General features: G+C 36.4%; 3 protein-coding genes across 5 annotated transcripts; 2 read left to right on the forward strand and 1 right to left on the reverse strand.

Moving 5' to 3' along the window:
• Positions 1 to 23,507: 23,507 nt before the first annotated feature.
• LOC122040673 (cysteine-rich and transmembrane domain-containing protein WIH1-like) lies at positions 23,508 to 26,949 on the forward strand. The gene is made up of 3 exons (XM_042600093.1): positions 23,508 to 23,708; positions 23,774 to 24,002; positions 26,643 to 26,949. Exons 1-3 carry the CDS (start codon positions 23,663 to 23,665, stop codon positions 26,689 to 26,691), a joined length of 324 nt encoding a protein of 107 aa, XP_042456027.1. The 5' UTR covers positions 23,508 to 23,662; the 3' UTR covers positions 26,692 to 26,949.
• Positions 26,950 to 28,070: 1,121 nt separating this feature from the next.
• On the reverse strand, positions 28,071 to 32,898 carry LOC122040674. 2 transcript variants are annotated; one of them, XM_042600094.1, is made up of 4 exons: positions 32,151 to 32,898; positions 29,207 to 30,439; positions 29,004 to 29,074; positions 28,071 to 28,496 (listed from the first exon to the last, which is right to left on the reverse strand). In XM_042600094.1, exons 1-4 carry the CDS (start codon positions 32,670 to 32,672, stop codon positions 28,265 to 28,267), a joined length of 2,058 nt encoding a protein of 685 aa, XP_042456028.1. In that variant the 5' UTR covers positions 32,673 to 32,898; the 3' UTR covers positions 28,071 to 28,264. The 2 variants fall into 2 exon arrangements, with proteins under 2 accessions (XP_042456028.1, XP_042456029.1); XM_042600095.1 differs by lacking the exon at positions 29,004 to 29,074 and having other exon boundaries at positions 28,359 to 28,496.
• Positions 32,899 to 36,727: 3,829 nt separating this feature from the next.
• On the forward strand, positions 36,728 to 56,458 carry LOC122040676 (multiple inositol polyphosphate phosphatase 1-like). 2 transcript variants are annotated; one of them, XM_042600096.1, is made up of 13 exons: positions 36,728 to 36,885; positions 37,583 to 37,670; positions 48,925 to 49,224; positions 51,527 to 51,685; positions 52,500 to 52,640; positions 52,725 to 52,781; positions 54,023 to 54,161; positions 55,045 to 55,146; positions 55,236 to 55,456; positions 55,542 to 55,583; positions 55,715 to 55,844; positions 55,924 to 55,976; positions 56,052 to 56,458. In XM_042600096.1, the coding sequence occupies exons 1-12, from the start codon at positions 36,770 to 36,772 to the stop codon at positions 55,947 to 55,949; spliced, it is 1,521 nt and encodes a 506-aa protein (XP_042456030.1). In that variant the 5' UTR covers positions 36,728 to 36,769; the 3' UTR covers positions 55,950 to 55,976; positions 56,052 to 56,458. The 2 variants fall into 2 exon arrangements, 1 of the variants encoding a protein (XP_042456030.1); XR_006128691.1 differs by having other exon boundaries at positions 55,715 to 55,976.
• The last annotated feature ends 15,631 nt before the right edge of the window (positions 56,459 to 72,089 follow it).

Consider the following 72,089-nt stretch of genomic DNA (forward strand, 5'->3'; position numbering starts at 1 on the left):
TTATATTGAATCTTGTAGTCATCATATGAACATTCATGGGAAACAATTTTATGTCTAATTATCAAAACAAATCTGATTGATCGAGAAGTTAGGTATATTTTTATACCTATAAATATTGATCGTGCACATTATTATTTAATGGTCATGGACACCAAGGTAAAAACATTCTACCATTATAATTTGTTGTCCTACAATTATAAATATGATCAACATTTTTCAGAGCTAGTTAGTATTAATATATGAAATTTATATTCTAGCATTATGATATTTGTTAGATATTTTTATGAATGTTTTTTGTTTATCCAATGCTCACATGTCTCTAGAATCAAAATGTTTTCGACTGATAAACTGAGGGATCTGCATAATGGATTAGAAGAATATCACTAATTTGAAGAATGGCTTCTACAAAAGTAGAATGTCCTCAACAAATATTGTCGTAAGTAAATTATTACATTATTAGTAAATTTCAATGATACATAATAATTATAATTTTGTTACTAATTTAATTTTGTGATACTGCAAGAATCACTATGGCTTCTTTGTTATGCAAAACATTAGACATCTATTGTACAATATTGACATGAAATTCACTTAAAAAGACATTCATAAATTTAGAGTGGAGGTTGCATTATCAATCATTAGGGACAAATTTTGTAAATTCAAAGTAGAATGAATTATCAACCTTGTCTTTGACGAGTTGTAGTATGTTTGTAAATAACAGTATATTTGTAATTGATGTGTTGTGTACTATGTTTGTAATATGTATATCAAAGTTTGAAGTATGCTTGTTTGTTGCAAATTTATACTTCATCTAATTATTTGTTATGAAATTTGTTTAGTCAAGATTCTTGTTTATTCATTGTTATTTATCTAAAATGTTGTGTTGTGTTGTTTATGTATTGGATTGTTTAAAAATAGTGGGTTGTGTTGTTCTAAATTGATCTTGTACTGGATTGAGTGTAAAATCCATATATTGTTCTTGTTTTGGATTGATATTTGATTGATTTTTTATTCTTTAAAAAAGTTGTGTTGTGTATAAAAACTCAAAATTGGTCTTGTTCTGGATTGTGTTTAAAAATGATGTGTAGTTCTTGTATTGGAATGATATTGAAATGTTAAAAATTATTGTGTGGTGTTGTGTTGTGTTGTTCTAAAATTATCTTGTATCAGATTGTGTGGAAAATTGTTGTGTTGTGTGTGTTGTTGTTGTAAATTGATCTTGTATTGGAATGTGTGGAAAATTTTTATGTTGTTCTTGTAATGGACTGATATTGAATTGTACTAAATTATAGTGTTGTGTTGTTTTAAATGATCTTGTATTGAATTGTTTGTTTACATTGAGCTTATGACATCATTTGTTGTGCCCGAATCGTGTTCCAAAATTGATAACTCTCAATATGTTGTATCATAATGAGGTTCGAGGGCATTTTCCACATTCTGGAGTCCATACCGAACTCATAGGAACTTGTCCCATGTGGATCCAATGTCATTTGGTCCATTAGCCGATTTTGGTCCAAGTCGGCTGATGGATTTTGACTATCCGAAAAATGAAACTTTTAACACCATCAAATAGAGGTAAGCTTAAGGATCTCAAATATGGTGTGGTTCAATGATTATCATTTAATTTCCAATTATATTGAGCTTACGACATCATTTGTTGTGCTCGGATCATGTTAAAAAATTTGTAACTCTCAATGCGATGTATCGTAATGCTATTAATGTGCATTTTTACGTTAAGGAGACTAACCCGAACACATAGGAACTTGCCCCATGTCGATCCGACGTCATTTAATCCATCTATCAATTTTGGTCAAAACCAGCTGATGAACTTCGACTATCCAAAAAATAAAAATTTTAACACCATCACATAAAGGGAAGCTCAAGGATTTCAAATATGGAAAGTTCAGTGATTATCATACAATTTTCATTTACATTGAGCTTACGATATCATTTGTTTACCCAAATCATGTTTCAAAATTTGTAACTCTCAATACATTGTATCATAATGAGGTTTGAGGGCATTTTCACATTCTGGAGACCAGCCCGAACACATAGGAACTTGTCCCATGTGGATTCAATATCGTTTGGTTCATCAGTCGATTTTGGTTAAAATTGGCTGATGGACTTCAGCTATCTGAAAAATGAAACTTTTAACACCATTACATAGAGGGAATTTCAAGGATCTTAAACATGGTGTGGTTCCATGATTATCATATAATTTTCATTTACATTGAGCTTACGACATCATTTGTTATGGCCTGATTGTGTGCAAAAATTTGTAACTCTCAATATGATGTATCGTAATACTATTAATGTGCATTTTCACATTAAGGAGACCAACTAGAACATGTAGGAACTTGTGCCATATGGATCCGATGTCGTTTGATCCATCAGCCGGTTTTGGTCAAAATCGGATGATGGACTTCGGCTATCCGGAAAATGAAACTTTTAACACCATCACATAGAGGGAAGCTCAAGGATCTGAAATATGGTGTGGTTGAGTGATTATCATTTAATTTTCATTTACATTGAGCTTATGACATCATTTGTTGTGCTTGGATCGTGTTTAAAAATTGGTTGACTGATACATAGTATATTTCAGCTTAGAAATAGTATCAGTCAATTGTTACTATTTATCAGTCGAATCGATTATTTTCTGTGCACCACAGAAACTATGACAGTTGAATCAATCCGTGAAACTTGTTGAATCGATTTGTCTCTGTTCAACTCATAAATTGAATTAGTTGAATGGATCACTAAAATCAGTCGAATCTAATCGTCTCTGTACACCGTATAAACTCAATCAATCGAATTGATTCCTGAAATTAGTCGAATTGAATCTTCTCTGTATAGGGCATAAATTGAATCAGTCGAATAAATCACTGAAATCAATCGAATCAAATAATCTTTATACAACGCATAAACTGAATCAGTCGAATCGATACATGATATCAGTCAAATCGATTTGTCTCTGTACACCGCATAAATTGAATCAGTTGAATCAATCTCTGACACCAGTCGAATTGATTATTCTATGTTAAAATAGGATTGTAAACAATTGACAGACTAGATTTTATAGTCGAATCAATTCATGTCACACACATTTTTTAATAGAACTTGTGTATTTAAACATCCATTCGAATGCTTGACCTAACTCCCATTTTTTCTCCCTCCAAACACTAAACGCTTCCGACCTTCTCTGACAACTAGTGCCTCTTCCCTCCAACGCCTAGTGCTTCGGTGACCTAAGGTTGGACTATCTACTAGTTTTTCGTCTTCCTCGCTGCTCTCTATATCACATCCCTTAGGGTTTCAACATCTTCTCAGAAGCTCTCAAACGGTACCCACTTCATCATCTTAATCCATCAACATATATGGGCCCAAAGTAATTTTCTTGGCCATGGTTAAATTATGTTACCTTATGATTCATATCATGTGACTAATTCTATTATTGTGCATACATGTAGACTCAAACGTAGGCAGATTGAGGTTGGTGAAGGTCCATCTAGGACTTCTTCCAAGGGAAAGAGTTTTAGTGATCGGTCATGCTCATTTAAAATCATTCCTGCCCGATATCTACATATAGAGTTCTTTCGTGGCAAGTGTTCTGAAATCTTAGAAATTGTCAGCCATTATAAATTAGAGAAATATATTTTTTGCAACACTCCTATCCATCTAGACCTAGTGGCCGAATTCTATGATAACATGCATCATGTTAGGGATGGTCTGGTGTACTGCACTCGCGTAGGCAAACGTGATCTTGATTTTACACCGGACATTTGGAGGTCATCCTTAGGTTGTCGTCCGACCGAAAACAAATTTGTGTTCTATCCTACCTATAGAGAGCCTATTCTACAGTCGTTTGCCCACTTGTCCATAAATGTCATGTTTGAACACTTTTAACATCAGTCTAGACCTTCGAACAAAAGAATTTTCTCTGCTCAGGGCTTATCAACTCTCGACAATATCCTCTATAAAGTCATTTTCAGGTATATATTGCCAATAGTCACTCGTTCTCTAGCCTTTGTTAGATTGAGTCGTCTATTTCTATTGTATGCATTTCGTCATAGGTTAGATGTAGATGTGGGTCTATTATGTTTCATTGCATTGTGTATTACATAAAACCCATCTAGAAAAAGATCCATATGCCTTTCTCACACCTCATTACTACATGGCTTGCATTCATAGGCATTGGCGTTACTAGGGATAAGACCAACATCAAACCTTTGATTGAGTACAATGGCATTGGTCTATGCAACTTTGCCTTAGTTACTATGAAGTGTTGGTGCAGTTAGCACTAACGGTCTAACTCAAGTTTTGATAAATGACAAAGTAGGTTAAGTTAGTTTCATTATGATCTAACACTTTGACCAAGTGTGCAGGAGAAGCCCAGCTAGGTCGATGGGTTGACCGGATAGCTGACACGAAGTCCAGACAGGTTGACGGGCCGACCAGATGTCTGGCATGAAGCCCAGCTAGGTCGACGGGCTGACCAGATAACTGGCACGAAGTCTAGACAGGTCGAGGGGTTGACTGGATGTTGGTACAAAGTTTAGACGGGTCGAAGGGCTTACCGAACATCTGGCAGGTAAGTTAAGGTAAGTCACTAGAGGGGAGTGACTGTGAGGATGCGTTCCCGGAAAGGGAACTTAGGCGTTGATCCAATTTAGAACTATTTCGGAACTCTAAGTTGAGATCTTGACTAGATTCTGATCTTGGCGAGACGGAATCTAATTACTATTCTTTTTTAAATTGTGCTAACACTTTATTTTGTAGGGTAGTTTTGCATTTTGCCTCGGACTAACGTTTTCTTACAGGCTGCTGGAAAATAGAGGTCCGGACGCCCGGAAGGGATCTGGGCGCCCGGAGGTCCGAGCGCTCAGAAGGAGTCCGGGCGTCTGGAGTGCAGATGTTATCCCCTTATCGCTTCTCCACGTGGAGCACTCTGGTTGGTTGGGCTACGGCACACTCCAGGCGTTCGGAAGGGATCCGGGCGCCCGGAGCCTCCTATATAAGGAGGATGCACCCTGGAGCAAAGGTAAACTCACAACAAGATCTTCCAACGCTTGCTCTGCTGTGCCGTGCTCCTGCGACGCTGCGAAGCTACTCCGACAATGTGCTGCCTTTTATTTTCTTTACTGTTGTCGGTATTTCTTTCTGAAGTTCTTGTACCTTAATTTTGTAATCACATTTTCGAACTACTAGTGGATTGCCCCAGGAAAGCACTCAACGAGTGCGGGCCTTGGAGTAGGAGTCAACGAAGGCTCCGAACCAAGTAAAATTGGTTGTGTTAGCATTGTTCTATTCTCGTTTTTATCTTTCCGCTGCGTACTCGATTTTCTACGATAATTTTCTAAATCGCTATTCACCCCCCCCCTCTAGCGAATTACTCGATCCAACGAGTGGTATCAGAGCAGGTACCACTCTGATTTAGTGCAACCACCAATCAGACAGAGGGTGAATTTTTTTTTACATTTTTTTTCTAGTTTCCAATTTTATGTTATAAATCCAAACTGGTATCGTTACCTTTTTGGAAATCTTTTCGTACTAATTAAGCTGAATTGGTGCAACACCAACTCAGTTTTAGATTCTTTTAAATTTTATTCCGCACTACTAATCCAAAACCAAGTCTTGGGATTCCTTGTTTCTTTATTTATTTGTGTGCAGGATAAAAATGACTCAAGTCGAAGGCTTCAGCATAGTGCGCCCCCCTATTCAACGGGGACGACTTCCTCTACTGAAAGAAGCGAATGGAGGTCTACTTCAAGACTGACTTCGACTAGTGGTTCAGCGTCACCAGAGGCTACAGGGTGCCGGTCGACAATTCCAGAAATCCACTAGACCCGGAACAATGGACTCCGGACATGAGAAAGAAATCCTCGACGAACTTCAAAGCTCTCAACACACTGCAATGCGGGTTGACAAAGGAAGAGCTGAACCGAGTAGGACTGCACCAAAATACGAAAGAATTATGGGACAAGTTAATCGAACTACACGAAGGAACGAGCGATGCCAAGGTAACTAAGAGTGACCTTTTGTTAAATAAACTATTTGATATTAAAATGCAGGAAGGAGAAACAGCGAGTCAACTTCTTGCGAGGATTAAAGACATCCTCAACGGACTCCATGCAATAGGCCACCTAATGGAAAATTGTGACTTAATCAGGTACGCATTAAATGCTTTTCCGCGAAATACATTATGGGCATCTATCGTGGATGCCTACAAAATTTCAAAAAATCTATCTAAATTGAAACTAGATGAATTATTCTATGAACTTGAATTACATGAGCAGACTAATGCCGGAATCGAGAAAGGTATTGCTTTGTTTGCAGGTTCCTCCAAGGAAAGGAAAAAGACCAACCCTGACCCTGAAGATGAGTCTGACCGAGATTATGAAGACAAAGAGTACATGGTGAACCTGGTAAGGAAGATGTTCATTAGGAGGAAGAAGAGCTTTAGCAAAAAGGACCTGCAGAAGATCAACTCCCCAACTGAACCAAGGAACATGACTTGCTTCGGGTGCAACAAAAAAGACCACTACAAGAACGAGTATCCAAGATTGAAGAGCGACAAGTTGAAGACATCAAAGAAGAAGGCCCTCAAAACAACCTGGGACGACTCATCCTCAAAAGAATCGGAGGTCGAAGATCAGAAGCACCAGAGTCACCTCGCGTTGATGGTCCGCGAAGCAGAATCGAAGGACGAATTGGAAGACGGGTCCGAACCCGAATCGAGCCACGAGTTCGTACTCGTTTCCGAAGGTCCCGAAGAGGTATATCTGAATTTAAATAAGAATTTTTTTAAAAATAATTACTTGTTTAGATAAAAAAAATTAACTGTAATAGAAAATGAAAATAAATTGCTCCTTGAGGAAAACCAAAACCTCAAGGAACAAATCACAAATTCCAATCTAACTCAAGACCTAACACTTAGGAGAAAAATTTAACACTAAAAACAGAAAATAATAAATTAAAAAGTATTTTAGAAAAAATTTTAACAAGATCTAAAAATTTAGATCTTATTTTAAATAGTCAAAAAGCAGTCTACAATAAAATCGGACTTCGCTACAAGTCAAGCTCAAATAAAACATTTAAATCACTAATGACACAACATAAACAACAAAATAAAGCTTGGGTTCCGAAAGTGTGCTTAACCATGCAAGTAGGAATTAACCAACATTACATACCCAAAGATAAAATATACTATGTAAAATCTGATAAATCAAATCCAAAACCAAAACACAAACCTAGACCAACAAAATCAAAATCGAAAAATTTTAGAACCCATCAAAAATCATATTATCATCAAGTTAAATATAATTATAAAAGTAATAGACATAAACCTAGAACTAAAACTTAAAAATACATGCCAATAATTCAGGAGGAGGCTCCAGAATAGCTGACACCTCTAAAAATAATCTACCCGACAGGGTAACCAAAACTAACCTACCCGGCAGGGTAATTAGGATTAGAGTAAAAAGAGACAAAATTGAACTTGACATACGACACTGGTGAAGTTTTGGATGATAGTATGTTAGAGAAACTTAGTCTATGCATGTCTAGGTAGATATGGCTTCGACCTGGTGCATTTGACTAAGTGGAACTAACTGAAGCTACCCCTTACGGATCCTAGCTAGTTAGACTAAGGTTTTGTATTAAGTTCAGTGGATAAGATTATTTGGAAAACCTCGAAGGCATGATTACTCTAATGATGTCCAAGTGACTCACCGTAACCCAGATGTTTATTTAAAAAATACATATTTGTTGAGTCCAAAGATAAACATGAATCTAACACAAAGTTAAACCAAACCCTAAAACCGAACCTAATTCATCTCACAAAATTATAGGATTCCCTAATTAAAAATTTAGATCGGGTGAGATGACTAAGAACTGGAATTTAAATTAAATTAAATTAAATTAACTTAAATTAAAATAAAATAAAATAAAATAAATTAAATTATTTTATATTAAAAAAATTAACTTAAAATTTATTTTAAAAATCTTTTTAACCTAAAATTTATTTTTTAAAAAAAAACTTTTTAACTTAAATTTTTTTTTTTAAAAAAAATATTTTTAGCTTAAATTTTATTTTAAAAATATTTTTAACTTAAAATTTATTTTTAAAAAAAAATCTTTTTAACTTTAAATTTATTTTTAAAAAAAAACTTTTTAACTTAAAATTTATTTTTAAAAAATCTTTTTAACTTTAAATTTATTTTAAAAATCATTTTAACCTAAAATTTATTTTAAAAATCTTTTTAACTTAAAATATATTTTAAAAAAATCTTTTTTACTTAAAATTTATTTTAAAAAAAATGGGTCAAAAATCAGGGGCAGGCGCCCCTAGTATTGCCTTCCGGAGTGCCCGGAAGGCACTCCGGGCGCCTCGCCCCGGCTCCCAATCCGAGCGCCCGGACCGCCCTATATAAGGGGTGGAAAGGGCACCCCCTCTCCTTGCACCTCACCCTTCCATCTCTTGCAAAGGTTTTCTTCGAGCCTTAACGCGAGAGGGATTGACAATTAAAATTTTCCTTTCTTCTTCGGTTATTACGCCACTACTCGTCAACCGAGGTCATCATTTCTAGTATTCTTATTCACGATGCCTCAGTAAATTTTTTTTCCCCTCTCAGGTTTCTATAATGCTTCATTTGTATATTTTATGCTTAGTTTAGTTCTTTTTATAATTTAAGAAACGTTCTAGATCTGGTGTTGGGCCCTCTACTACTAGTACCGACCCTAGGTTCCCTACTGACGAACTTAGGATTATGTTTGAGTCTACCATTTATATGCCTATCTGGACTAGGTGTTTAGATAGATAATTTTTCTTGCGCTCCTGCATTCCAGCTGTAGAGGTCATTGACTACTATAGCTTGCAGAACCTTGTTTATTATACCAGTTCAGTAAACATTAGTTTGTGTGCTGAATTGTACAACAACTTAGTGAGGGTAGATGATCTTACATATACTACTAGGGTAGGTATTGATATCACACTATCCCCTACCATCATCCAGACCTTTTTAGGTCTACGACCATCTACATGCACTTTTCAGTGCTACCCTCCTAGGGATCTACCATTTGGTGATCCTTACTCGCATATTACTCTTGATAAGATTTATTCATATTTTTTGGGGGGAGAGCGAGCACCCACTGTTATTATGTTTAGGTCAATATCCCTTCGAGTTCACGACTATGTACTCTATAGGGTTTTAGTCTCCTGTATTTTGTCGTTGACCACTCGCGACATCGTGATGATGCATCCATTTCATTTCTTTCTCCTTTATGCTCTTTGCCATAGATTAGATATAGGCATTAGCCTACATATCTTTCAGATTATTATCTACTCGGCTGGAGTCACCACCAGCGCCCGAGTTCACATGTCATACTATCATATTTTGATGGCATATATTGCTTCCCTACGTATTGACGTCACTAGAGGTGATATCCGAGTCCTAACTGAGTTTGATGTTGTAGGATCTAGAAACTTCTCTTTAGGAGGTATCCAGAAAGATGATGAGGGTGTCCTATCTTGGCGGAGGGGGGCACAATACTAGCCTGACCCTGATGCCCAGGAGGAGGAGGCAGAGCAGGATGAGTTTATGGTCGCACTATTCGGTGAGGCCGCTCTGGCCCCAGCACCGCCCCCAACCCAAGCACAATGTCCTGTTCCTCACACTCTAGGTGACCGAGTTACCGGACTTGAGCTATCTATGATGAGTCTCCGTCAGAAGGTCTCTGATTTTCATCGAGGTATATCAGGAGGTCACCGACCTACGACGGGAGATGCGGCAGGAGGTCTCTGACTTGCGACGGGACGTGAGACAGGTGATCTCTGACCTTCGACGTGGCCTATCCAGCTCCCGAGAGGATGACCGGGCTCGTCATACTGAGCTAATAGAGTTGTTAGGCTCCTTGGGGTCCGGACCACCCTCCTCATCATCCCGATAGACTAGATCGTTACTATATGTACTTTACCGTGACTATTGTATTTTGACTTGGTTATATTTTCTCATATATTGACTTATCCTGTTCTGATTTATTTTGACTTAGCTATATCTCATCTCAGATATTGACTTATCTTGGTCTGATTAATAGACTAAGATTCTTTAATTTCAAAATTATTTTCAAAAATGGTGTTTTTAAATTCTAGGATAGAACTTTCAAAACTTCCCATTTTTAGAATTTCAAAAATCAATTTTAGCCTTAGACTAGATCAATTCCTTAGAAAGCATGTTCCTATAAGGCTAGTACTTGAGCATCTCACCAACACACTAGGACTACCTTGTTTGTGATTGTTGAACATAGAAAGGGGTGAGATGTATAGGCAGATTGCTTGGACTTAAGATATTTATTTCAGTGCATCAACACAAGTCTGGGCGTTAATACAAAACACATATCAATCAGGTGAAGTTATTCAGTTTAGTCAAACACTAACTGATTACAGTTGACTTAATCTGACTAACCAAGTGAAAGCTGCTATTCTTTGATAGACAGTAAGTAATTAATTGGTTAGACAGTTTTTGTTATATCAGGTTCAGGGGGAGGATTAATTTTTTTTAAATTAGTTTTTGAAAAATATCTCCTTAAAAATATTTTAAATCCTTTTTTAAAAACTAACTAAGTTTTTTAAAATTTGGATCTTATTTAGTTTTGAAAATTGAATTTGAAAATTAGATTTTAAAACTAAGTCTTTGAAAATTGGAGTTTTATAAATTTTTTAAAATTAGATTGTGTTGACTTTGAAAATTAAAGTTTCTAAACTTACCTTTTATAATCTAAAGATAAATTTTATATAAATTTATTTTTGAAAATTTATATAAACTTACTCTAGTAAACCTAACTCTTTCTGAACTTAATACTTGAAAATTCTATAAGTTTAAAAATTAACTTTTTGGAGGTTACAAACTTAGCTTTAAAATTACTATAAAATTTTATCTTTCTTTTTGAAAATTAACCTCTATACAAACTAATGTTTGAAAATTGTTTTCAAGCTTTTTCTAAACTTAGCTATTTTGAAAACTAAAAAGAAAAAGTTTAAAGAAAAATTTTCAAAATTTTTCTACTTTAAAACTCCCCCAAGTCTATCTGATTTTAATTCTCTATTGCATTATTTTCCTTAAAACACTTATTTTTCCTACATTATTTTTTGATGAATATCAAAGGGTAGAATTAGGTGGTTTAAGTTAGTTTAAATAACAAAATACCAAATATACAACAAGATTAACTTAAAAGCCTTATAAAATGCCTGTTTTACTTGCATATTTTTCACTAACTTAACTCAGGTTGTCATTACATCAAAAAGAAGGAGATTGTTGGTGCAGTTAGCACTAACGGTCTAACTCAAGTTTTGATGAATGACAAAGTATGTTAAATTAGTTTCATTGTGATCTAACACTTTGACCAAGTGTGTAGGAGAAGCTCAGCTAGGTCGATGGGCCGACCGGATAGCTGACACGAAATCCAGTTAGGTCAACAGACTGACAGGATGTCTGGCACGAAGCCCAGCTAGGTCGACGGGCCGATCGGATAGCTAGCACGAAGTCCAAACAGGTCGACGGGTTGACCGGATGTCTGGCACGAAGTCCAGACGGGTCGAAGGGCTGACCGGATGTCTGGCAAGTAAGTTAAGGTACGTCACTGGAGGGGAGTGACTGTAAGAACGCGTTCCCGGAAACAGAACTTAAGTGTCGATCCAACTTAGAACCATTTCGGAACTCTAAGTTGAGATCTTGACTAGATTCCGGTCTCAGTAAGATGAAATCTAATTACTATTCTTTTTTAAACTGTGCTAACACTTTGTTTTGTAGGGTAGTTTTGCATTTTACCTCGGACTAACCTTTTCTTGCAGGCTGTTGGAAAACAGAGGTACGGGTGCCCAGAAGGGATCCGAGCGCCCGGAGTGCAAATGTTATCCCCTTATCGCTTCACCATATGGAGCACTTTGGTTGGCCGGGCTACGCCACACTCCAGGCGCTCGGAAGAGATCCGGGCGCCCGGAGCCTCTTATTTAAGGAGGATGCACCCTGGAGCAAAGGTCAACTCACAACAAGATCTTCCAACACTTGTTCTGTTATGTTGTGCTCCTGCGACGCTGCGAAACTACTCCGACAACGTGCTGCCTTTTATTTCCATTACTGTTGTCGGTATTTCTTTTCCAAAGTTCTTGTACCTTAATTTTGTAATCACATTTTCTAACTGCTAGTGGATTGCCCAATGAAAGCACTCAATGAGTGTGGGCATTGAAGTAGGAGTCGACGAAGGCTCCGAACCAAGTAAAATTGGTTGTGTTAGCATTATTCTGTTCTCGCTTTTATCTTTCCACTGCGTACTCGATTTTCTACGATAATGTTCTAAATCGCTATTCACCCCTCCCCCCCCCTCTAGAGAATTACTCAATCCAACATGAAGGAGGGCCACGATAGGACGATGGTATGGGAATCTGACCATGACTATCACGTCAATCAGCTTGGTGATGTGGTAGAGGAGCAGGCAGCTCCGGCAACGTTAGATGATCATAACTCCTTGGAGGATCCAGATGATCACTTGTAGGAAGCTTTTGAGTCCATTGATACACGATTTGAGGAATTGCAGATGGATCATGAACGTGATATGACTACGGTGCGTACGGAGCTTGGAGATATTAGACGCAGACAAATTGATATGCAAAAGTGCATAACTTTATTGCACAACCTAGTGCGCTCATGGATGGTGGCTCATCCTCCTCCATCACTTCCTCCTAGTGGTGATGCAACCCATGCTTTCGAGCAACCACCTATGGACTTAGAATAGGTGCTTCATGTTATGATTGATGTATTGATATGTGTTCTCCTTGTAACACCCCAAATTTCATGATTTGGAGTCCTAAAAGACCTTATTAAAATCTAGAAATGTTTTAGAAAAATTCTAGAGATTTTAAGAAATTTTTAGAGTATTTTTATGTAATTTTTAGAGTTCGTTTGGTATTTTTACCAAGAGGAAGAAGTTTTTTAAAAAAAAAAAGAAGAAAAGGTGTTGAAGCCCGGTTTTGAACCCAAGACCTCGGACCCGAACCAGGTTTTAACCGAACTCAGCCAACCATCCGGTCTGCGAGAGCTTTGTTAATCAAATAGGAAAAGAAATACAATTAAGCAGTAGTTAGAAACCTTTAAAATAAAAGGGGAATAAAAGGTTGCGGCAGGATTCGAACCCGTGACTCCAATCACGAGCCAAGCCGTGGCTAACCAAGTGTGCTGCGGATGTTTTGTAAACAAATTTACAATGACCAGGTCTTAAACCATAACAGAAACGCTAGGCTATAAGAGAGATAAGTTGATATTGGTTTTTTGCCGGAACCCTAATCCCTCTCTTCCCTCCTCTCGCGCGGCGTCGGTTCTCTCTCGGGCGAAGACGAAGCCGAGCTAGGTTTTCCTCCCTCCGGCGGTCGGTGAAGACTTCCTTTCGGCGAACCATTGGTGATTTCGATCCTCTCGTTGAGGTGAGCTCGGAGGGACGAGGAAGAGGTCGGGAAGCTCAAGCTCCTCCGAACCCTAGAAGCCTTTTCTCCTTCGGTAGAGAGTCTAAGAACGCAATGTAAGCGCTTCCTCACCTGTAGAAGAGTAGTTTCGGATTTATGCTAGTTCTTGTGTTGATTTTTGAAGCGTGTTTAAGGAGCTTTTGTTTGTTTCAGTTGCTGCCGTGAGTTTTTATAGGAGGTTGAGATAGGGTTTGGTTTACAATCACAGATTTAGGGCTTTTGGTTGAGTTTTATGTGCCGTGTTTCTTCTCACTGGTTGAGTTTCGGGAAGTTCATATTGTGGAATTTATTTCTCCTTGATGTTGAATTTCTGACCAAAAGTTGGTGAGTTATTGAATGGGTTTCAATGTGGAATTTGTTTCTCCTTGATGTGGAATTTTCGGTTAGAATTTGGTAAGTTCCTGGTATTGGGATTCCAACGGTGGACCTTGCTTCTTCTTGATAGCTAGATTTCTTGGACAAGTTTAGGTGAAATTGAATCCTGTTTTGGGTTCTAGCACAGCTAAGTTTTTGTGAATTTTTGACCATGGGATTCATTGAGTCTGCTGTGTTTTGAGTTTTGGTTTTTCTTGATTAGTAGTTCTGAAGTGGGATATTCTTTCAGTTGCATGGAAACAGATTTGTTAGGTTCATATTAATTATTGTAGTCGCTGTAGTTCAAGTTTTCTATGCTAGTTATAAATACCTGTGAGCTAGTCTCTAGTTTTACTATGCAAGAGATGAATTCTTCTTCAGTAGCTCATTGACTTTATGCATGAAAATTGGTTATAGGAAATGAATAAAGCTCCTTTGCTGCCATGAAACTCAATTCAGTACAATGTAAAGATTTTGTTCAGTGCTGGTTTTGTAGATTTAGTACAGTATAGATTAGGATACTGTTTTTATCCCAAGTAGGAAGTTAGATTCCTTGTGGATTGGAACTTTTCCTTTAAGTATCTAGTTCCTTTCCGCAAGTTAGATCTTGTTGTTTCTTTAGCAATGAAGATTTTGTTTAATTGCTATTTTCATTGAGCATGCAGTATAGGTTTTAATTCCAACAAGTTTTAGATTTAGTTTACGCTTGTATGATATGCAGACTTTCATAAGTATTGCTTGTAAATTTTAGATAAGCTTAGTATGCAGATTTTAGATAAGCTTAGTATGCAGATTTTGTTAAGCTTAGTATGTAGATTTTAGATAAGCTTAATATGCAGATTTTTGTTAAGCTTTGCATGCAGATTTATGTTAAGCTTTGTATACAGATTTTTGTTTAAGCATTCCAGTGTTAGAATTTGTTTAAACATTTCAGTTTCTTTTAAAGAAATATTCTTTTAGAAGTATTAACAAGTATAAGAAAGATAAAGAAAAAAGAAAGAAAAAGGCCAAGGCCTTAAGTAGATCCCAAAGTCAAGACTTTAGGGATTTTGGCACACAAGGTGCTAAAGAAAATGCATAGGCATTATATAAAAGTATTAAAAGATAACAAGTATTTTACTTTATCAGTGGCACTGTGCTGGACTCTCAGTTGTCCTTGGGTTGAGCTCTCATAGTCGTCCCTAGGTTTAGATAACCTAGTAGTAACGGCTCGGTCGACGGTCGACGGTCGACGACCATAGGGTCGCCAAATGGGCCGCCAAATGGGCCGCCGAATGGGTCGGGTCGTTACAAAAGTAAAAGCACAGTTGCCGGGCCCAAGAGAAGTTGATTATTATTTTGAAGTATTATAAGTATAAGTTTTTGAACAAGTAAAACGAGTTTTACATAAACATAAAGTATTAGAGATTAAGTTAGAACAAATGGAATAAGTTTCATATAGTTCTAAAAATCAGTAAGTTTAGTTCTTTATTCTACCATGTTTAACTAGTGGATGAGTAGTTTTCATGTTTACCTATTAGATGAGTAGCATGATTAGCTATTAGAATTACATGAGTAGATTCCTTAGCTTTTCTTTGCTATTAGTTTGATATGAGCAGTTATGTTTATGCTTTATTTCTTTTTAGAGCATATAGTTTCTAATTCTTTTCGTATACATGCACATTCGTGATTTTGTGAGTTAGATAGCGCTTACTAAGTAAATTTTGCTTATAGATTGCACTTCCTCTTACTGCAGATATAGGAAAGGAAAAGATATAGCAAGGAAGGCGACAAGGTGGCGCGGATGGTGTGTGATGTTTGGACTATGGAGTAGACTAAGAGATTGAACCAGAATTTATTTATAATGTTTTGGTTTAAGTGTTTAACATATTTAGAACTTGTGCATGTTATTATTTGGGTTGTTTTGTCGTGTATTCGTTAGAGTTGATTTTTCCTTGGTATTGTGCTTCTTTTTGATATATAAACTGCGTGGTTGATTGATATGTGTTCCAGCCGCTTGTGGCTGTGTATATTATGTCATGTATTGTTGAATAAGGTCACCGGTACAGGGGAGACTCTGCCGGAATTTTTCGGTAGGGTTTCCTCGAGAATTTTTAATTATACCAGTTAAGTAGAGTTAGTAGATAAGTAACGGTCAACCTTAGAGAGTAGTAGTAGTAAGAAGGGTGGTTGTTACACTCCTAGTACTTTGTTTGTTTAAAAATGTTCTTATTCTGCCTTATGAAGCACATTTTGTACAACTATTAAACTTGATGTTGATATTTTGCAAGTCTTTAAAAATGAGGTTTTTTGACCCAATATAAATTAAATGAAGTTGATAATCACTGAAACACACTATATTTGAGATGCTTCATCCATTCTCTTGCTTAATATTTCAAAATTTTAATTTTTAGGGCATGTAAAGTCCATTAGTCAGTTTTGACCAAATCCAACTGATGGACCAAACGACATTGGATCAACATGGGACAAGTTTCTATGCATTTGGGCTAGTCTCCTGAACGTGAAAATAGACATTAATAGCATTATGATACATCGTATCGAGTGCAATGATTTTTTAACCACGATTTGAGCACAAAAAAGCAGATTTTTTGACCCAATATAAATTATATGAAGTTGATAATCACTGAAACATGTTGGGGTTGCAAGGTTGCAAATATAGTCCCATATTGAAAACACATGGGAAAGATCATGAGTTTATAGGAAAAAGATATCTCCATTGGTATGAGGTCTTTTGGATAGAGTCCAAGAGTAAAACCATGAGGGATTACGTCCAAAGTGGACAATATCATACCATTATGGAGATATCTAAATTCTTTTCGATCCTACAATTGGTATCAGAGTGAGGTCGCTCTTTACCGGACTAGCCGCCGAAAGAAGCACGAGCCAGAGCCATAATCCAAGATCGAACCATGTGGATGAAACCTTTAACAAAGTAGGGGAGATCTTGAGCAAGTCAAGAGTGACCCGATACTTGAGGGGAGACCCTGAGTAGGTCAAGAGTGATCCGATACTCAAGGAGAGGCCCTGAATAGGCCAAGAGTGACTCGATACTTAAGGGGGATCCTATGATCCTTTGTTTTACGGAGGGACTATTGGAGTTGAAAGGTTGCAAACATTGTTCCATATTGAAAACACATGGGAAAACTTATAGGTTTATAAGAAAAAAATATCTCTATTGGTATGAGACCTTTTGGGTAGAGCCCAAGAGTAAAATCATGAGGGCTTAGTCCTAAAGTGGACAATATCATATCATTGTGGAGATATCTAAATTCTTTTCGATCCTATAAAACACACCATATTTGAGATGCTTCATCCATTCTCTTGCTTAATATTTCAAAATTTTATTTTTTAGGGTCTGTAAAGTCCATCAATGACATCGGATTAACATGGGACAAGTTCCTATGTGTTCGGGTTGTTCTCCTGAACGTGAAATGGACATTAATAGCATTATGATACATCGTATAGAGTGCAGTGATTTTTTAAACACGATTCAAGCATAAAAAGGAGATTTTTTTACCCAATATAAATTATATGAAGTTGATAATTACTTAAACAGACCATATTTGAGATGTTTCATCCATTCTCTTGCTTAATATTTCAAAATTGCAATTTTTAGGGTCTGTAAAGTCCATCAGTCGATTTTGACCAAAATCGGTTGATGGACCAAACGACATCGAATCAACATGGGACAAGTTCCTATTTGTTCAGGCTGGTCTCCTAAACGTGAAAATGGACATTAATAGCATTATGATACATCGTATAGAGTGCAGTGATTTTTTAAACATGATTCGAGCATAAAAAAAGAGATTTTTTGACCCAATATAAATTATATGAAGTTGATAATCACTGAAATGTACCATATTTGAGATGTTTCATCCATTCTCTTGCTTAATATTCCAAAATTTTAATTTTTAGGGTCTATAAAGCCCATCAAAACCGGCTGATGAATCAAACCACATCGGATCAATATGGGACAAGTTCCTACATGTTCGGGCTAGTCTCCTGAATATTAAAATGAACATTAATAGCATTAGATACATCGTATAGAGTGCAACGATTTTTTAAACACGATTCAACCTCAAAAAAGAAGATTTTTTGACCCAATATAAATTATATGAATTGATAATCACTAAAACACATAATATTTGAGATGTTTCGTCCATTCTCATGCTTAATATTTCAAAATTTTAATTTTTAGGGTCTGTAAAGTCCATCAGTCGATTTTGACCAAAATTGACTAATGGACCAAACCACATCGAATTAACATAGGACAAGTTCCTATGTGTTCAAGCTGGTCTCCTGAATGTGAAAATGGACATTAATAGCATTATGATACTTCGTATAGAGTGCAGCAATTTTTTAAACGTGATTCGAGCACAAAAAAGGAGATTTTTTGACCCAATATAAATTATATGAAGTTGATAATCACTGAAACACACCATATTTGAGATGCTTCATCCATTCTCTTGCTTAATATTTTAGGGTATGTAAAGTCCATCAACTGATTTTGATCAAAATCGACTGATGGACCAAACAACATGGGATAAGTTTTTATGTGTTTGGACTGGTCTCCTGAATATGAAAATGGGCATTAATAGCATTACGATACATCATATAGAGTGCAGTGATTTTTTTAAACATAATTTGGGCACAAAAAAGGAGATTTTTTGACCCAATATAAATTATATGAAGTTGATAATCAGTGAAACACACCATATTTGAGATGTTTCATCTATTCTCTTGCTTAATATTTCAAAATTTTAATTTTTAGGGTATGTAAAGTCCATCAACCGATTTTGACCAAAGTCGGTTGATGGACCAAACCACATCGGATCAAAATGGGACAAGTTCCTACGTATTCGAGATGGTTTCCTGAACATGAAAATGGACATTATTAACACTATGATACAACATATTAAGAGTTACAAATTTTTGAATATGATCCGGGCATAACAAATTTGACTGATATCATATATCAATTCAACTTATTCAGTTTATGCGGTGTACAGAGACGAATAGATTCGATTGATATCGGATATTGATTCGATTGATTCAGTTTATGATGTGTTCATAGAAGATTCAATTTGACTGATTTAAGGGATCAATTCGACTGATTCAATTTATGAGTTGAATAGAGACAAATCAATTCAACTAGTTTGACACATTGATTCGACTATTTCAGTTTCTGTGGTGCCCAAAAACTAATCGATTCGACTGATAAATAGTATCAATCTATTGATTAATTTTTTGACAGATTTTGGCAACAACATATCATGTCATAAACTCAATGTAAATGAAAATTATATGATAATCACTGAACCACACTATATTTGAGATCCTTGAGCTTCCCTCTATTTGATGGTGTTAAAAGTTTTATTTTTCGGATAGCCGAAGTCCATCAGCCGATTTTGACCAAAATCGGCTAATGGACCAAACGACATCAGATCCACATGGGACAAGTTCCAATGTGTTCAGGCTAGTCTCCAGAATGTGAAAACGCCCTTGAACGTCACTACGATACAACGTATTGAGAGTTACAAATTTTTAAACACGATCGGGGCACAACAAATGATGTCATAAGCTCAATGTAAATGAAAATTATATGATAATCACTTAACCACACCATATTTGAGATCCTTGAGCTTCCCTCCGTGTGATGGTGTTAAAAGTTTCATTTTTCGGATAGCTAAAGTCCATTAGCCATTTTTGGTAAAAATTGACTGATGGACCAATTGACGTCGGATCCACATGGCACAAGTTCCTCTCTGTTCAAGCTGGTCTGCTGAATGTTAAAATGCACATTAATAGCATTACGATATATCGTATAGAGCGCAGCGAATTTTTAAGCACAATATGGTCTCGAAAAATTAGGTTTTTTGACTCACTATAACTGAAATGCAGATGATAAACACTAAAACATACCATATTTGAGATGTTTCATCCATTCTCTTTTTTAACAACTTCCTGCCACAATAAATGACACAACAACACAATAATTTACAACATAACTTTTTGGCACAATACTTTAGACAATCCAATAAAAAAATATTTAGAACACCACATAGCAATTTATATCTCTACATAACGAAACATATGAATATAGAAACATAACATAGATAACATTACATTGAAATATTTATATATATTTAGCAAAACACACATCTGAATATATTTAGCAAAATACACTTATATGTTCATTCATCACAATAATAGGCTTGTGTGCTAAATACATACAAAAGTTGAGCACTATCACAAAAGAACACCAATACAAGAACACCATTACATGTATCAACTTGCTAAAGGCATTCTACGGGATCTTTTATTGTGACCCAATTGTTTGCACCTACTACACTTGTTTTTAACCTTTCCCATGTGCTTGGATGGGATCCTAGCCTTCTTCCTTATTTCAGGTTGCACAAGGCTACTAGGTGGTAAAATAATACATTATTGTCCACCTATTAGCCAATATTATTTACTTCTATATGGATAAATACGATCCATGTAAGTACTTTTCCAAGTATCAAATAAGAAATAATGCTCACAATACTTATGCGGGCCCATGTTCCTGTAAATACACTGCCATAGCGTGTGGGCAAGGAAGTCTTGAAATATGAAATTTGCCGCAATCACATTTACAACACTCCATGTCAACTTTATAGGATGATGATGAAGTTTGTACCTCCATTTTTATTCTGTGGATGAACAGTATAGTACCCAATTTTTTGTCTCCTAATCTCAATCTCCTTCATAGCAAATGGCATCAATACTCCTGAGGAATTAGCCACTTGCTCTCTATGGTTATAAAACCATTGAGCAACCTTCCTCGTGTTGTTTATTAATACTGTAATTGGGAGTTCTCAAGTCTTCTTGAACAATGCATTCATGCTTTCAGAACAATTGATTGTCAACATTGACTACCTTCTACCAGGGAAATGTGCATTCGCCCATTTTGTAGGTTTTATATTTTGAAGTCATTTATAAGCATCTACATGTGTCTCTGAGATAGTTTGCATGATTCAATCAAATTGTGGAACTGTATGTGCTCTAGCTACAGTCCAAAACAATCCTAATGTAGCTCTATCATGAGCATCAGTAACCATATTACATGACAATTGATGACAACATAATTTATGGTAAGTAGTAGGGTAAACTTTACTAATTATAGATAATATTCCACGATATCTGTCGGATACAATTGTCATATTTGATGGATCAACTGCAAGAAATACCTTTAAAGGATTTAAAAATCACTCCCATGCATAGCCACACTCAACCTCAACAATTGCAAAGTCAACTGGCAGAAGATTTCCATTACCATCTATTGTTGTGGCCATCAATAATACACCAGGGCACTTGCCCCTCAAGTGTGTTGCATCAATTCCAATTAATTTCCGACAATAGGTTCGAAAAACTCTTCCACATGCACCAAAAGCTCAAAAACAATGATGAAATTTATCACCATTTCTTTTCAATGCAACGTATGTATCTCGGTCTCTATATTTTAGCTCATTAAATAGTCTAGGGATATCACCATAATCCATATTGAAATCACCTACCACCTTATTTATAGCTTTCATACGTGCATAGTATGGCTTTCGATATGATTTATTCACTCCAAATCATGATTTCATCTCATTTTGAATGTTTATGGATCTATAATCTTCTGATGCCACATAATGACTTTCAATCTGAGAAGCTAAAAATGAAGATGTGCATGTAGGATGATCAATTATTCCATACAAAGACCACATTGATGACGCTCTAAATATTTTGTAACCATAAACTCAATATCTCCCCTTGCAATTATTGTCTATGTGCAATTTTCTTCATCACAAATTGCTTTGACTCTATTCTTCCTTGTGCCCTTTATTTTGTATATGAAGCGTTTGTTCATAGCATATTTAGCAAGTGCATCTTTAAAATGTTTTTACATTGCATATACCTACAATATTAATTTATACATGCTTATGTAAGTACTATTGAAATTTAGTTGAGTTAACATAATAAAAGTTAAAAAAATACACAATTACCTAACTAAAAAAAAATTCCTCAACTGAGTCATCTACTTGTTCGATTAGCCATAGAAAAAGTCTTGTGTTCATTTCATATGCATCTTCAGCTAATGAAAACTGCTCTTTAAGATCGCTATATTCATTAGTGTTGATAGGCTTATCTAATAAATAGTACATATCATTTGCTAAGAATTCATCCTTAAAAACATTTATTTTAATTTCCGCTTCCATTCTATTCTCATTATATTCTTGTTCAGTCCACGTATCCTCAAAAAGATCTTCCAATCCTATACTCATATGTACTGGGTAATCCTCAAAACTAGGAGCTTGTCCATTCAAATTGAACCTGTAATGAATAGTCTCTCTAGTATTGACCACAATACCAAATGAAGTTGAATATGTCAAACTGTCGGTACCCAAATTTATATTTGGAGTAATAGACTTGTTTCGATTCTCTATTTGTGAATCTATATATTACATCATAACTGTGAGTGCCTCATCAAAAATTTAATATTCCCTGCATTTATAAAATCATAAATTAACTATATTGTAAATAAAAATTCTATTAATATTTAAAAAAAACACATTAATCGAGTAAAGAAAGTCAATATATCGTTAAAAGTGTATCTTACTAAAATTATACTATAAATCTTTAACTATCTATCCTTTAAAAAACAATTATATGTAAGAAAAATCCAAAATTAGTGTTTTGATTTAAAGGGTTAAATAAAGACATCTATAAATCATAAATGTTATTCTTCCTACTAATTCTTAATACTAATATATAAAAAGGGAAAAACATAATTAAAATAGAGTAAAAGACAACATACATGTCTAGACTAATCGCAGTGAAAAGTTTCATCCTTGATAGAATTTTAAATAAATCTGGTGCTTTGGAGTTTTTCTTGAATTATTGCAACATTCTGAACAATGTCAAAAGTTTTGGAGCTGTTGGAACATTGATTTACACCAAACCAAAGCGCAAACTTCATTTATAAGGATGGTTCACACTATAGGAGGCTTTGAGCGCTGAACCAAATACAAAATGTACCTGGCTCGACCGTTGCAATAGGAGATGGCGAGGAGGAAGGTTGCGTTTCACCGGTTAGGATCGTTTGTGTTCATTGAGATCCTACACCGTGTAACGACTGAAACACATTGAGTTGCTTAATCGGACTGCACCGTGGTGTTTAGGTTTAGGTTTGATAAAGAAAATGCACCGATCGTCGATGTTGGTATAGACGCACTTCAAGAAGAGAAATTGACCCGTCGCACAGTGTTGCAATGTCGGAAACACGTTGAGTTGCTGCACCGTGCGTTTGAAGAAGAAGATGAACGGTGTTGTGTTTAGGTTTGACGAAGATGCACCGTCACCGGCCGTCAGTGTTGATTCAGATGCATTTTGGAAAGACAAATTGTGTGGTTTGGATACGCGATAGAGGCGGAGGGTAAAATCGATATCCCATATATAATTTGATCTTTAAAAATTATCTACGTGAATTGGATATTTTAAACATTTATATGCACGGTTCAGTAAAATGCTGTTTTCCCGAAGAGACACGGCGAAATACGAGTCCGCATACTTTTATCAAGTTTTATGCAACAGGAAGAGCCACGTCAGCATTCCTTAAATAGTATCACAGGGGGAGGGGATGCTCATTGACAGTTCATCTCCTTCCTCCTCCACAGACCGACTTGAAGGAACCAGAAGCACGAAACCTAGCCGCCGTGTTGCAGAGTCGCGATCGCCTTCCGGATCGCCGAGGCGGAAACTGATCGGATCGGGATGAGCTACCAGCAAGTTCCCCCTCAAGATCCCTACCCACCACCAGGTTAGTTTGATGCTGTTGTTGCTCTAATCCGTGTATGGATCGGCATGCCTAATTCTCTCTTGCAGGCTACTCGCACCCTTACCCTCCTCCACCGTATGGGGCTCCCCCGCCGCCCCCCGGAGGAGGATACGGATACCCGCCCTCAGCACCACCTCCCCCCGGAGTTTACCCTCCTCCCCCTCCTCCTGGATATCAAGGTTACTTCTATGAAGGCTACCCTCCCCCGCCCCCTCCCCCATCCCGTCCTTACTATCACCACCACGATGATGCTGGCGCCTCTTTCTTAAAAGGATGGTATGCGTCTTTCCCCTTTACAAGACTTCAGATTTATTACGTTTTCTTTCTGATTTGGATTTTTCGTTTATCTTCTTCTGAGTGTGATTGATTTATGATTATTGCTGTATATATTGATCTACTTTTTTTTTGTTTTGTTTTCCCTTCTTTGATTGATGGAACTAATATCTTGGTAGAAATTTTTACTTGTTGAGATATTCTGATGCTTAAACACATCCACGATTGGCATCTCACTGTCTCAGGAAATGGTACTTCTTGACCAGTTTTATTAATTGTTGTTGACTGGGATGTTGAGCGATGCTTCGGTGACAGTAAAATATTGATTTTGTTTCCGAGATCCCAATAAAGTAGATCTGTGTTCTCCCACTGTGTACGTTGGGTCACCTTTACATGTATCGTCTAGTAATTTTAATATTTAATGGTCATAAAATCATTGTGAAAATATGCATCGCCATGTACACCAATTTAAGGAGTTCGGATTCTCTGTCCTTAAATTTTTCTGTCCCCGTGTCCTCTTGTCGATCGGACGAATCAGATTACATTTCAAGGATGCTTTGCACATCACGAGGATTTTGCACACATCTTAAAGATATCATGATGCTTTGATATGTAATCTGGTTCATCCGATCGGCAGGGGACACGGAGACAGAAAAATTTAGAGACAGAGAATCTCAATTGCAATTTAAGACAATGGATTTTGACTCATATTGTAATGCAAAATACATGCTTGATATTCATTCATCTTCAACCTCTATTCATACTAAAATGTGCACACAATAATTACCAACAAGAATTGAATGAAAATTTGTTGAAATCAATTGTCATAATATGAGATGATCTTGCCTGTTTAATAATTACCTAGGTATACGTTATCATATATCAAAATTTTATTATGTACCAAGAAGAGGATATAAGAGAAGGACAAAACAAACATTTGATGGTGTTCATGTTTACTGGACCAAGCAAGAAGTCATGTAATCTTCCTAGGTATTCCTTCTAGAAGGCTATTTGCTATTCAATCATTGAATTTTCTGGATTCACCTTCTTTCGTTGGTGACTTCTTTGGTGCTTTGAATAATAACAAAGATCCATCAACCAACCAAGAAAGAAGCGAGATAGCACAATAAGTGGAATTTTTAACTCGTAGATTTCTTTATTTGAGGTGGGCATCTGTATACCTAGCAGATTTTGATTTTGTCTAGATTAACATCAATCCTTTGGTTGTAGATGGATTCCTCAGTAATTTCCTGATATCACCCCAAAGAGGCACTTGGTCAGATTGAACAGCATGTTGTGCCATGGGAATGTTTTGGTAAAGGTTTTTGTTAGTTCTATAAAATGGTGGGCCTGTACTTGGCTTTTGACCACAATATGGTCAATGCGTTTCTGGATGTTTCTAGCATGCTGGTTAGATCATGATAGCTGTTATTTGACAGAAGGTCCTTGCATCCTTTAGTTAATATATAACAATACAACATTGGGTGCCTCGATTGTTCATACTGGAGATGTGTATCAGCTTAATATGGCTGTAGCCATAGAAGATGATGAATGAAAATTGTTGTAACTAGATGTTGTATACATGAATTGGTCAATGGGTAACATGGGGAAGCGGTCCTTAGAACTTGTTCTAATCTGTATAGTCTGCTAATCTCCTTCATGTTCATTTGCCTCTTCTAGATTCATATATTTTGACCAGATTTGCAACAATTCTCTATTACGAGCTCTGTTTGAGCAACCTTGGGACCCCGCAATGATGTTTACCATTCTTGGTTGAATCATCTTAAGCTGTTGTTTCAATTAGATTGGTGGAATGATGCTCATGATGTTCTGCTTTGCTTCAGTATCAATGCTTGCGGTCCAAGTAAATATGTCAATATACAAGTGCCAAACTCCACAATGTGACATTTTAGTTGCAGGGTGAGTTGACTACCATAGGATAGACTTCAGCATCATCATCCTTAGTTCAGATTCAAATATAACATATAGCTCAATATTACTTCTCTCAATCCACCTGTCTTCTCTCAAATATATGGACATAAGGTCTAGATGGGATTGGGAGCGCCTAAGAAATATTTAGATACATGTAGAGGTATCTAGATGCATCTAAGAAATATTTATGAGATCATTATATCTTGCTTAAACTGCCCTATTATCTTCGATAGCGCTTAAAAAACTCAGATGATCAATCTCTAGTAGTGATTTTTTAGACACCCTCTCTCTTTTTTTTCTTTCTATTTACTATGACTTTCATTTTTCATGTGGTAAGGTGAATGCCGCAAGTATGCTTGTATTTAAATCAACTCATATTTTGCAAATGTACAGATTTTTGTTTTTTTTTTGCAAGGTAATTTTGTGAGACTATATATATATATATATATATATATATATACCCCTACACAAACCTAAGGGCACTGCAAGCCATATACAATGGATGCAGCATGAAAATTAACAAGGGCATGTACATCAACAGTGCATTCATGCAGTGTTTATTTATTTATTTATTTATTTTTGTTTGGTCATATCTTAATAAAATGGCTTAAGTTTTTTACTATATCTATATTCGTCCTGACTTTCTAGCTTTATAATCATATCCCGTTCCAACTGGTATGAAGCTAATATTGTTTTGTTACCCCCTTGTAGTCTTGCTGCTCTTTGTTGCTGCTGTGTGCTGGAAGAGTGTTGCTTCTGAAAATAGTGTAAATCCAAAGATGCTCTGCCGAAATCACTATTGTCTTGCTTAGTACTTGTGCTATATAAATCTCTTGATACTGGTTTCTTGTTGAGATGATTACAGCTTGGTGCTACTATTAAAAATTGGTGGCTGTGCTTCTGGAAATATTGGTTCCTCTATTATGCCCTACTTGTGTGCCCTCATAATTTGCAACTAGCATTAAGACTTCTATTCTGTAATTGCATATTTATCAGGATAACACACTTTGGATGGCCATGCACATGTCGATAACATAAAAAAGAGACTATTTATGCTCCTTGAATCTTAAAAATTTTGTGACATAAAAACGGTGTAGAGGCATCAAGATGCTTATGACAACACACTTTACTTGCTGAACTTATCAAAAAAAAAAATGAAATGAATATAAATATAAATATATATTTTTGATGAAATTCTAGAATTTTCTACTGTCTGGACTCGCATGAGTCAGAGACGTGAACATCCAGCTTAGGCCGTTACCAGTGGTGATGGAACATGAGGAGGCTACCAAGGGATTTACCAATTTACCGTGAGGCTTGAAGAGGTTTATTTCCAGTAGCAGCAGCTTCTGCTGCTTCCAAGAGAAGCTTTTCCTTATCGTAGAAAAAAGTGACTTTTAGATGGTTCCAAAATGCTTTGGCAGTGTTCGGTAGTCTGAAGCACTATTGGTTTCGACTATCCAAATAAATTATCAAGAGGATATGCAAGAGCCAAGCAACAATGAAGTCATCTAAAGGTTTGAAAGCACTAAACTGATTGGAAATTAAATGCCAGATAAACACTGTCATTATCTCTGTAATCTTATTTACATAGAAATTGGATTAAAGGCTTGCGTCGCTTGAGAGAGAGATGCTGAAGAGCCAAACATCACTCTTAGTGGCTTAATTAAGAAAGTGCACCTAATTGTGATTACTTAATACCAACCAAATTAAGCTGAAGACCCTCTTCACAATAGATCTAGTAAAGGACTCTTTATACACTATATCTATCATGCATAAATCTAAAAACATTTAGTGGGTCAAATGATATCTATGAGCATCTGTTTAAACAAAGGGAAGATACATAATTGAATTAAATGGTAACACTTGTAAACTAAAACAACGGAATTTTTTGGCTAATGACCTTATATACTATGTATCTACTGTCATGGCTCAAACATGGGCTTGTCATATGTATGAATCTTCCCATATCCTAGTTAAAAACTTTAAAATATATTCCAAGGTTCAGTCCAAGCCAAAGTTATCTTTACTTTAAAAATTTTTTTTTTGAAGCTAATCGAGTTCAACTCTTTAGAAACAATAGAATCCCTTCACCACGTTATCACTACCATGTGCATAACTAGGACAACTAGAGCAATATTTATAATTGGCTTTGTAAGACTAAAAACAATAACGACAAGCTACAAACCACTTACAGGAATCCCCAGCGTGAAATAGGTAGTCTCTTTCTGACTAATAAGAAGCAATTGGATAAATATTGAGAACTGGGGATTCTTTGTTTTGTACACACACAAGATGATTTCACTTCTAGTCCTGCACATTAAAACACAAGCTCATCGGTTTGAACCAATTGGATGAAGACGGTGTCTTTTCTTCAGTAGCCATTTGTTGAATCTTCTTCGATTTTTCAACCAACGAGAATAATCCACACCAGGCTTGCATTCAATCAAATCGGCCAAATCACTGAATGCAGCAGAATTCTCCTGGTATCCAGGTAAATACCACTGCAGAAAATTGTCGCCATTGCATGTATCACCTTCAGATGCTTGTTCCTTGCCTTTTTTCCTGGTGCCATCCAGAGTAAAACTAAAGTTTGTTAGATAATTTAAAATATACAAAAAAAAAAGGGGCAAACTACAAAAGATCTAAAAAGAACTCTATTTTTTCCCTTTTTAGGGGACAAACAAGATAACATCAGAGGAGCTTTTTTAAAATTTATTAAAAAGACACTATTTGTTCATTTTTTCAAGAGGGGTATTATCCCAGGCTTTTAACAACAACAAGTCTTTTTAGGGCTTTTGCCCGGTGACAAAAAGCACACTAACATTGCATTTTAGTCAATCCACCAATAAAAACAACGGAAAACTGAGTAACTTTTCCAATGAAATAGCCATTACATTTGTTCAACTTCAGAATTGTTTTTATAGAATGAAGGTTTTCAGACTAAAAAATTTATACAACCTTATTTCCAAGTATGGAGCAATGGTACCCTTTTGGGGGAAAAAGAGAAAATTTTCAAAGTACATTGCTAAAATTAAATGATCCCACAAAAACATTTGAATGACATACTACCTTGAATAGGCCATTCGATATTCTTGGAAATTTGATGCTATTATTGAACTTGGACTTCTGTGAGTTATTGCCTAAGAAAATGTGTAAACATGTATAAATCAAGAAACAAAATTCTAAGTGAGAAAGAAAATATTTTCGCTAATGGAAAATGGGAACAAAATTCTTGGTGAGAAAGAAGAATATACAGGTGCCATCAGTTGTACCTTGGCTGTTTTTACTTGTGGACTTGGACCAATCATTTCCTTGTACTTCACAACCAACTCTGTGAAAATATCCAGATTACCATCTTCAAAAATAATAAGATTGAGAATGGTCATCATCACAATGATGCAGTTACTCCACAAAAAAACAAGCTTTTTTACAAAACTGTAACTTAACAAGCTTGCAAAATGTGCAAACATGAGACATGACTCATGTTTTCTAGCTTTCGTTCCAATCACATCCAGCAAACATGTTTTAACAACTTCACTCGTATTATATTTTCTGAAGCGGCTTATAATGTCTGACATGAAATTATATTCCCTGGAAGCAAACTTATTCTCTGATGTTTGAGTGCTGCTTACCATAGCATTTTCCTTCAACGTCCATGTCATTTGCAAAAGTGATGAACTCATTAACTTCAGTACCGCAGCAAAACAAAAGATCTCTGATTGAATTTCACTACCATTTTGATACTCTCCATAAGTATCATTTCTCTCTGAAAGAATATTCAATATTATGTATTGTAAAATCAAACAAGCTTCATCCAGGTACATGCCATCTAAAATATGACCATTTCGTTTGATGAAAGAAAGAGATTTATGAGTGATATCTTCTTTTGTCTCAGAAAGAAAGCCCTGGGAATTCAAGCAACAAAAATTAATCAAGCAGTTCATCCGATGTTGAAGACTCTCATGAGTTGCAGGGTGAATAAAAGAATCGAACTGTAGTTTCTTCACATGATCACTTGGTTGAGCATGTACTTGATTAGTGTTAGCAACAAACTTCAGTATTGAAATGTATTCTTCATAAACATTGACAGAATTTTCAAATGCTATAATGTGGAAATTTGTGAGTCTTTCATTTGATCCCCAATCATCATTAGGCTTTTGTATACTAATGCATTTAGAAGCCCACAAAATCAGATGAGCTTCCAGTAAACATGGCATAAGGAACATATTGCGTTTACCCAGCAACAACAAGGATGTAGTCAGGCTTAGTTCAGAGACATCATCCTCAATTTCATTTTCCCACGATAATGAGTTGAAAAACCTGTTCAACATCCATTCATCATTTGCAGATAGAAGGAAATGACCAAAAATAATCTCTTGAATCACATGTGCATTACCGCAGCTTCCATCATATACAAAAATCTTCTCTGCTGTGGAAGAAATCTTGTCCGTTATCATAAGATGTTTTCTAATTTGGCAGTCCATCATAAATTCTTCCAAGAATACCTAGAATAATTGTATTTTTCTCAAATTTCCAAAAAAGTTCACAAACATGCAAGAGATACTTGGAAAGACAACTAGATTAAGATATAAACATTAAACAGATAAACACAAACACATCTATTTAAATAAAAACAGGACAGCAGCAATTAATCAGGACAAATGTGACTCGTTGATCTAGCAATTATCAGAATACCAATTTTTTCTTCAAGTAGTTGCTTACGCAATCTATAGTTATGTACATAAGATCCTTCAGCGAGCTCCTAAAATCAGAAGTCCTGGATTAATTAACATCTTTCAAGGTTGAGCAGCATAGAGAACTGCCAATAAATTTAAGCAAATAGATCTGTGTTAACTAAAAATATGCCCTCACATGAAGCTTCCATAATCCATGTGTCTAACATTTAAGATATAGAACTTTTTTATTGTATTTTTTTGTGTACAACTGCTAATTAGCTGTTCTCCATATCATATGTGAGCAAATACTATATTGCAAGATTATGTGGAACTACTAGAATAAGAGTGAAAGCACCCAAATGATACCCAACCTGAAGGTCAGAGGAGAAATGGGATTGCTAATGAATATTTCTTTACCTCATAGCTTCATCAGTTCATATCATTCACTCAAGCCACTAATGTAGGAAAAGCAATCAAGGCCTGACGCATGTGTGTCCAGGTTGGCCAGTAACCTAGGCATAATCTAAAAACAAAGCTAGAAAATTTAAATAACATGTTAAGAAGGTCCATATGCCATCAGAACATCCACCGATAACTGAATTTAAAACAAATAACTAACAAAATTACCATTATTTAATATAGCATTTATGATTTTCAGATAATTTTCCAAGGCTTAGTGCTTTCAGAAAGGTATTTACTAATGGATTTAGAAACATTTTAATTACAACTTTCTGGATGCAACTAATCTACAAAAGATTTAATTATATGCTTCCAGTTCTTATTAATTTGTAACATTTTGCAGCTTCTTCCCAAATCAAGCCATGAGGTTTGACAATTGACCAACCACCACAGATCCCAAGTTTTTAGAGACAAGCCCATCTACAAAGATTAATACATAAGAAAAGATCAAAGAATGTGTGCTCACAAACATTGCTATGTACCTAATTTGCCAATGCTTAACAGTTTCTTCTAAAAAGAGTTAAAATATATATTTAGTTTAAAAAGAAAAAGAAATCAATTTAACCTCTCTTTGATTGCATATACCTAACTACTCAACTCTAGTTTGTCAATTTAAGTTTCTGCTGCTTGCATATACCTATCTGCTCAGCTCTAGTTTGTCCCTAGTCTAAGAAAATATAAGTGATTAAGATTGCTGAGCCTAGTGACTATACATGCGCTGTCACATCCTTAGTCATCCATATAAATACTTTCACCGACCTCAGTATGCATTGGCCATTATTATCTCTCCTGATTGTAGATCAATCTCTCTCTCTTAATCTCATTCAGGCCATGACAATATAGCTCCTATACTCCTTCCTTGGATGTGTTATAGAGCTGTTATCAAATTTCAACTCATTTAACTTCAGTAGTTAAGAACATCAGTGCCTTGAGTTAAAAGATCTGCTGAACCTTCTGGCATAGCATTTCCAACAATAATGACTAAATCTACAGTACTTTAGCAGGCATTCTTGACAAGAAAATTGAGGACAAAAAAAAAAGACTCATTTCACAGACTAGGAAAGACTAAGGGAAGATTTACCTCAAGAACTCTACAGAAAAAGGGGAGCATTTGTCTTCTAGCTTCTTCGTTCAACTCCTGAATCCTGCAACCCGGTGAACACAAACGTCGTATAATAGACAAGACAACAGCACATTTCTCCACGACCAGGCTGAGATTAAATTCAAGGACCGGAAGCATGTGCATACAGCACCGGAAGAGAAGTATGAGTTCCTCCCTATAAGAACGAGTGAAAGTGGAAGGTGCTGGGTGACTCATGCCAGAGAGCAACCAATCGAACTGCTCCTGTAACTTATCAAAGAGTAAATCTGAAAATTCTGGGATATCAGAGAATCTAATTCTCGTCTTGAACCACTTATTGAAGATGATAATCGAGGGGAAGGAAACTCCAAGCCCTCCTTCGACCAATTGAAACGACGACTCGCCATTTTCCAGAGAACTTAACAGGTGCAATATCAAGGCGGCAGAACGTCCACGTCCATCACCAACTCGCCGGGGCAACGACGACTTATCGCTTTTGGGTAAAGTCGATCGAAGATCCATCACCACGGCACAGCAGCACCCACCATCCGTACCTGGAGCGTGCAACGGCGACGAACAGGGTTCCTTCGTGAAAACCCTAATTGTCTTGAGCACTTCGTCACAGTGATCCAGATCTTGTTTCTTCTCTCTTTCACTGTAATTTTGAACCTGCTTTCGTCTGGAGGGATTCGATCGAAGGACGGATAAACCCTAGGTCACTTTTTTTTTCAAGGGAAAAATAACTTTAGCCCTCTATTTTTTTTTTGTCCAACACTATTTTGTCCCTTATATTCGAAAAATGACACTTAATCCTCTTTTCACACAAATTAAATGTGAAAAAAATTATAAAAAATAATTATGTACTTATATTGTTAATATTTTTTATAATATTAAGTGCATCTGCAACAGTGTTAATGCCCTCATGCATTAACGCCGACGTGGCATCTTGTTTTTAACGTATAGGGATATTAATGCTGATGTGGCGGCTTTATTTTTTACTGTAGCATTAACGCGTTCAAACCTTTGAACGTGTTAATGCTGCAGAGGTAAAAAAAAATAAATAAAATATAAGCATTAACGCTTCACGCGTTAAAAGCGTTGCGGATGGCCTAAGAGGAAAAAATTATATTGAGTAAATGAAACTTACTCCAATCAAACCTGGGTGACGGTCGATCCCATAAGTTTTCACTCACCATCTCAATAAATGAAAAGTGCTTGTAATAAATAGGGTGGTAAATAAGTGGACGAGTTGAGTCGAATTTTAAGATATTTAAGTTTATTTGATAAAATAATCAAGATAAGTCGAGTCGAGTTTTAAAATGATATATTAAGTTTGGCTTAATTTATTTTTTTACGAATTTGAGTTTGTTTCAAACTTGATTTGAACTCGATTCATTTAGATGTCATCAAAATTTCAATTCAAATTTGACCTAACTTTAATTTGAAACTTATCAAACTCTCAATTCAAATTTATTTTATTGTTTAGAACTTTTACCTATTTGATTAGTTATTAAATTTGATAATTTAACTTACTTATTTTATTTTATTATTTATTTATTTAATATATTGATAAGAATTTTATTAATATTTTTATGAATATTAATAAGTTAAATATATATATTTAAATTTATTTATTTAATTTTACGATTTGTTAAATTTTATTTATTTAATTGATTATATATATATTAAATATTAAATATTAAACGAAGATAAATAATTTTTTATCAATACTAAATTTTATTTGTTAATGAACGTTTGATTCCTCTGCAACAGCGGCAGCAGACGATCCATTAGCCAACTCTGCATCACTTTCTGTGATAAAAATCAATGCAAATAACGATAAATGAAAATAATTAATGAATTTACTGATTTAACCATGCAATTTCTACCAGTAAATTAATCGTATATTCACCTTTGCCGAAATTAAAATTCCACATTCATGCGGTCCGTCCATGCGGCTGTTCGATAGCACCAGATTCTTCTGTGCACCGAAAGCACAATAGACAGACACAGACACAACTAGTGGAGAATAAAGTGCACCCGATAATTTGGGAATAATTTCTTCAAATATGAAATATTCCATCCTTCCTCTTCTTATATATGGAAGAGCTAAGCAAGCTCATCAAAGTCAAGATCGTCTAGGCAATCAAAAACCGAGTAGTCACTTATGTCGTCGGGCAAGTATTCTCGACAAACTCAAGAGGATTATGCGAGTTACTTGAAGAGGATGGAGAAGACGACGAGCATCATAGAAGGGCCTCACTTCCCTAACCTTCATGCCATCTACAAGCACAAGGAGGGATACGATCAGCGAGAGCAAGAGAAGTATTGTCAAGTTGGACGCTTCGGCAAGGCTATGCATCTTGAGAGATTTGAGACCATCGTCGACAAGTGATCGTGCAAATGGTCAACCAGTGTTCTCACCGCACTAGCTACATAATCGTTAACTTGTATCTCTACGATGATGCATCTCTTTACCACTATCCTCTAATATAAATAAGAGAAACACCATGATTAAGAAATTTTTACTCTAATCTTGTATTACAAACTCTTAAATAAAGAATATCTTATATTTAAATAATATCTTGAACATTGTCTACTGAGTTGTTTGATCCATTTGAGGAAAATTATATATAAAAGATATTTGGCAAAAAATCAAATGAATTCCCATCATTTGAATTTTCGTCAGATGAATGCTCCATTCAAATAGACACCTCATTTAAAATAATTTATCTAGAATATTCTTACATTGTTTGATTATTTGACTGTGTAGAAACTAACAACTATGATACGGCAAATAAGGTGGGACCCTCAATGTGAGCGCTAAAGTTGGATGGATTTGCAGACGTAACGGTCAAAATCCCGAGGGATGTGGCGATCAAAGTCCTAAAGGAGTTTATTTAAGCGGCCCGGCCTCGAGCTAGCCCATAGAGGAAGATTGGGAAGATTAGCCTAACCCGTCAAGGAGAGAGGGGAAGTAAGCTAGGATGCAATTCCTAGACTTCCCGTCGAACACTTAAAAAAAACACTCGGACAATCCTAGATAGGTTCCCCTAAAAAGCCAGAGCGAACACTGCCCCTGTAAGGTTCCGAGAGTACGCTCTCCATCGATTGACCGTGGAGTCAATAAGCTTGACTTTTCTCCTCTAGTTTGATTGGACTCTGGCTTGTTGGGTTTGCGATCCTTAAGGTCCGACTAGACTTACTTACTGAGCAAATGGTAACTACTTGATGGGTCGAATCATCAAAAGTTAACTCAATCACACTGATACTTAGTCACTTATAGTCGATCGGACCTTTTTGAAATAGAGGTCCGATCGGATAACAGAAAGTGATAAGGCCACTGATGAAACATCACTAGAGCATATCAGGCCCCTTAAAGTCCCCAAAAGGGGCATTGTCATTGACCCAATAACTTTTTTAACGCCATGTGTTACTACTATCAGGGAATATTCTCTTTGCAGCCTGTATAATAGATGCTTCCATTTCACAATCTACATGCATAATCGACCAATACGATTTAATTAGGAAAGGTGGTAGGATTCAGTATGGTTGGCTTTATTTTAGTAACATATCTCGATATTCGTGTTAGGAGAAACAACAATATATAAAGGGTCCCTTCTTCCCACGCAAGTAAGTTCTTCCATTGCTCTTGATTGTCTTCCATTAGTGTTCTTGAATCGCAATTACCGAGCCTCCCCATTTGACGTGTGACTGCATCGAGACCTCTTCCTAGCCCATCTATTGACATTTTCCTCTCCCTTTGCTCTCTTTGACATGGCGGGGCCGCTCGTGGCATGGAACTCCTCCAAGTTGAGGTTCTCTCGTGATCAGTTGGTAAGACACATCACCAACTATCCATCTTCACTGACTGCATACAGGAACAAACTAGTTTCTACAATTGTAGAAGCTGACATCTATTTTCTATTTCAACAAGCAAAATAAATTATTAAAACTCCATAACACTTATTACATTTCAAATGAATATTATTTGGTACATATTAATTTCGACCATAATGACTTTATATTATTTTGATTTTATTTTTCTATAACCTAATTAAAATAATATTTCAACAATATTCATTACATTTCAAATAAATATAATTTAATCATAATAAAATATGTAAAAGTTAGAATGTAGTTTCTACAATATATAATAACTCCCCACTAGCTTTTACACTTTAGAATCCTACTTAATTCAAAGATATTTTTAAGATAAAATTATGAGAGATACACTCTTGATTTCTTTCCAAAAAAAAAAAAAAAATACTAATATGATGTTTCTATTAAATTAGGGTGTCATTTTGATTTTTGCTCAAAGATATTTTAGATAGGAAATTATATATAAGATATTATTTTAATAATTTTTAAAGAAAATGAAGAACTTTTTTATGACAATAATAACAAGAGGTGAATTTTCAATTTTTTTCCTTTATATTTTGTTGTGGTATACGATGTAATGATGTACAAGTATTACAATTATATGTATTACAGATGACTTTTGGTATGTATTTATTAAAAATAAATATATTTGTTATATATAACGGATCAGGATCCGGTAACAAATCGGCGACCGCTTTAAAAGGTCCGGCGAGAAGAATACTCGCGAACGACGTTCGATGGCGTTCTCTTTACGCTTGCTCCTCGCCCTTCTCCTCTCTTGCAGTCTCCTCCTTCCGACCTCGCTGGCCGATGAAACCTTCGACGTCCGCCGCCATCTCTCCACCGTCACCAGGTCCCTACTCTCTGGCCGGAATCGAAGCCTAATTTCATCATTTATTGGCTTTTAATGTAGATGTTTTCAGAATCGTTTGATTCACCATTCGATGTGTGACATTTCAATCAATGGAATCTTCATAGGATGATAAGATCGAGTAACATTTCCTGATCTATTGAACCATAGAAATCAATCCCCAAACACCTAATATTCAGTAAGGAAAAAGCTAAAATCGTCATTCATGAGTGGTTAAGGTAACTGGAAATTTGTTGTATCTTTAGGTATGAATCTGAAAATCTGAATTCATTCGAAAGTGCATGCATGATCCATGAGACTACAATAACTATCTTCTAAGATGGCTACCGCAACTTTATTATACAACGTGGATCTGATTTGCAGAGGGCAGTCATGCTTCGACTACTTCTAGATTTCCTTGTACTATTTCATTGCCCTTGTCCCCATTCGTTAGAAACTATGAACTCTTAAAAGTCAGGAAAACTATCAGATTTTGGAATTGCAAATAACGTGAGATGTGGACTGTAGTATTTATTTTGTCAAGGACTTTTTCTAGTGATTCAATATCCCTGTTATGTCCTTAAGTTTGTGCAGATGCATATGAACGGACCAGAAATGATCAAGTCAGTGACTTTGCAAGAACTCAGACAACTAGGATTAGTTTATCTTTTAATGCTAATTAAAAAATTTCTAATTGCAGATATGAGATTGCAAGAGAGGCTAGTGATGTGGATGTTTCATCCTCTGCTATACCTGATGGATGTGAACCAGTCCACTTGAATCTTGTGGTAATGTTATGCATAAGTTGGCTTTTTTGTTATTGTAAATTCTCTTTAGCATCAGAAATGGTCGGGTGTTTTGCTAGTTAAATTAGAAATACTACCTCCATAATTTCTAATAAAACAGGTTTAACGCCTGCCAAAGTAGGCTTCTATTATGCCCTATTTTTGTAGCAAGAGTTAGAATAAATAAATGTGAATGGTTCATATTCCCAATGTACGTACAATAACCTGTAAGACCGATAGGTTCGATAGAGGGGGGGGGGGTGAATATCGATTCGAAAATATAGAGTATTAGCGCAGCGGAAAAGTAAAGTAGACACAGTTGTTTTTTACTTCGTTCGGAGCCTGTAACGACTCCTACTCGAAGGCCCGTGGTCCTTGACCACTTTCGTTGGGCAATCACTAGCAATTCGATAATAATTACAAAATGAATACAGGAAATGCTTAATGAAACAAAGTAATACCGACAAGAAAATTAACCAAAAACGAAGAAGCACTTTGTCGGAGCTTTGTTAGCGTCGCAGGAACGTAGAGCAGCGGGACCAGCAGTCGAAAGTTCTCAGTCGATGATTGATTCTGAATCTTCTGCCTGAGGCTTCTTTTATATGCTGTCCCGGGCGCCTGGATCCCTTCCGGGCGCCTGGAATGTGACGTAGCTGCACAAACCATGATGCTCCACGTGGCGACGACTCGGCTGGATGAAATTTGCCTTCCGGGCGCCCGGACCCCTCTTCTCCAGAAAGTCCTTCTCCTGCAAGAAAAGGTTAGTCCGAGGCAAATGACCCTGCAGCAAAAGAATGTTAGCACAGTTTTATAGATGAGAAAAAGTATGACTTAGATTCCGTCTTTCCGAGACCGGAATCTAGTCACGATCTCGACTTAGATATCCGAAATGGATCTAAGCCGGATCGACGCCTAATGTCCCCTTCCCGGAACGCGTCCTCACAGTCACTCCCTCCAGTGACTTACCTCACTTACCGCCAGACGTCCGGTCAGCCTTGGACTTCTCGCCAGCGTCCGGTCGGCCGTCGACCGCTTGACTTCGCCACTATCCGGTCACCGTCGACCTAGTGGACTTCTCGCCAGCATCCGGTCACCCCGTCGACCCGCTTGGACTTCAATCCGGTCAGCCCGTCGACCGCTTGGACTTCTCGCCACTATCCGGCACGTCGACCTAGCTGGACTTTTCCCGCACACTTAAAGTCATCAACAATAAACCTAACTTAACCTGATTGTCATTCATCAAAACTCGAGTTAGATCATTGCTAACCGCACCAACAATCTCCCTTTTGATGGAATGACAAGGAGGTTAAGTTAGTGAAAAAATACGCAAGAATCAAGCATGATTTTTAAGGTTTAAGTTAGTTTTTTTTTTTTTAAGTTTGCATTAAGTTGCTCTAACTTAACCAACCTAACCCTCCCTTCGCATACATCAAAAACCGAGGGTAAACAAACATAGTGAGAATTACTGAAAACAATAAGACTTTGAAAAATAACCGAGTTTTTAAATCCAAGAAAAGATCAGATTAACTTTGAAATGCTACTTAAACATAAGTTTTCAAAACCGAAATTCCAAAACTAAGTTTGAAAGGTCTATTTTTCAAAACTAATTGAAATTTATTTTTCAACACTAGGTGTTTAAGATTCAATTTTCAAAATCAAGGAAACTAATATTGAGAAAGCTCAATTTATCTTTCAAATTAAGTAAGATTAAGTTTAAATCTTTACTTTTAGTTTTCAAGGGTGTATTAAAATATGTTTTTCAAAATCAAATTTTTCAAAGTTTAAAAATATTAGATTCAAAATCATGGTTTAAAATACTTGAAAGGTTAAACAAATTTTGTGAGTTTAAAATTTTCACAATTTTAAACAGATTATTAAACTTTGATTTTCAAAATTAAGTTTAAAACTCAATTTGTAAAACTAAATAGTTATATTTCTCCCCCTGAATTTGATACCTATCTTCAACCAGCTGTCTAACCAATTAGGTACTAACTAACTATCAGAAGACAGTAGTTTTCACTAGGTTAGTCAGATTAAGTTAATTGTAATCAGTCAGTGTTTGACTTGACTGATGAACTTTAATCTGATTAATATTTGATTTGTATTTAACGTCCGGACTTATACTGATGCACTGAAATAAGCATCTTAAGTCCAGACAGATGGCCTATGCATCTCACCCCTTTCTATGTTTGTCAAACACAAGCAAGGTAATCCTAGGGTGTTGGTGAGATGATCAAGAACTCAACCTATGGGTACATGCTTTCTAAGGATGTAAACCTAGTCTAAGGCCAAAACTGTTTTTGAAAGTCTAAAATGGAAATTTTGAAAGCACACAAGTTTAGCCTATAAGTTGATAAAATCATTTTTGAAAGGATTTTTGAAATTTCCTAGTCTATTGAGCACATCCCTAATTGTCGTCGTAAGTTGCTAAATTCACTTTCAGGGAGTGGTTTTGTAAAAATGTCAGCTAAATTTGATTTAGACTCAATGTACTTGAGTTCAATATCACCTTTAGTAACATGATCCCTGATGAAGTGATGCCTAACTTCAATATGTTTGGTTCTTGAATGATGTACAGGATTCTTGGTTAAGTTAATCGAACTTATATTATCAATTAATACTTTTACATTTGTGATATTTAAGTTGAAATCTTTTAGAGTATGCATCATCCATAATATTTGTGCAACACACTCGCCTATAGCTATGTATTCTGACTCAGTTGTAGATAGTGCAACACAGTGTTGCTTTCTACTAAACCAGCTGACAAGGGATGGACCAAGTAGTTGGCATCCACCACTTGTGCTTTTGCGGTCTAATTTGCATCCAGCATAATCTGAATCAGAATATCCTATTAATTCAAAGTTGTTGGTCCTAGGATACCAAATACCTACATTTGTGGTTCCCTTTAGGTATCTAAAGATTCTTTTGACTTGAGTCAAATGAGATTCTTTAGCACAGGTTTGGTATCGAGCACACATACTAACTGCAAATAAAATGTCAGGTCGGCTTGCAGTTAAGTAAAGTAGACTACCTATCGCGCTCCGATAATGTTTTAAGTCTACTGATTTTCCATTAGGATCCTCATCTAGGATTGTGTTTACGGCCATAGGTGTTTTTATTTCTTTAGTATTTTCCATTCCAAATTTTCTAAGTAAGTCCTTAGTATATTTTTGTTGATAAATATAATTTCCTTCATTTGTTTGTTTGACTTGTAACCCTAGAAAATAAGTTAATTTTCCTACCAGACTCATTTCGAATTCGTGTTCCATTAGGTTTGTAAATTCGTCTAAAAATTCTGAATTGGTTGAACCAAAGATGATATCATCTACATAAATTTGAGCTATAAAAATATCTTCTTTTATTGATTTCACAAATAGTGTTGGGTCAATTTGACCTTGATTGAACCCTTTAGAAGTTAAGTAAGAGGTTAGTCTTTCATACCATGCCCTAGGTGCCTGTTTAAGTCCGTATAATGCCTTTTTTAATTTGTAGACATAATCAGGGTGTTCTAGGCTTTCATAACCTGGCGGCTGACCTACATACACTTCTTCTTTTATCAATCCATTAAGAAAGGCAGACTTGACATCCATTTGGTATAGTTTGAATCCTTTATGGGCTGCATAGCTTAGTAACATTCTAATGGACTCTAGTCTAGCTACCGGGGCATAAGTTTCATCGTAGTCAAGACCTTCAACTTGACTGAACCCTTTGGCAACTAACCTGGCCTTATTCCTAGTAATTTCTCCAGTTTCACTTAATTTGTTTCGAAATACCCATTTGGTTTCTATTATTTTCTTATCGGTAGGTGGAGGTACTAGGTCCCAAACTTCATTGCGCTCAAATTGAGCTAATTCTTCTTGCATAGCTATGACCCAGTCTGGGTCAAGTAGAGATTCAGCTACAGTTTTGGGTTCAATATTTGAGATTAACGAGATTTGACTTAGGTTTCTGAAAGATGACCTAGTTTGAACCCTCAGGTCTGGGTCACCAATTATTTGATTGGTAGGATGGTTTGGGTTGACTCTTATGGTTCTAGGCGGTTGACTTTCTTGTAGTTGTTCTTCTTCTTCATGAATTTGGGTTTGGTTTGTTCCCTCAGAATTGATATGTTCGTGAACAGAGTCAACTGGTTGTAGTTGGGCTTGTTCTAGGTTTTGATTGGATTCTTTGAATTTTACATTGGTGGTTTCTTCAATTCTTAAAGTGACTTTATTATAAATTCTGTAGCCCCTGCTATTTAGAGAGTAACCTAGAAAAATTCCATTTTCTATTTTGGAAGTGAATTTGCCTAAGTGTTCTCTAGTATTTAGGATGAAGGCTGGGCAACCAAATACCCTAAAGTATTTTATATTAGGTCGCTTGTTGTAAAATATTTCAAAAAATGTTTTATTGTGGTTTTTGTTTAGTGTTATTCGGTTTTGTACATAGCATGCTGTGCTCACAGCTTCTGCCCAAAAATATTTAGGTAAGTTGTATTCATTTAGCATAGTTCTAGATGCTTCAAGTAAGGTTCTATTTTTTCTTTCTACAATTCCATTTTGTTGAGGAGTTTTAGGGCAAGAAAATTCATGATGGTAGCCATTTTCAAGGCAAAATTTATCAAAATTATGATTTTTGAATTCTCCTCCATTATCACTTCTGATTCTTTTAATTTTTATGCCTTTTTCATTTTCAATTTGTTTGCAGAAATTCGTAAAAATTTCAAAGGTTTCATCTTTATGTTTTAAGAATTTGACCCAAGTGAACCTAGAATAGTCGTCTATTATAACTAAACAGTACAGACTTCCATTTATTGATTTGACCCCGTGGGAGTCAAATAAATCTAAGTGTAAAAGCTCTAGGACTGAGTTGGTTTGGGATTCATTAATTGGTTTGTGGGTAGATTTTGTTTGTTTGCCTTGTTGACAAGCATTACATATTGTTGAATCTAAGTTAGGTAATTTCGATAAGCCTCTAACTAGACCGTTTAATTTACTTATGTTTCTGAAATGGGTGTGTGACATTCTTCTGTGCCATAACCAGGTTTCTTCTTTTTGCGTTAAATAACACTTGACTGAAGAAGTGGTTAAGTTGATGGCATAGATATTGTCTTTCCTAAAGCCTTTTAGGCTTATAGTTGGATTATCTAGATGTTTGATTAAACATTCTGTGGATAGAAATTTTACCTTATACCTAGTGTCACACAATTGACTTATACTCAGAAGATTGTATTTAAAATTTTCAACAAGTAGAACATTTGAAATTATGAAATCTATGTTTAATTCAATATTACCTATACCAATTACCTTGAGTTTACCGTTGTTTCCAAAGGCAACTGTTCCTAGGCTTTTGTAGGTTAATTGAGTGAACTTGGTGTGATCTCCAGTCATATGTTTGGAGCAACCACTGTCCAAAATCCACTTGGTTTCCTACAACAAGTAGGATTTATGTTAGTTTATCAATTTTTTAATCAATCATTACTTAAGTTAAGTTAAAATTTTTGAAAATGATTTTTAAGTTTTAAAATTAAAATTTTTGAAATTAATTTTTAAGTTTAAGAATTTTGAAAATAATTTTTAAGTTTTAAACTTAAAATTAGCCTAATTCATCTCACCCGATCTATATTATCAATCAGGGAATCTTATGATTTTGTGAGATGAAATTGGTTTGATTACAGACTTTTGGTTTAACTTGTGTTAGATTCAGATTTAGTTTTGGTTTCCACAAATAGGCATTCTTCGGATAAACTTCTAAGCTTGGTGAGTCACAGGGACATCATTAGAAGTAACCAACCTTTCGAAGTTTTCCGAATAGTCCTATCCACGGAACTTAGTACTAAATCTTGGTCTAACTGGTTAGGATTCGTTTAAGGGTAGCTTCGGTCAGTTCCACTTGGCCAAATGCACCAGATCGAAGCCATATCTTTCTAGACATGCGATGCCCAAGCTTCCCTAACGTACTATCATCCAAAAACTTCACCAGTACCATGAGTCAAGTTAACCTCGGTCTCTTTTTAACTAATCCTGATTACCCTGTCGGGTATGTTAGTTTTGGAGGTGCCAGCTATTCTGGAGCCTCCCCCTGAATTATTGGCCATTAATTTAGATTTTGGGTTTGTGTCGATTCTTTTTATAGTTATAATCAACTTGGTGATAGTCTAAATTTTGTTGAGTTTTGAATTTTGATTTTAAGTTAAATTTATTTTTTAGTTTTTGATCTGATTTATTCAAGTTTATATAATGTATTTTATCTTTAGGTATATAGAATTGATTAAGTCCTACTTGCGTGGTTAAGCACGCTTTCGGGACCCAAGCTTGTTTAGTTGCTTTGTGTTGGGTTAATAATGATTTAAAGGTTTTGTTTGATTTTGACTTATATCCAAGCCCGGTTTTATTATAGCATGCCTTTTGGTTATTTAGAATTAAATCTAAATTTTTAGATCTTGTTGTGAATTTTTCCAACAATTCTTTTAACTTATTAATTTCACTTTTTAATGATAAATTCTCCTCCTCAAGTGTTCGGTCTTGAGTTGAATTCGAATTTTTTAATTGTTCCTTGAGGTTTTGATTTTCCTCAAGAAGCGATTTATTTTCATTTTCCAATTTAACTAATTTTTTATTTAAACACGAGATAATTCTAAAGAATTTATGATTTAAGTTTCGGTATACCTCTTCGGAACCTTCGGAAACGAGTGCGGACTCGTGGCTCGATTCGGGTTCGGACCCGTCTTCCGATTCCTCTGATTCGTCTTCCGTTTCAGCTTCGCGAGCCATCAGCGCGAGGTGACTTTGGTGCTTTTGCCTTTCTCCCTCCGATTCGTCTGAGGAGGAATCGTCCCATGTTGCTTTGAGGGCTTTCTTCTTTGTTGACTTTGGTTTGTCAAGTTTCAATCTTGGGCATTCGTTCTTGTAGTGCCCCTTTTTGTTGCATCCGAAACATGTGACATTTCTTGAGTCGGTTGGCGAACTGATCTTCTGAAGATCCTGTTTGCTGAAGTTTCTCTTTTTCCTGGTTTTCCTTACCAGGTTCACCAGGTGTTCTTCGTCTTCAGAGTCTTGATCGGAATCTTCTTCAGATTCGGGTTTGTTCTTCTTTTCTTTAGAGGAACCTGCAATTAAAGCTACACCTTTCTCGACCCCGGCGTTAGTTTGCTCATGAAGTTCTAATTCACAAAAGAGTTCATCCAATTTTAATTTAGATAAATTTTTTGAAATTTTGTAGGCATCTACAATTGATGCCCACAAATTATTTCGTGGAAAAGCATTTAACGCGTACCTTATTAAGTCTCGGTTCTCCATTTGGTGTCCTATCGCGTGGAGACCGTTGAGGATATCTTTGATCCTCGCGTGGAGTTGACTTGCCGTTTCTCCTTCCTGCATTTTTATATTAAAAATTTTATTTAACAGCAAATCTCTTTTTGTTACCTTCGCGTCGCTTGTTCCTTCGTGCAGCTCGATCAGTTTATCCCAGAGCTCCTTAGCGTTTTCATGCGGTCCGACCCGGTTCAGTTCTTCTCGTGTTAGTCCGCAGTGTAGAGTGTTGATGGCTTTGTTTTCAATTGATGCCTTTTTCTTTAAATCATTTGTCCATTCTTCAGGGTCTATTATTTTCCCGGAGTTGTCTACTGGAATTTTATAAGCCTTTGTGACGCTCATCCATTGGTCGTAGTCTGTCTTCATGTAGACCTCCATTCTTCTCTTCCAGTACGAAAAATCATCCCCGTTGAATAGGGGAGGACGAACTGTGCTGAAGCCTTCTTGTTGAGACATCTTATCCTGCACACACTAAATTAACTAGAAAAAATTCCAAGACTTCGTCTTGGATTAGTAGTGCGGGAAAAAATAGAAACTCTAAGTGTAACGAAAAAAATCTTCCAAAACGATAATAATATCAGTTTGGAGTTAGAAAATATTTCACCCCCTGTCTGATTGGTGGTTGCACCAAATCAGAGCGATACCTGCTCTGATACCACTTGTAAGACCGATAGGTTCGATAGAGGGGGGGTGAATATCGATTCGAAAATATAGAGTATTAGCGCAGCGGAAAAGTAAAGTAGACACAGTTGTTTTTTACGGAGCCTGTGACGACTCCTACTCGAAGGCCCGTGGTCCTTGACCACTTTCGTTGGGCAATCACTAGCAATTCGATAATAATTACAAAATGAATACAGGAAATGCTTAATGAAACAAAGTAATACCGACAAGAAAATTAACCAAAAACGAAGAAGCACTTTGTCGGAGCTTTGTTAGCGTCGCAGGAACGTAGAGCAGCGGGACCAGCAGTCGAAAGTTCTCAGTAGATAATTGATTCTGAAGCTTCTGCCTGGGGCTTCTTTTATATGCTGTCCCGGGCGCCTGGATCCCTTCCGGGCGCCTGGAATGTGACGTAGCTGCACAAACCATGATGCTCCACGTGGCGACGACTCGGCTGGATGAAATTTGCCTTCCGGGCGCCCGGATCCCTTCCGGGCGCCCGGACCTCCGGGCGCCCGGATCCCCTCCGGGCGCCCGGACCCCTCTTCTCCAGAAAGTCCTTCTCCTGCAAGAAAAGGTTAGTCCGAGGCAAATGTACCCTGCAGCAAAAGAATGTTAGCACAGTTTTATAGATGAGAAAAAGTATGACTTAGATTCCGTCTTTCCGAGATCGGAATCTAGTCACGATCTCGACTTAGATATCCGAAATGGATCTAAGCCGGATCGACGCCTAATGTTCCCTACCTGGGAACGCGTCCTCGCAGTCACTCCCCTCCAGTGACTTACCTCACTTACCTGCCAGACGTCCGGTCAGCCCGTCGACCCGTCTGGACTTCTCGCCAAGCGTCCGGTCAGCCCGTCGACCCGCTTGGACTTCTCGCCAGCTATCCGGTCAGCCCGTCGACCTAGCTGGACTTCTCGCCAGCTATCCGGTCAGCCCGTCGACCTAGCTGGACTTCTCGCCAAGCGTCCGGTCAGCCCGTCGACCCGCTTGGACTTCTCGCCAGCTATCCGGTCAGCCCGTCGACCTAGCTGGACTTTTCCTGCACACTTGATAAAAGTCTCAGACAACAACAAACCTAACTTAACCTGATTTGTCATTCATCAAAACCTGAGTTAGACCGTTAGTGCTAACCGCACCAACATAACCATGTTCCATTGTCAAAGTACAATGTTTCACTAGATATGCATGGTCCGTTGCTGACTTGTTCAGTAGGACATCATGAGTAGATAGATATTGGCTCCAGGGATTGCAATTAGATCAGATAAGATTGTAGAATTTGGCAATAGAAAAGTATTGTACTCTTCAATGAGATAACCATTGCATTACATGGGTATATGCATATTCATTGTAAAATCTTAAACCTAAACGTACTACTGAACTGAATTGACTACATCTAATATCTAGTTAACCCAACGTCTTCAACAATCCACTTCAAGCTGCAACATAAAGTCATAAACATTTATACTATCTATCTTCAGTTTGTTAGAACTAAAAATATCAATTAAAGCATGATCATAATGAATTGAAAATATAATATTCACATGCAAACAAAATAAATCTTAAGAAGTCAATGAAGAATGCAACCTTCAATCAACAAAGCCTTGGAAATAATTGATTGATCTTGTTGTAGCAATGATCCTTTCAACCTAAGATCAATAGACATCCAACAATGCCATTGACCTCAAATCAACACTGATGAAAATAAAGGGAAGAGAACGGATAGAGAGAGATATGAGTAATTAATCTTTCAAGTGAGCTTCTTCTTGAAGTGACAATTATATCAACATATTAACTGATAGAAAAAGAAATACACTCTAGGGTGTTAAGGAAGAACAACATAAAAGGTTGGCTGGAATTTGTGGATGGAAGAGGAAGACATGGCTACATAATCCTCACAACATGACCAAAAGAAGGTGAGTGTAGACAGTAGAAGAATAGATGTGGAGGAATTGAAAGTAGACATAGAAGATATATCTAATGGAACAAAATGCACAAGAAGTAGATTTCGATCACAATGGACAAAATTTGGGAATTGGAAAATACTCCCTCGGATGAGTGATGATGGGAGCTAGAGTTACATTCTTGATGAGCCAAACTAGACAAGAAGAGTTTGGCACACTTCCCAAACCATGAGAACTATGCAACATCTCACACATCCTTGCAAGCTTTTTTAGAATCGCTAGCCCCAACTCATCTACACTATAATGAGTGAAGTAGAAGTTGATGTGCGCCATGAGAACAATACAACATCACTTTCATCCCTAAAATCTTTCTTACAATCACTAGCCCCCCAACTCATCTACACTTGAATGAGTGCAGTAGGAGTTGATGTGTGGATTTCTAATGCCTAGGCTTGCTCCTTAGGTTTTCCATGAGATGGCATTGTAATTTAAAGATGGCCACATCCATTTCAAGGATTTCCAACTGAAACTACATATGAGACAATGGCATTATGATCATGTGGAGGAGGGATTGAGGCTTAGATTTCTTGGGAAGATGGTGACAATAACATCCCTTCGAGAGGCCTATATCTTTTGGAAAAATCCCAATCTTTAAAGCTTGGCTCTAGGATGATGTAGAATTTAGGGATAGGTAAATACTATGTCGCGTAATGAAATAATCATGTACATGGGTATACATAGACCCATGAAAAAATCCTAAACATATCAATGTGGGACTAAACCCACTACACTTGATATCTAATTAACCCAGTATTTTCAACAAGGCTGAAACCAGTTGGTTATTTCTGCTTAAGTGATTCGAGTGTTGTAGATGAATATGCCATCCAAAATGACACCATGTTTAACAAAGAGGTCAAATCCAGTGCCTTATGTATTCAATTCTTTTGGATCTTTCCTTTAATGTAAAATTTCTAATTCTAGTTTTCTATTTTCCATTATTTGTTTCTTCCTCATTGCAATACAGGTTCTCTAATTGTAGTATCTGGCATATGTATCTGTTGTGGGAAAGGATGTATATCTCTGACTTGTTGAAGTTATTGTTACTTTGTAAATGTGATAATTTGTAAAAGTTTAAAACGGTTAAATAATTTTTTGGTGGCTAATTCATCATAATAAGTTGATCTTTCTTGTAGGGAATTAAACCATCATGTAGTATGTTAGGAAATGTTCATTGTACAACCTTATCCAAATATTGTCTAAGGGATCTCAATAAAAAAAAACTTTTTTCTCGATAAATTTTTAGCATTGAATGTTATTGAAAAATATAACATGCTATTTTGTTTAGAATTGAAGCTTTTTAAGTTGAAATTAGCATTTTTCTTGATATTTGTAATCAATAGGCAAGGCATGGAACCCGTTCGCCTACCAAGAAGCGAATAAAAGAGTTGGACGGATTGGCAATTCGTTTGGAAGCCCTTGTCACTGATGCTAAGCAAATACTAGAAGAGGATGCTTTGCAGAAAATTCCAACCTGGTTATGGGGATGGCAATCTCCATGGAAAGGTCGAGGGAAAGGCGGAGAACTAATTAGCAAGGGGGAAGTTGAACTGTATCAGCTAGGAGTTCGCATAAGAGACAGATTTCCAACACTTTTTGGGGAAGAGTATCATCCTGATACCTACCACATAAGGGCAACCCAGGTTATCTATTTATTCACTTTGTATCATCTTCCTGACTCACATGATGCTCCATTTCCTGTTTTAATATTACAAAAGCTTGTGTTAAGGGTGGTGATAAGTCTGTTGATTATTCATAAATTGTGATATCTAGTTATGGTGTTTCATCTTCTAGAAAACATCAACCATAAAGTGGCTTTTTCATGTATTTAAATTGATACATTTTTCTTATGTTCTCATCATTTCACATTAATCAATCACATTCATGATAAACCTCCTTGGTATATGCTATTTGCAACTAATATTGTTCGTATGAAAATGTAATTAGATTAAAATTGAAGCTTGAAATATGGAAGAAAAAAACCCTTAGAAACTAAAGATTTTAAGATAAGTAGAACAAAAAAATTGCATATAAAATTTAGTTTTAGTAAAAAGAAATAAATCAATAAAATAGTGAAGATTGATGTATCTGAAATTCTTATGAATGAGTTTTAGATATCTTGAATATATTATTCAAGAAGTAGGAAATATCGAAGAAGATATCATTAATAGGATAAAGAGTGAGAAAGCCAAATTGAAAGGAACTTCTAGAGCCCTGTATGATTATCTTGTTTCTCTTTTCTGGCTAAAAGGATAATTGGATTGCTCTACTGTAAGCATTGGGCTATTAGGAAGCAAAGTTAATCTAGTAAGATAAAGATACTAAAGTGGATGTATTGAGTTACTAAGAATAAAATAAAAAATAAAATATTTGAAAGCAATTAGGTGCAGTTTCACTAGATGATAAAATGAGAAAATAGATTATAATGTATTATCAAAGCCGATCAATATATTTGATAACTAGAAGTGCTAAATCTATTGGAATTGAAGTTGTAAATGGTAGAAGGAGACCAAAAAATATTAATGAATTCAAAAAATTTATTTAATGAATTTTAATATTATTAGTAACATATCTTTGCATACAACGAAGGATAAGATTCATGCAACCAACTAAAAATAGTTATCACCAATACAGTTTGATGATGAAGGTTTAAACGATAACATATATTGATGTATAGGTTAATAGTGAAGTGTTTTTCCCATCCTCAAATTAACTTAACAAAATGGAGATTAACATAAGAAAACTGGTATTACAAAGGTGTGGTACACCATTGAAAAGGTTTAACGTGTACTATACATAATATTTGTACAACTTCTAAGTAGGATTGGCTGAATCACTATTCATCTGGCCAACACTTCAATGAGATGCATTATTAGTCATCCAAAGCAAAAATATGTTGGTTAAAATTCTGTCTTCAAGAGTTTTACAACTATAGAGAGAGACTGTAATAATAGTTCAAGAGTTTGCAAAAATATGTTGGTTAAAATTCTGTCCTAAAAAAAAAAATCCTTTAAATTTTAATAAGATTTCCACTCCCTTGATTAAAGCAATGGATGTGTTGAAGAGGTTATTAGCAAATTCCTTAAGAACAAGTTAAATTAGTAAAATAAATAGCTTTAGGCTCATGTAGAAGGTAATCCATAAGTTTTCTTAACTACAGAATAAGTTCAAACGAGTGTTGAAATCTCGTTTCAAGTAGGCGTTTTAGTTCTCAATTGGAATAAGATGTTATGGTGCCTTGGTAGGCATGCCAATGAGTGGTGCCGAAGACACCTAGGAGGAAGAATGAATCGAGGAGGAGAAGAGTAAGAAAATTGAAGAAGGAAGAAGAGAAGAGACGGTATCAAATCCTAGCCCTTGTCGTGGTCACTTCATGTCACTTGTGGAAGCCTTGTGCTAAAGCTCTGATGTTGTCACGGTTGTCGCAGCGATCACAAACCTTTCTAAAGTGTTGCTTGTGGGTTCTAATGTTGTTGTGGCCATCGCCATCATCATAGAAGCCTAATGTGATAGCTGTGATGTTGTTGCAATGGTTATAGTGGTTGTGTTGGTTTTTACTTCTCAAACAATTTCACTTGATAGTCAGTAGGCACAAAGAAGTTTTTAGCCCGCGTGCAGATTGGCATGGAATGAATGTTTAAGCATTGGATTCAAATGTGCATGTTTTATACTTATATGTTATATGGAGTTATTGGTTCCGTTCTTATGAATACCATTCATGTGAGTCGAATAATGTTGTTCAACAAATGAGACAAGTTTATGACATCCTATTTTGAATCTAACTTCCTATTTCAGTGCTATGATAGAATTTTTTTACTGCTTTCCGACAATTTGGCATAGATTTATCCAACTTATATTTTATCATGAGCTGTATGACTGTTGATTCTTGTAAAGTATGTTTATGTTATATTCTGTTCAATTTGACAAATTTCCCTAATGAATCAGGTCCCTCGAGCATCAGCTAGTGCTGTGGCATTTGGCATGGGGATGTTTTCTGGGAAAGGCAGTCTAGGACCTGGGCAACATCGGGCCTTTTCTATTGTCAGTGAGAGTCGAGCTAGCGATTTGCATCTACGGTTTTATGATACTTGCGAAACATACAAGGTGCAATAGATCTCACTGCATCTATTGTCATGTATAAAACAATTAATCTTGCTCTAAGAAGAAACCTTGTGTTATGTTAAATCTCTACAAGCTATAACTAGGACATGTGATGATATCATTAAAATTCTCTCTGGGTTGCAAATAGATTTGGATGAAATGCATTATCAGGTACTCACATAGCACAACTAACATTTGGTTTTTTAGATGGTGATGATGGCCTTGTCACTAGATGGATTGTTGATCTTTGTTTTCTAGCTCGTTTTCATATCATGAACCTTCCTTTTCCTACTAATGGTAGCATAACTTCACTAGTTCAGTAAATAGCCTTTCAAGCTTACTTTCTTGTTATCTCTTTTCAGTTAGATTTCAGTTTCATTGTCAACAATTGACTGAGAACTATCTATATGTTTGCATGCATATTAATTCATGTTCGTTTGCATGAGCATGAATAGAACCATATAAAACTACAGATATTACCTGCTTCTATGCACACCAACCTGATAGTGATAGCTCTTTTTGCTACATTCTGTATGCAGGTTTTATGAGTTTTTGGTCAAATTGACAAATAAACAATTCAAATTTTTTTACAGATGAATGAGATACATTTATCAGTTCGAACAGTATATTTGTAATTACTGTATTATTTAATATCCTTATAATGATTTTGAAATAAATGCATGTTCCATTTTTTTTCCCTTCTGTTTGTTGTTTAACATGTGATCCATATTATAGTACATGTGACAAACAGCAAATTTGTAGGGTTCCTTGATTCATGTGTTGTGAGGCATAAGTTTCTCATGCTCTTTCTTTTCAGAAATATAGGAAAAATAAGGAGCCTGAAGTTGAAATGATGAAGGAACCTGTTATAGATCAGATTGTTTCTTCATTGATCAGTCGCTATCAATTAAATTTTACAAATCAGGATGTTAAATCCCTCTGGTTTCTCTGTAAGCAGGTAATAGATGTTCATTGTTGTTAGCTCTTGTTAGATGCTTCAAGCTTCTCATCATATTAGTTGATGTTCCTATTTGACTTGCAGGAAGCATCTGTACTGGACATAACTAATCAAGCTTGCAGCCTTTTTAATCCTTCAGAGGTATGCCCTATTTGGTTACCAGGTAGTAAAGTTGATCTGAGTTGTTGAAAAACAAAGTGGGCTTTTGTTTCATGCGATAGTATTCTCGTAGATATACAGGTTATGAAGTATGACAGCTTATTGAAAAGATAGAGGGCCAAGGTTTTCAGTTAGTGCTGTTAAATCTTGCAATAGAATGAGGTTTCATTAGGGTGGCAAATATGAGAGGAGAAAGAATTATTAGAAGGTTGGGTAGGATAGAGGAAGGATGAGTTGTGGTTTTCACAGGGATGAAGATTCAAAATACTAATACATTGTGGTACTAGCGTGGAGTTGGACAATGCCAACTTTGGTGAATCCTATATATCCTTTCACATTCAAACATTTAGTAGTTAGACCTACTTTAGTAGGCTACAAATAGTGAGGACAAAAACATTTTGATATTCATCATTTGTATTTAGCATAACTGCTTTCTAGATGACTGAGAATGCTAATTTATTCTGAAAAGAGAATTTCTCAATTATCATTATGATGATCATATTTTTGCAGTTGCCATAATTGCTTTCTAAACGACTGAGAATGCTAATTTTTTTTCCAAAAAGTGAATTTTAAAGTAGATTTTCTCAGATCTAGCTGAATCAGTGACCAATAACTCAAGTAATCAATATTTCTATACTAGCAGAAGTGTGCCCAGGAGATTGTAATTCATGGGTAATTTATATGTGTTTATTTTGGATTTCTAAAACATGGGAAAGAAATATTGTATTGCATTAGTGTGGCAATACTTTTGATCTAGACGAAAAGATATATGGGACAATGCTTATTGATGACTCCTTCATGCTCACATGAGATCTAGTGAGCAGTAGAGGATGCAGTGATTGGACTGTCTAGGTGGTGCTGATGTGGTGATGTGATTATGAGCAGAGGGAGATCTTATTTGTAGCAACAATAGATTGAGCAAACTTGAGGATGAGAAGAGAAGAGCAAGGAGGAAGAATACATTGTAGTTGAGTCATGTGCACCATCATTGTATGTGTCTTTAGATATGTGCTGAAACAAAGGCCTTTATCACAGGCATCATATTCGAAAGCATTCTACCATCTTATGTCTTTTGTTGAGGAACTATTTGATTGTTATTTGCTTGCATAGAATTTGTAGATCTACTAGATCATCTGGATCTCAATCATTCTTTCATTGTTGTTCAGTCATATAGTTATTTTAGTGCATGATTGCAGGTACTAATATACTTTTTACATGATCAGGTTTCTTTACTTGAGTGGACAGATGACTTGGAGGTATTTATGCTAAAGGGTTATGGTGAATCTGTTAATTATCGCATGGGATTACCGCTGCTTCAAGATGTTGTTCAGTCAATGGAGAAAACAATCAATTCTGAAGAAGGTAATATAAACTTAAATCGTAATCCTTCTATTTTACTGAAGCTATATATTTTCATCTTTAATATGATGACAAAGCATATTTTTTTCATAGAGAATTAACTCACTAGCAAGATTAATGTGCATCACTATGTTGGATGCCTGGATCCTAACTACTATGTAGACATTTCAGTTTCATTTCCCCTAGGATTGCGGGTAATGCATGGGCCTGAGGTGTAGGCTCCAGAATTGATTGTAAATATATTTGATCAAGAAAATAAAAATTCTGAAAGAAGGAAATTATAATGTACCAAGTCTATTACATTCATTGTGACTTTAATTTTACAATTAGGAAGATCTTGTTTGCTGTTCAACCCTGACTAAGGTGCAACCATGACAGGTTTTTGCTCTCTCAAATCCTTTCTTAAATGTAGAAAGATTTCAAGAAATTGATATGGCTCTGAAAAGTGATTATGCAAGATAACCTTTTTTGCCAAGAAAGGTTACATTTATAGACTCTAGACGAGCAATTAATGTCAGGTTTGAGAGAGCAAAAACCTGTCATAATTGACATAGATAACCTTTTTGCTCTAGATATTTCTTAAATATTAAAATAATTGACATAGATATGGCAAAAAAGGATTTGAGAGAGCAAAAACCTGTCATAATCGTATGGCCAGCTATGAACTTCTGTTGATGTCCCTGAATCTTTAAGTCTTCTTTTTTTTTTTCTCATGACATATATATATTTGCTTCACATCCATTGTGGTTCTTCCACTAGGCTCATCTTTGAGATGTCGAATTCTTTTTTGTGATTCCATGATGCCACCTGCTATTTTGTTTTACATGATAACGTAGACATTTTTTCAACATTTAACTAACTAATTTATCTTTTAATTGATTTCCAGAAATGGCTTCTGGGTCTCCTGAGAAGGCAAGACTACGCTTTGCACATGCAGAAACAGTTGTTCCTTTCACATGTTTGCTTGGACTATTTCTTGAAGAATCTGGTGAAGTTTTTATATCTGATTTTACTTTTTAAATTTATGTAAATCTCCATCCTTGCACACAAAAGTAATGCATATTGTCCATTTTCCAGAGTTTAAGCAAATTCAGAGGGAGCAACCATTAAGCCTTCCTCCATTGCCACCCAGCATAAGAAATTGGAAGGGCAGTATGATAGCACCTTTTGCTGGGAACAATATGTTGGCCTTGTACAAGTGTTCAGGCAATAATTCTAAGAATATAGTGTCCTCTGGAGACCAAAGAGCTGAGTACTTTGTGCGAGTCTTCCACAATGAAATTGCTGTTCCTTTGCCTGTAAGAAATACCTTAATCCTTTCCTTCATAACAAAAAAAAAAAAAACAAATAAACGTCATATAAAGTGACACATTTTCCTTACAGGGTTGTGGCCAGAAAGATTTTTGTCAGTTTAAGGATTTCAAGGTATGACTTAAAGATTATTTTCTACTATCTCTCGCTGCAAGCATCCTTCATTTGTTCTTTTATGGTGTTGAAACTATGCTCCTAAACCCTCTTGTCTATTTTTTTTAATAACGTCGATACCATATGTGCAGGAAAAAATTGTCAATCCTCATCTGGTGCATGATTTCAATTCTGTTTGCACCATTAAGATGAAGTTGCCAGAATCGGAGTCCGAGCCGCAAAAGCCTTGTTCATTCATGTGCAAATTGTCAAACTTACTAGGTAGAAAAACAACCAAACCAGTCAATGAGTACCAGAAAAACGAATTGTGACCTTTCTGGATACTTATGGATCTTTGCAGGCAAGGGACTTTCATCATTCACTTGATCGAAGGAGATTTGGCTGCCCGCAAAGGTTGGCTTCTTCGTGCCATCAGTTTGTAGCATCAGTTAGATTGTGAAATTTGATTTAGCTAATTTGTTGTTTCAGAGTGGAAGCACGTTGACCGCTGGCTAAAATTCTGTTTTAACTCTAATTTAGCTCTACGAAAACAATTTCATGTCTTGTACCAGCTGAGAATATACCGTTGATCCATCCCCACAATGTGTTTGATCCAACTCCACATTTATCTGGGAGCTGGTACAGCACTTTTGGCCTTGATATCTCAACTTGCACCCTTACAATAACCTAGTTACTCTTGGACTAGTGTCTTGTTATATCCCGTCTAAAAGAACCAATGTTATCACCATTATATTTTTAGTTTTGTCAAATGAGAACCTGATGAATATTTATATAATCACATTCGCATGATTCAAATGTACTTCAACTGATTGTGCTTTCAGTAAGCTTTTGTGACGGTGGTCAGACGTAAAATTGTTTTCAATTTTTAACATTCATCAGCTTTGATGTCTGTATCATCTTCAATTTGCTATCGTACTTTACTCTTAATTTCTTTTCGAAGTTTTTTGTTTCTTCTTCAAAGTTTCTTCTGCAAGGTGAAATCCATTTTCTATTGGTCCTTCTACGACTGTTTTACACTATTAGGAGGGAGTAAATTAGGAAATCAAATTAGTCATCATATGAAAGGGTAATTCTTCAGGTTTTTTTTTGAAATTTGACACTTGCTCAATTATGTAAATATGTGATGTGATGACCAACTTAATTATATCCTTCTCCTCCTTTTGTAAGGGTAGATATTTACTTTGAGGAATTCGATGGCAAAAATCGCACATGGGACACAATTGATCTACTTCCTAATCAAATTGCTAATGGAATTGCTATTGCAAATGAACTTTCTAAGTGATAAGAAACGGCGTACCCTATTGTTTGTACAAGTGTTTTGTAATGCATTTGGGTGAAATCGTTATTTTACAGGCTTTTCAGGATAGTCTCACACATTATGGAAGGGATAAATCATGGGGAAAGGGGTATTTGCCCTAGTTGGAGAAATGGAGGTCTGGCAACAGTGCTGTGTAATACATGAATGTATTATAGGATTCAAATTAAAGCAAAACTATGTTAACGATGGATGTCTGTTATTTAGACCAAGAAATAAAATTCTATATAAAGTTCTTCAGAGATAGATACCATCCAATTCTTTCGTGCTTGAATTGGGATCTCTGCAAACACTACTTGGCAATGTCAAGAGAGGGCAGAGAGGCTAAGGCGATAGTCGACGCGAGAGGCAGCAGGTATGGCGGCGATGGTTGCTCAAACATTGCTAAATGCACTTTCATAGAGCGCTCTGATCAGCGACTCTGAGCTCACCGCCATTCAAAGCATGATGTAGGTGTTCGTAGGGCTTGTAACGAGTCTAGTCGAGCTAAATTTTATGATATTAAAGTTTATTTGATAAGTAGTCATGCTTAGTCTAAAATTAATTAAATCATTGAAATGATTATTTATACTTAGCTTGATTTCTGATTATCTCCTTTTCTATTCTCTCGGGCTGATCCTCTCTAGAATGCGAGATCGGCTTCTTATCTGATGAGATCCAAGAACCTTAAGATGCAACACGAGTTATAACTAGGATCGGCTTACCGATACGATCCTCCGACACTTAAGTTAGTCATCGATTAGAGAAGGAAAAAGAAGATGATTAAAGAAGATGAAGAAGAAAACTCATGGAAAGGAGTCACATCTGTTTACTAGAATAAGAGAACCAACTTCCCTTTAACTTGTCCCTTCTAGTTTTTATATAGTTATCAGAAAAATATCTCCACGTCAGATGTTGTGCACCCCTTTACTTCGAAGATGAGCCTTCTGACAATCTATTACACCCTCCATTCATTAATTACCACATATTTACAACAAGAAGCTTTAGAGTTTATTATTAGGGAAGCTGATTTTGGTACTTGGTGGAAGTATATTTCAATGCTCGGTAGAAGTAGACTCCAATGCTTGGAGCATCCTCAGGAGAAATACATTGTGCATCGTAATTTCACCTTATTGTAGATTTACCATAGAAGTATGTATTGTAGCATACAGGAATGTGAATGCTTGAGCAATTAATCTGATTTTTTGGAGCACTATAGCTTTGCAAAACTTGTAGCAATCACTGTAGTGCCGAGAATGGGGATGTTCAGGAGAGCAATCTGGTTTGTGGAACAAGGGTACTGTAGCAGTAGTGAATGGAAATGGGGATGTTCGAGAGAGGAAATCGGTTGATGGAGCAAAGGTTTCTATAGTAGTACTGTAGCATCGAAAATGAGGATGCTCAAGAGAGAAAACTAGTTTGTTGAGCAAAGGTTACTACAACAGGTACTATAGCAGTCATTGTAGCACGCGTAAATGGGGATGCTCAGGAGAGGAAACTGATTTATGGAGCAAATGTTACCATAGCAGGTACCGTAGCGTCAGAAATGAGGATGCTCAGGAGATGACAGATGGACACTTTGACTTTGTGATATTATAGCAATGTTGATATTATTGGTGCAGCGAGACCGACAAGAGGGGGATGAATTACCTATAAAATAAAATAATTTTTCTCGATTTTTCAACTCTAATTAGTAGAATAATTATACTAAATTAAATTAATAACTAAAAAGAAGAGGTAAAGAAATTACTTGATTACAATCTAAGTGGTTGTTAATCCAAGGTAAAAGAAAACACTAAAAATCTCCTTCATTGAAAGTGAGGAAGCCTCTTACACGTTGAATTTTAAGAAAGTTGCCAAGAAATGAATACAAGAGCTGATAATTTTATACCCCTAGGTCCAGGGGTCATTTTATACCCCCTGGAAAAAGTTATCCATAGCTTGAAGGCGCCCCCCAAAGAGGTCCAAGGCGCCTTCCATCGGATAAAGTTTATCCACTGAGAATAAAACTTTATCCCTGGCTAATGGCTAGTGAAGGCGCCTTCATACTGTTCATAAGCTGTTCTCTCGCGTAGTTCTTTGCGTAGGTGATTCTCTGGCTAACCGGAGTTGAGCTCACCTGAACCCAACTCTGACCTTCTCCTCGAGTAGACTTTCTTTCCGGCTTCTCGTCCCTCAAACGCCGCGGACGTCCTTCTCATCCACTGGTATACTCTTCCACAACATCTCGACTCCCTTCCTGTGTTATCCTTCTCGCTAGTTGTGTCTTCTGCTCAACTTCTTGTGTTCCTAAGCTCCTATACACTTAGATACAAGGATCCAACACAATAGGACCTAACTGAACTTGGTTGACTACATCAAAACTAACCCGAGGTACTAACAGTTATTGTAGCATTTACCGTAGCATCAGAGAATGTGATTGCTTGGGAGGAGATTCTAACAACTTGGGATGCTCGGGGATAAATCTAGATACTATCAGATGTTCCTCCTATAAATATCCCGAGTTAGTTTTGATGTGATCAACCGAGTTAAATTAGACTATGCATTTTTTTATGTCTTGTATCTAAGTGTGCAAGACTTAGGGATACAAGCAGTTAAGCAAAAGATGCAATGATCGAGAAGGATGACACGGAAAGCGAGTTCACAGGCTTAGCGCATCCAAGAGATGAGGAGCTACGGAAGAGTACAACAGTGGACGAGAAGGATGCGCTTCGTGCTTTTGAGGCATGAGAAGCCAGGGAGGAAAACTGTTCGAGGAGAAGGCCAGAGTTGAGTTTGGATGAGCTCAACTTTGGACGGCTGGAGGATCACTCAAGTAACCGAACAAGCGACTGGACAAGTCAATGCTGAGTTGACTTGGTCCAAGCACCCGGACCAAGTCCAAGTGCTAGGACTAATCCTGGCCAAGTCAGCGAGTCGTTCGAGCTATTGCAATGAGGATAGTCCACGTCAACGTATTCCAAGCACCTGGACGAGGGCCAGGCGCTGGAGAAGGCGATAATCTTCGAAAAGAAATCGTTATGGAGTGGATCGAGTCGATCATGTCCTAACGCCCAGACTGGGTCTAGGCGCCCGAGAGCTGCCACGCCAACCAACAACTAACTTCGATCAGTGGGATATAAATAGAGTCCTGATCCTCGAAATTTAGTACAACACACTCATTTTAACTTATGTAATCTTCTGTTCTATTGCTAGTGCTTTCAATGTTTGCAAGAGGCTACTCTGTCTTTACCAAAGGAGTCATTTTTAGTGAGTTTACATTACCTTGGATTAACAACCACCCAAATTATAACCAAGTAACTCCTCACCTCTTACTTTATTTTATTTTATGCAAGTAATTTTTATTAATTAGCTGTGTATCCTTGCTGAATTCAATAGCAAGAGAAGTTTGAACTTTTAAATTGCAAGGCTATTTACACCCCCTCCCTCGTCTCGCACGGGATCTACACCTCCTTTCAAGTTGAAATGAAGGAAGTCAAATAAAGTTCGATTAAAAGTACCATGTCGAAGAGGATTAATTTGGGGATAAACCGGATACCATTAGATGTTCCTCCTTTAAATCGGGTTGAAGAACAAAGTCGAATGAAATCCGATTAAAAGTGTCTAGTCAAAGAGGATTAGCTTGGGGATGAATCCTAATACCATCATGAACCAAGACTAAGAACATGGATTAATATTCTAATAAGAGTAAAAAATTCATCCACATTTCACACGATTCTTTTCTTTTGACAAAGAGAAATGCTTCCTCTTTATATAATGAAGACTTCTATGAATGAATTAAATATTATGTCCAATACCCAATAAAAGAATAAGATAAGTATGGAATAAGTATGATAGTCATACCAAACAGAAGTACTGTTATAGAACATAAAAAGGACCACAAATAAGATCTGAAATCTGATTAGTCCCAACTAAGAATAATAAGAATGCCAAAAATAATAGAAACCAAATCCGGGATAATAATAAGAATATCATGAAAAATTGATAGACCAATCACGCCATGAAGACCAGAAGACTAATGTCTAGATTAGGGAGAGGAGTTATCTCTTAGTTATGAGGGCAAGTAACAATATGAGAAGACCAAAATTTTAATCCCACTCGGGGTCCTATTGAGAAGTTCTTATAAAATAAAAGGAGTAAATTCCACCTAGGGATGTAACCAAGAGGTTCTAAGAAGACCACAAATCCAATTCTATTTGGGGATATTTATAAATTGAATAATGGACTAGAAAATTGATCCCATTAGAGGATTTTGTTGAACTGAATAATAAAACCAGAAATCCTACCTACCGGGGGATATTACTAAATACATTGATAAGATAACAAATTTGATTCCGCTGAGGATATTAGAAATTAAATACTGCAAAGTCAAATAAGATAAGAATTTTAATCCTGCTTGGTGATATTATTAAGTTGAATGAGAAAATCCTAAAATTTAATCCCACTGGAGGACATTGCAAGTTGAATATTGAGACTAGAAATCCTATCACTTAGGGGGATATTACTGAGCACAATAATAAGATAATAACTTTGATCCGGCTCGAGGATATGCCAATGATAGTACAAAATTAAATACTATAAAGTCAAATAAAATAAGAATTTCAATCTTGCGTGGTGATATTACTAACAAATCCAAGATGACAAGAAATTTAGTCCCACTCAAGAATATTATTGAGTGATATTGATAGAAATAATACTGACTCTTATCTAGGGAGATAATTGAATTAGAAGACCATGAAACTAGTCTATGATATATGATTAAATAATATAACATGCACTGTGATAGAAGAGTATAATTCAAAAGATGCTATGAGATAGGGATTGTTATATTAGTGTTCGGAGGCTATTAGAGTAATAATATCTGACGCTTTGGCCTTTATTATGACATAGAGGCATTAGCTATCTAACATATATATCGTTATATTGACATCCGAAGGTTGTTAGAGTAATAATACTTAACACATTAGTCGTTATTATGGCCTAAAGGCACTAACTACTTGGCCTTTAATCGTTATATTGATGCCCAAAGGCTATCATAAGAGTAGCCGGGAGGCTATTACAGAAAGTAGTCTAAAGACTACCATAGTAGTAACACTTAACACATTAACCATTATTATGGTCCAGAGGTACTGGCTACCTGACCTTTAAATTGTTATACTGATGTCCGGAGGCCATTAGAGTAAATAGTAGCCCGGAGGTTGTCAAAGAGGGTAGCTCAGAGGCTGTCACATAAAGTAGCCTAGAGGTTGTCACAGAAAGTAATACCTGCCACATTGATCGTTATTCTAGCTCAGAGACACTAAGTTGTTATACTAATGCCCAGAGTCTATTAGACTAAGTAGTAGTTCAAAGATTATTACAAGAGTAGCTCGGAAGCTGTCATATATAGTTGGCCTGGAGGCTGTTAGCAAATACACGTATAGCATCATTATAGTGTCCGGGGGCTATTATATGATACCTGACCCATAGGCCGTTATAATTTGTCTGGAGGCTATTAGTATATATCCAACTCGTTAATGATTATAACCTGCAATACACATTTTGAAGCAAGGTTAGATAGAATAATTAAATAAATAAGATAGTTGATAGCAAGATTTCAACAACAATCCCATAAAAAATATACTCCACCTTTGCAAGCGTCATACAACCAATAGAGTACCAGAATGCTAGAATACCATAAATAATGGAAATCCCATTATTATCCAATTATTGCATTTCACCAAAGGCAGGAAGTGAGGCTCCATGAATTTGCTTGCTCAAGCCAATAACTAAGAAATAAATGTTGATTATGAAAGGAAGAGCAATAACAACTCAAATCAATATTTGATAAACAGAACCGCTTATGAAAACCGCCAATAATCTGTTCCTTTTACACCTAGGCAAAATGACAATGATCACATAAAGTAAGTTGACAATATGAAAAACTTATAAAAAGAGTTAAGAAGGAGAGACCGATATATTAACTGAAAATGTCAAAGGTGTACCACGATAGTGAAAATCATACTAGAAATCTTATGACAAAACCATGAGATCCGTATGTTGAATTTTGTTTTAAAAAAATTGTTTTCTTTTGAAAATTTAAATTATTTCTTTGTTTTTTTTTAAATGCATATGTGTATATATTTAGTCCCACATTGCTAAGTAAAGAAGGTTGGGATGACCTTATATATGGAGTCATTCCATCCTTGCTTAGCAAAATTGGATGGACCTACACGTACGCGCGGGTCAAGCCCAAATCAAGTGGGTTCGGGAGGTTTGAGCAGGAAATCCATAAACCGGGTGCGACGCACGCGATTATCGCGCGCAGGGGGGTGCAAATACCCAGTTCATGGACACTCCCGCGTGAGGAAAAGACGCAGGAGGCGAAACAGCGACGCGTTTGTTCGCTGGCGAAGCAGCGAAGCGCTGTGCCTCTCTTACTCACTTAAGCTATTCTTGCTTTCTTCTCCTCTCTTCTCTGCGATCTGAGGTCTTCTTTCTGGTTCCCGAGTTTTACAGTCCTGAGGCTTGGTCTGTGCGATCTGAGGTTGGGTTTGAGTGTGACGATCGTCTTGGAGTGCACCTACGATCGTCACGAGTGGTTGTCGCATCTTGGGAGGATTTTGCCGGAGAGTCTTTGCACCGTGGGACGACGATAAATTCTCTAAGGACAGTCGACACGCCGACGCTTCAACCCCGGATAACTATTTTCTAACCCTGCTCTTTTATTTATCTGTTTATTGCATGCTAGCTGTTTTTTATGCAAATACATTACTGTATTATTGCTTATAGAATACATCAATCTTAGAGAATTTATCGCTTAGCATCAATAGACATGATGAATGATAGGGTAACGAGACCTGATGAGGCTAGTGCCAGACTCGAGAGATTTTTCGGGCAAAACTTCAGACGTTGGCAACAACGGATGAAATTTTGACTTACTACGCTAGGGTTATTCTCCGTTATAGAAACATACCCTCCTTCACCTAATGAAGAGGAGCCTGTCCGTAGTGCTGCCTTAGAGAGGTTTAAACAAAGGGATTATCTCTGCCATGCATGGGAGAATCCTGTCTGCCCTCTCAGACGCACTAATTGATGTGTACTGCTCAACATCTTCGGCTAAAGAGTTGTGGAAATCTTTGGATAAAAAATACAACTCCGAAGATTCTGGATTAGAAAAGTACACTGTAGCAAAATTCCTAAACTTCAAAATGGTTGAAGGCAAATCAGTGGTCGAGCAAACACATGAATTCCAAGTTCAAATTCATGGTCTTGCTGAAGGAGATATGCTATTACCCGAAAAATTTCAGGTCTTGTCTATCATCGAAAAATTGCCTCCGAGTTGGGAAGATTTTGGAATGACTCTTAAACATCGGAGAGGTAAAATCTCTCTATAAGATTTGATGATTGCCTTAAATATCGAAGAAGAACATCGGAAGCAACATAAAAATGATGATACAAGAATGCCTATGGACTTTATTCCAAAGGCAAATGTAGTAGTCTCATCTGACAAGAAAAAATTCAAAAATCAGAAAATGAAGAACAAGATGAAACCCAAGCCAAAGGTTCAAAAGAAAAATGGAACCAAGCCGTGCTGGGCATGTGGGCAAATTGGACATTATGCCAAATTCTGCCCTAAGAAGAAAAACCAAAGCAATACGTCCAACACCAAGGCACAAGCAAATGTCGTGATTGCTAGTGACGACACCAACAATAGGTTTGTTACCTTCAAACCCGAACTAAACTTGATCTATCAACCTAATGAATGGTTAGTTGATACAGGTGCTAATGTGCACTGTTGTGCTGATCGCTCTGCCTTCCTTACTTATCAGGTAATTGAAGGCACTTCTGTGACCATGGGGAACCATTCTGCAGCCAGGGTGTTTGGGATAGGACAAGTTGACCTGAGGTTCACCTCTGGAAAAGTCCTGTCACTGCATGAGGTGCATCATGTTCCAGCGGTCCGTCGGAATTTGATTAGCAGGTCAAAGTTAGTCCATGCTGGTTATGAGCTGAACTTTAAATGTAATAAAGTTGTAATATTACATTTAGGAACCTTTATTGGAAAAAGTTACCTTAATGAAGGTTTATTTAAACTCAATGTAGAAAATGTTACCTTAATTAAATCTACTGATATTGGTTGTTCATATAACATTGAGTCTTATGATATATGGTATGACAGATTAGGACATGTTAATTTTAATACCGTGAAAAGGATGATGAACCTTGACATGATTCCTAAGTATGCTATAAATGATAAGAAAAAATGTGAAGTTTGTGTGCAATATAAACAAACCCGAAAACCCTTCAAATCAGTTGATAGAAATTCTGATATTTTAGAATTGATCCATACTGATTGTTGTGAGTTTAACGGTGTAATAACGAGAGATCATAAAAGGTATTTCATTACCTTCATTGATGATTACTCTCGTTATTATTATATTTATTTGCTGAAAACTAAGGATGAAGCTTTAGATAAATTTATGATTTTTAAATCTGAAGCTGAGAATCAAACAAATAAAACTATTAAGAGGTTAAGGTCTGATAGGGGTGGAGAGTTTACCTCGAACCTGTTTCAAAATTTTTGTCAAGATACAGGTATAATTCACGAAGTAACTGCTCCATATAGTCCTCAATCTAACAGTATAGCAGAACGAAAAAATTGAATCCTTGAAGATATGATTAATTCCATGTTAGGCAGTTCTGGGTTACCCAACTTTATGTGGGGAGAGGCTCTAAATACTGCATGTCATGTGTTAAATAGAGTCCCGATGAAGTCAAAAGATAAAAACCCATATGAGCTTTGGAAAGGCCGAAGGACAAGTTTGAAATACCTTAAAGTGTGGGGGTGTCTTGCAAAAGTACTAGTACCTGAACACAGAAGGAAAAAACTTGGTCCAAAGACCGTAGATGGTATCTTCTTGGGTGATGCTCAAAATAGTATTGCATATAGGTTTCTTATTATTAAATCTGAAATTTCTGGAATAGATGCAAATACTATTGTAGAACTTCATGATGCTACATTTTTTGAGGATATATTTCCTATGAAGACGAGAACACCTCAGTCTATATCTGGTAAACCAACTAGATATATACCTACTTCTGTAGAGGCCCCATTATCCGTAGAAGGTACACCGTCCTCAAGTCACTATAGACTAGATGAATCTAGTAAGCATACAGAACTGAGAAGGAGCAAGAGGCAACGTGTGTCTACGGATTTAGGCCAGGACTTTATCACCTATAATATAGAAGGTGACCCTGTGACATATAGAGATGCTATGACTTCTCCTGAAGCTAAACACTGGAAAGAGGCCATTAAAAGTGAAATGGACTCTATTATCTCTAATGCCACTTGGGAGTTGGTAGATTTACCTCCTTGGTGTAACACCATAGGATGTAAATGGGTGTTTAAGAGAAAACTAAAACCTGATGGGTCAGTAGATAAATTCAAAGTGCGCCTAGTTGCTAAGGGATTCAAACAGAAAGAAGGGATTGACTATTTTGACACTTATTCTCCTGTTACCAGAATTACTACAATCCGAGTATTAATAGCATTGACATCCATCCATATATCATCTTGAGGTCCATCAAATGGATGTCAAAACGACATTCCTTAATAGAGATCTTGAAGAAGAGATATATATGGATCAACCTGAGGGACATGTAATTTCTGAAAATGAGAATAAAGTCTGTAGGTTAGTCTGGAAATGAGAATAAAGTCTGTAGTGGCACGAAAAATTTGATAGAGCTATGCTATCGTTTGGCTTTGAAATGAATGACTCTGATAGATGTGTGTATGCTAAAATGAAAGGTGATAATTGTATTATCTTATGCTTATATGTAGATGATATTCTACTTTTTGGTTCTAACCTTTCTATTATTAATGAGACTAAGACCCTCTTAAGTGGTAAGTTTGATATGAAGGATATGGGTTGTGCTGACATGATTTTAGGGCTAAAGTTGACTCGTTCAACTGATGGAATAACAATTTCTCAGTCACTCTATGTTGAGAGAGTATTAGAGAAATATGGCTATAGCGAAGTTAAATCTGTAGTCACACCCTATGCTCCTTCAAAAACTCTCCACAAGAATAAGAGTGGTGTGACAATATCTCAATTAAGATACTCACAAATAATAGGTAGTCTAATGTATTTAGCAAATTGTTCTAGACCTGATATTTCTTTTGCTATATCGAAATTGAGCAGGTTTACCAGCTGTCCGGACAGAACGTATTGGGATGCATTAGACAGAGTACTCAGATACCTAAAAGGCACTATATCCTTAGGCTTGTGGTATGGGAGATTCCCTGCAGTCCTGGAGGGATATAGTGATGCTAGTTGGATAGCTGACACTGCTGAGTGTAAAGACATTATTGGTTATGTCTTTACACTTGGAGGCGGTGCAGTTGCTTGGAGGTCTGTTAAACAGACAATTATAATCCATTCTACATCTGAGGCAGAATTGTGTGCTTTGGATACCATAGTAACTAAAGCTGATTGGCTTAAGGGTCTTCTTTCTGAAATTCCCTTGATGGTGAAGCCAATACCTTCTATTTCAGTACACTATGATAATCAAACAACAATAGCTCAGATTAGAAGCTCCAAGTATAACCAGAAATAGAAGAGACATGTACGAATAAGATTAAAGTCTATTCGTGAGCTAGTGTCTCTTGGAGTGGTGTCATTGGACTTTGTAAGTTCAAAAGACAATATTGCTGATCCACTCACTAAAGCACTTGATTCTGAGAAAATCAAGAGATCCAGTAAGGGAATGAGACTGAGGCCTGTCCTGGTTTCATCTATAACGATAACCCAACCTATCTGATTGGAGATCCCAAGAAGTAGGTTCAATGTGGTATAAACAAGTTATAAGGGTGAAACGTAAGTATCAAATTGATTGAGATGTAATCTCATAGTCACTTCCCTGGATAGATGCTTGACTGCTAGTAAGGATGAGCTTAGAAGCTCTTAATGAGTTCAAGGTCTTAATGACAGGATGCTCGCAGTACATCCTTGGAGAACTCACCTATGTAAGTGTAACTATGTGGCCGCAGTGTGGGGGGTCTAAGCAACTCTCCGTAGCACTTATGAAACAAGATTCGGTGGCATGACCGTAATGCACCAACCCAGAAGAATTCAACCGTCGCCTGTAATGAGTTGTTACCAATTGACTTTCACATATAAAAGGTTTAAGTTCAAGACTTAGTTCACTTCAAACCTATGTGAATAAGATTGGTGTACTTAGGTGAAAATTCAAACCGGAAGATATTTTCACTAAAAGCTCATTGCAACCAAGCTTCAGGACATATTTCTGTTTTCGATCGAAATGATTTGAATTTGTGGGAGATTGTTGAATTTTGTTTTAAAAAAATTGTTTTCTTTTGAAAATTCAAATTATTTCTTTGTTTTTTTTGTAATGCATATGTGTATGTATTTAGTCCCACATTGCTAAGCAAAGAAGGTTGGGATGACCTTATATATGGAGTCATTCCATCCTTGCTTAGCAAAGTTGGGTGGACCTACACGCATGCGCCGGTCAAGCCCAAATCAAGTGGGTTCGGGGGATTCGAGCGGGAAATCCATAAACCGGGCGCGACGCACGCGATTATCGCGCCCAGGAGGGGGTGGAAATCCCCAACTCGTGGGCCTCGCACTTGCAGGCGGCCCGGTCCGTTTTTGCTAGTCTCTGGTATGGTTCGGTCTGAACCAAACCAGTTGGTTTGATTCTCCGGTTCTGTTCATTTTTTGCTAGCCTCCGGACTCAGAAGGCGAAGCGACACTCCCGCGTGAGGAAAGGACGCAGGAGGCGAAATAGCGACGCGTTTGTTCGCTGGCGAAGCAGTGCTTCGAGTCACTTCATAGTGAATAAAAGGGGAGACGCTGTGCCTCTCTTACTCACTCAAGCTATTCCTGCTTTCTTCTCCTCTCTTCTCTGCGATCTGAGGTCTTTTTTCTGGTTCCCGAGTTTTACAGTCCTGAGGCTTGGTCTGTGCGATCTGAGGTTGGGTTCGAGTGTGACGATCGTCTTGGAGTGCACCTACGATCGTCACGAGTGGTTGTCGGATCTTGGAAGGATTTTGTCGGAGAGTCTTTGCACCGTGGGGCGGCGATAAATTCTCTAAGGACAGTCGGCACGCCGACGCTTCAACCCCGGATAACTATTTTCTAACCCTGCTCTTTTATTTATCTGTTTATTGCATGCTAGCTGTTTTTTGTGCAGATACATTACTGTATTATTGCTTATAGAATACATCACCGTATAAGTTTCCTAGAGGATGAAAAACCAATCCAACTAAAGGAGGGTTAACAAGTCATCATCACTACTGATTATGGCATTAAGGGCCATGAACACATGATATCTATGAATTACAAAAACCTTCCTATTGATCTAAAACCCGAAAATGTTATCTTGTTACATCTCTACAGAATGATGCCATGGACAATATAAGAACTCAACTATATAATAAGTTAGGATTCACGTTTGAGGAGTGCATTGGTGTGCCATTGTGTTCACATGACCAATCCCATCGTTCCCCATTCATAAGTCTTTTATTATTTGTCTACTAAATTTCATTTATGAGCAAGATTGGTTTAATGGAAATTTATATCTCCTAATTTCATGTGACGTCACTGATTATTTAGCACTAAAGAATTGTTTTCTAAGTTATTGTTGTTTCTTGTGATGGTTAAAATCATAGATGTTACCTAGTATGTCTAGATGTGTATATATAGTGTTCATTAGGTTCCTTGTGTTTTGAACTCCTTGAGCATAGGAGGGTCCTTAAAACTGATGCTAATGATACTTTAAGTAGGAACAAATAAATGTAGCAAGCAAATTTATAAATTTCTATGTGGTATTGTTACGGATGAAAGATAATATTATAAAAGACAAAGACAATAATGAGGGATAGGTGACTTATCTTGCCAGTGATTAGTGAAAACTTCATGAGATTACCAGTGGAAGCTCCAAATTGTTCAACAGAAAATGCCAATTCTGACCCATGAAGCTCCATGTGTAGCCTTCGAAATAGTACAAGAGTACCTGATAGTGAATACTGAGAGAGGAACTGAAGAAGTACTAACAGTACTTGACAATGCAATAGAGGCACTTAAAATAGCAGAGTTGCTTGAAGTGAAAATGGACAATAGACTCATTCATCCAAGTAGTGTCATCACTTACTTTGGAAGTTAAAGAAACACCAAAGCTAGTTAAGCTCAAGATGGGTGAACATGAGAATGTGGCATCTCCCAATGCATTGACGGTTTTGACAACTATATCAAAATCTGAGCTTGAAGATATGCTTTTCTTGTTTTCATTACTTGAAAGAGATTATGAGCCATTAAAACTAACCATTGCTGAAGAAAATCCAAATGAATATGCCATTAGGCCAACTCTTATTGTAGGAGATAAAACTTCCTTTCATTTTCATGGTTGCACATAGATCTAGAGTTTTTTTTTTCAAGATAACTTGACTTGCAAAGTCCATCCACCTCAATGGAGTAAACAAATAAATCCGATGACACTCCATTTTCTTTAAATTGCATCTATACTTTTCTTGCAAAGGTAAAGGAAGATGGCATTTGACCTATCAGATGCATAGGTCTCATATTGTTGGATGAATTCACCCTTATAATTTCAATTATATGCTCATCTCTAATTCATGAAAAATCTTCAGAAGCACATCGTATGATTTACTCTTGACTGATAAGTATTTCATTCTCAAGAGCATATACCCATTCAATGTAATTGGAAAATGCCCCCTCTTCACTAAATATAGTCTGAATTAGCATTCTATAAGTAATTGCACCAAGAAATAGGATTTATTACCAAGGTCATCAGACACTTTGATAGTAGCTTCTGTCAACTATGTGTTGGGTGCTACTCGGAATTCTATTCTGTTTTCCCTGTACAAAAATTTATACAAGCACAGAGCTTTTTCTAGCAGCCCATGTGCTCTACAGAAGTTAAACTTGGATTGCAAATGAAATTTAACATTTTTAATTCAAGCTGTTCTTCAAAAGTTAAACTTGGATTGGAAACTGAACTTAACATTTTTACTCCAAGTTTAACCCATGTGTTTTTCAGAAGTTAAATAATATTACAAAAGTTGATTAAATATCTATTTCAAAGATTGACTTCCAGGTTAAACATGGTGAGGCACTCGGACTTCTTGGGTATGAGATCATCCACCACTTCCTAGACAAAGCCTTTCAAAGAAATTGAATATTTAAACTTTTTACAGTAACCTTAGGTTTAACTATAGAGACCACAATAGAAATACAAAATCGATAGTTTCTTATGTTGGTATTTCAGGATCTATACAAAGAAAAACTAAACTAGTATACCGCGAAAACAATTAACTAGTTATACCTTTTTTTGTAACCTAAAGACCTCTTGATCTTCTGCTGTATTCCTCTCCTCCTCTTAGATGTCGTGTGGACGACGATCTACCAAGACAAAGACACCCGACCTTCTCCTTCTTTTCCAAGCTTTTGGCCACCAAAGAATACAAAGCGAAGAAGCCTCCTCCTCCTTCTTCTCCTCCAAGCAACCGGCCACAAGGTGAAAGTCCTTCTCCAAGTGCCGCCGGCCCTTATGAAGAAGAAAGGGCAAAGAGGGAAGAGCCGACCACAAGAAATTAGAAGAGGAGCCTTAGGTTGTGTTTAGAGAGTATCTCCTCCTCCTCTTTTATAATCTTTGCTAGCGGCTAATAAGGAAAGTTTTTAATAAAATTTCCTTTTATTTGCTATTGTTGATGGTTACAAAAAAGGAAAGATTTGAACAAAATTAAAATTTCTCTTTTAAACCATTGTAAATAGCTATAAAAGGAAAGATTATAACAAAATTTTATTTTAAACAAAATCTTCCTTTTATTCCTATAATGGTTGGTTACAAAAAAAAAGGAAAGATTTTAACAAAATTAAAATCTCTCTTTTAACCATTGTAGATAACTACAAAAAAGAAAAGATTTTAACAAAATTAAAATATCTCTTTTAATCATTGTAGATAACTACAAAAAAGGAAAGATTTTAACAAAATTAAAATCTCTCTTTTAACCATTGTAGATAACTATAAAAATGGAAAGATTTTAACAAAATTAAAATCTCTCTTTTAACCATTGTAGATAACTACAAAAAGGAAACATTTTAACAAAATTAAAATCTCTCTTTTAATCCATTGTAGAAAGCTATAAAAGAAAAGATTTTAACAAAATTTTATTTTCAACAAAACTT

The sequence above is a fragment of the Zingiber officinale genome, chromosome 2A, assembly GCF_018446385.1.
Source record: "Zingiber officinale cultivar Zhangliang chromosome 2A, Zo_v1.1, whole genome shotgun sequence".
NCBI lineage: Eukaryota > Viridiplantae > Streptophyta > Magnoliopsida > Zingiberales > Zingiberaceae > Zingiber > Zingiber officinale.

Excerpts from the sequence above, each read along its gene's own strand:
- LOC122040676 (XM_042600096.1), top strand. The coding sequence starts at position 36,770 with ATGGCGTTCTCTTTACGCTTGCTCCTCGCCCTTCTCCTCTCTTGCAGT. Across the intron at positions 51,686-52,499 it reads ATACTTGCGAAACATACAAG|AAATATAGGAAAAATAAGGA; the intron begins GTGCAATAGATC and ends CTTTCTTTTCAG. Across the intron at positions 54,162-55,044 it reads AACAATCAATTCTGAAGAAG|AAATGGCTTCTGGGTCTCCT; the intron begins GTAATATAAACT and ends ATTGATTTCCAG.
- LOC122040674 (XM_042600094.1), bottom strand. The coding sequence starts at position 32,672 with ATGGATCTTCGATCGACTTTACCCAAAAGCGATAAGTCGTCGTTGCCC. Across the intron at positions 30,440-32,150 it reads TTTTCTGTAGAGTTCTTGAG|GTATTCTTGGAAGAATTTAT; the intron begins GTAAATCTTCCC and ends CAATTATTCTAG. Across the intron at positions 28,497-29,003 it reads TATCGAATGGCCTATTCAAG|GAAAAAAGGCAAGGAACAAG; the intron begins GTAGTATGTCAT and ends GGATGGCACCAG.
- LOC122040673 (XM_042600093.1), top strand. The coding sequence starts at position 23,663 with ATGAGCTACCAGCAAGTTCCCCCTCAAGATCCCTACCCACCACCAG. Across the intron at positions 23,709-23,773 it reads AGATCCCTACCCACCACCAG|GCTACTCGCACCCTTACCCT; the intron begins GTTAGTTTGATG and ends TCTCTCTTGCAG. Across the intron at positions 24,003-26,642 it reads GCCTCTTTCTTAAAAGGATG|TCTTGCTGCTCTTTGTTGCT; the intron begins GTATGCGTCTTT and ends ACCCCCTTGTAG.